Source organism: Heterodontus francisci, chromosome 28 (genome assembly GCF_036365525.1).
Source record: "Heterodontus francisci isolate sHetFra1 chromosome 28, sHetFra1.hap1, whole genome shotgun sequence".
Lineage (NCBI taxonomy): Eukaryota > Metazoa > Chordata > Chondrichthyes > Heterodontiformes > Heterodontidae > Heterodontus > Heterodontus francisci.
Window position 1 is genome coordinate 65,506,573 of NC_090398.1, and position 72,089 is coordinate 65,578,661.

The following is a 72,089-nucleotide window of genomic DNA, read 5'->3' on the forward strand; positions in this document are numbered from 1 at the left end:
GTTTGGCAAGTTTCGGGAAGCTTGGATAACGAGGGATATTGTGAGCCGAGTCAAAAAGAAAAAGGAAACATTTGTAAGGGCTGGAAGGCTAGGAACAGACGAAGCACTTGAGGAATGTAAAGACAGTAGGAAAGAACAGAGGCAAGGAGTTAGGAGGGCTAAAAGGGGTCATGAAAAGTGATTGGCAAACAGGATTAAGGAAAATCCCAAGGCTTTTTATACATATATAAAGAGCAAGAGGGTAACCAGGGAAAGGGTTGGCCCACTCAAGGACAGAGAGGGGAATCTATGCTTGGAGCCAGAGGAAATGGGCGAGGTGTTAAATGAGTGCTTTGCATCAGTAATCACCAAGGAGAAGGACTTGGTGGATGATGAGCCTAGGGAAGGGAGTGCAGATAGTCTCAGTCATCTGATTATCAAAAATGAGGAGATGTTGGGTGTCTTGAAAAGCATTAAGGTAGATAAGTCCCCAGGGCCTGATGGGATCTACCCTAGAATACTGAGGGTGGCAAGGGAAGAAATTGCTCGGACCTTGACGGAAATCTTTGCATCCTCGTTGGCTGCAGGTGAGGTCCCAGAGGACTGGAGAATAGCCAATGTTGTTCCTCTGTTTAAGAAGGGTGGCAAGGATAATCCAGGAAATTACAGGTCGGTGACCCTTACGTCAGTGGTAGGCAAACTAGTAGAGAGGATTCTTCGGGACAGGATTTACTCCCATTCGGAAACAAACGAACTTATTCGCGAGAGACAGCATGGTTTTGCGAAGGGGAGGTCGTGTCTTACTAATTTGATTGAGTTTTCTGAGGAAGTGACGAGGATGATTGATGAGGGAAGGGCGGCGGATGTTGCCTATATGGACTTTAGTAAAGCCTTTGACAAGGTCCTGCATGGCAGACTGGTGCAAAAGGTGAAGTCACACGGGATCAGAGGTGAGCTGGCAAGATGGATACAGAATTGGCTCGGTCACAGAAGACAGAGGGTAACAGTGGATGGGTGTTTTTCTGAATGGAGGGATGTGACTAGTGGTGTTCTGCAGGGATCAGTCTTGGGACCTTTGCTGTTTGTAGTATATATAAATGATTTGGAGGGAAATGTAGCTGGTCTGATTATTAAGTTTGCGGACGACGCAAAGGTTGGTGGAGTTGCAGATATTGATGAGGACTGTCAGAGGATACAGCAGGATATCGATCAGTTGGAGACTTGGGCGGAGAAATGGCAGATGGAGTTTAATCCGGACAAATGTGAGGTAATGCATTTTGGAAGGTATAATGAAGGTGGGAGGTATACAGTAAATGGCAGAACCCTTAGGAGTATTGACAGGCAGAGAGATCTGGGCGTTCATGTCCACAGGTCACTGAAAGTGGCAACGCAGGTGGATAAGGTAGTCAAGAAGGCATTCGACATGCTTGCCTTCATCGGTCGGGGCATAGAGTATAAAAAGTGGCATGTCATGTTGCAGCTGTACAGAACCTTAGTTAGGCCACACTTAGAATATTGCGTGCAATTCTGGTCGCCACACTACCAGAAGGACGTGGAGGCTTTGGAGAGGGTACAGAAGAGGTTTACCAGGATGTTGCCTGGTCTGGAGGGCATTAGCTATGAGGAGAGGTTGGAAAAACTCGGATTGTTTTCACTGGAGCGACGGAGGTGGAGGGGCGACATAATAAGAGGTTTACAAAGTTATGAGCGGCATGGACAAAGTGGATAGTGAGAAGCTTTTTCCCAGGATGGAAGAGTCAGTTACTCGGGGACATAGGTTTAAGGTGCGAGGGGCAAAGTTTAGAAGGGATGTGCGAGGCAAGTTTTTTACACAGAGGGTGGTGAGTGCCTGGAACTTGCTGCCAGGGGAGGCTTTGGAAGCAGATACGAGAGCGATGTTGAAGAGACATGTTGACAAATATATGAAAAGGAAGGGAATAGAGGGATATAGGCCTCGGAAGTGCAGAAGATGTTATTTTCGGCAGGCATTAAGATCGGTGCAGGCTTGGAGGGCCGAATGGCCTGTTCCTGTGCTGTACTGTTCTTTGTTCTTTGTTCTTTGTGATTGTGAACCGGGATCCTGCTTTCTATCTCTCCCCAGTTTTGCTCTCATTGAGGTAAAAACAGGGGAGAGATGCTGAACGGGCAGTTGATTCACAGCCACCCTCCTCCCCTAAACACTGGTTTGCACCACTGGCACCAAGTCCAAGTCCAGCCCAGTGTTTCTTTGCCTCTCTGTGAATCTTCTCCCCGACTGTCTCTGCCTGTCTTCTTGTGGCTCAGTGGGGGAAGGGACAGATCGGCCATGACATAAAATGTTGGGACAGGATCAAACGGTTGAATGGCCTCCTCCCGTCCCTGTGCCAGTCAGTGTGTGTGTGTCTGTATGTGTCTCCCTATGCTTGATTCCTTGAAGCTGACGGGGAGAACAGGTGAAACGCATTTCTGCAGAGAGGGATGTGTCTGGGCTGGGACTTTACTGGGCGTTAAAGGTTCAGAATGCTGTTAGCATTTAGGGAGGGTGGGGAGGGGGTGGGGTCCTTGCAATTTTCCCGGCCCTGCTGTGGGCTGGTCACGAGTTAAAGGTGATGGGGAACTGGGAGCCAGACAGTTGATCGAAATCCAGTGGCTAACCCAGACCAGGAATGAAAGTGAGTTAAAGAGTTTCGGGAGATGGAGCCAAACCCAGGAAAGTGATGGAGGTTGGAATTACACGGGGGCGGAGGGGGTAAGGCTGTTGACTGAGACGGGAGTTACACAGAGGGCGGGCAGGATTGGCTGTTCACAGGGGAGCTGATACTGGGTGGGAATTAGTGGATTGGGGGCTTTTACAGTTACAGGGAGTGTATTTACAAAGGGAGGAGTGTTTACAGTGGGGGGGGTGTGGGGGGGAGAATTAGAAGGCAATATTCACAATGGGAGAGGACAGAGGGAATTCACCAGGTTTAAAATGGGAGGGGGCGGTGGTGATTCCCCAGGTTTAAAATGGGAATGGACGTGGGGATTCTCCAGATTTAAAATGGGAGGGGGCAGTGGGGAATCTCCTGGTTTAAAATGGGAGGGGTCGGTGGGGGTTCCCCAGGTTTAAAATGGAAGGAGGCAATGGGGATTCTCCAGATTTAGAATGGGAGGGAGAGGTTTCCCCAGGTTTAAAATGGGAGGGGCAGTGGGGATTCTCCAGGTTTAAAATGGGAGGGGTCGGTGGGGATTCCCCAGGTTTAAAATGGGAGGGGGCAGTGGGGATTCTCCAGGTTTAAAATGGGAGGGGGCGCTGTGGATTCTCCAGTTTTAAAATGGGAGGGGGCTGTGGGTATTCCCCAGGTTTAAAATGGGAGGGGGCGGTGGGGAATCTCCAGGTTTAGAATGGAAGGGGTCAGTGTGGATTCACCATGTTTAACATGGGAGGGGGCGGTGTGGATTCTCTAGTCTGTTCATGGGGGCATTCGATGTGAGACTGTTTGCAGGGAGGGTGGGGGTTAATTACATGGGGTTCTGTTCACAGGAGGGGTATATGGATCGGGGTTCTGTTCACAGGTGGGGTATATAGATGGGGGTCTGTCCACATGAGGGGTACTAGACGTGGGTCTGTTCCTGGGGATATTTAGATGGGAGTCCGTTCACAGGAGGGTATTAGATGAGGGTCTGTTAACAGAGGGATATCAGATAGGGGTCTGTCGACCAGGGGTATTTAGAGCGGTCCGTTTACAGGGGTATATCAGATCGGGGTCTATAGAGCAGGGGTGTTTAGATGGGGGTCTGTTCGCAGGGGGATATCAGAATAGAGTCTGTAGAGGAGGGGTATTTAAATGGGGGTCTGTTCACTGGGGGATATCAGATAGGGGTCTGTAGACCAGCGGTATTTAGATGAGGGTCTGTTCACAGGGGGATATCAGATAGGGGTATGCAGAGCAAGGGTATTGAGATGGGGTTCTGTTCACAGGGGGATATCAGATAGGGGTCTGCAGAGTAGGGGTATTTAGATGAGGGTCTGTTCACGGGCACAAAATATGCAGGGCGGAAATATTGCTGTTGGAAATTTGCAGGGGGGGTCATCGGGGAAATTTGCGTTGGGGTAATTGGGGAATTTTGCGGGGGCAGGAATAATCTGATTGGGGAATTTTGCTTGGGTGGGAAATTAAATTTAGGGGGGAAAATATGGGGAGGATTGCGGGGGGAATTGCAGGGGGAAATTGTGTGGGGGGAATTGTGGGGGGGATTGCGGAGGTGGGGGAAAACTGAACAGAGTTATAAATTGTGGGGGAATATAATTTGTGCGGGTTATGAATTGGGGGGGGGGGTTAGGTTGAGAAAAAAGAAAGAGAAAAAGAAAAAGTAGGAAAGAGAGAGCTAAAGAAAGAGAGAAATGATATAAGGAGAAAGCGAGAAAAAGAAAGATAAACGATATAAAGAGAAAGACAGAAGGCAGAAAGAGACAACAAAGAAAGAAAAGATAGAAAGAGGCAAAGAAAGAGAGAAAAAGAAAGAGAAAAGACAGAAAGAGAAAGAGAGAAGATAGAAAGAGACAAAGAAATAGAGAAAATACAGGAAGAGAGAAAGGATAGAAAGAGACAGAGAAAAAGAGGAGGGAAAATAATGGAGGGAAAGAACAGAGACAGAAAGCAATTGCAGGCAGCAAAGGGCCAGACAGAAAGCCAGTGAGAAAGGCACACAGAGAATCACAGAGAGATTGAGAGAGGGAAGGACAGAGAATCACAGAGAGATTGAGAGCGAAGGACAGAGAATCGCAGAGAGATTTAGAGAGGACAGAGAAAGCCATTGAGACAGAAAGACACACAATCACTCTGAGAGAAACAGAGAGAGAGAGAGAGAGAGAGAGAGAGAAACACAAAGTGAGGGACAGAGAGAGAGAGAGAAAGAGATGGAGGAACAGAGAGGGAGACAAACAGAGAGAGAGAGAGAGAGAGAGAAATACAGAGAGAGAAGCACAGAGAGAAAAAGACAAAGAGACGGAGAGAGAGATTGAGAAACAGCGAAAGTGAGAGAGAGAACCAGAAAGACAGAAAAAACAGGGAGAGAGAGAAACACAGAGAATGAGAAGCAGAGAGAGAGAGAGAAACACAGAGAGAAAGAGAAATTGAGAAAGAGGGAGAGAGTTTGGCAGGGAGAGATTGGGAGGGAGAGATTGGGAGGGAGAGATTTGCAGAGATAGAATGAGGGAGAAATTGAGAGGGAGAGATCGATTCAGAAGGAGGAAGAAAGGCAAAGAGAGACAATAAAGATGTGATACTTACCATCCCACACGGTCTGCGCACCATCGTTGGACATAAACACCTTCCCTCCATCATCTCGTCCATGGGGTAAAGATCCTGGAGAGGGAGACTGGGATGGCAATTGGAGAAAAGTGTCAGGACTGGGATAGAGAGAGGGGGATTCAGACTGGACTCTCTCACACACACACGCACTGTAAATCAGCTTGCAATTCAGCTGGGCACAGAGACACAGAGACTGAGACGCAGAAATTCACCTTCACAAACCAGCCACATGGAAAGAAAGAAGAGAGGCGGATGTTGTCAAAATATATTCCAGAACCTGTCACTCAAAACAGCCAGTTCCAAACTGATACCACACCTGGTGTGTTGAAGTGTTTCTTCATTTCACTCCTGAAAGGTTTTTAGACGAGGTTTATATTTTTAGACTATGCCCCCATGTTCTAGACACTGCAGCCATTGGGAATTGTTACTCTCTGTCCACCCTATCAGTTTCCCTTATTATCTTGAAAACAATCATCAAATCACACCTGAGCCTTCAAAATTCCAGGGATACAGAGTAAAGCTCCAGCTACACTGTCCCATTAAACATTCCCAAGCCAAGCATAAGGTTGGGTTTGACACAGAGTAAATTTCCCTCCACACTGTCCGATCACACACTCCCAGGGCAGGAACATCATGGGGTGGATACAGAGTGAATCTCACTCTACACTGTCCGATAGAGACAGAGAGAGACAGAGACAGAAAAAGAGAAACAGAGAGACATGGACTGACAGGGTGACTAAAAGAGATAGAAGGATACTTCACAGGGGATATTGGAAGAGGAAGATGGGAAAAGCATATTTCCTTTCCCAAAGGGCCTTTGTCAACTAAGTGGGTGTTTCTGACACCAGATATAAGTTTTTATGGCGCCTGTCTTTCTTTCTTTGGCTCCTTTTCTTAGAGGCAATGGGTAAGCGCCTAGTGGTGGTCAGTGGTGTGTGGAGCAGCGCCTGGAGTGGCTATAAAGGCCAATTCCAGAGTGACAGACTCTTCCACAGGTGCTGCAGATAAAATTGGTTGTCGGGGCTGTTACACAGTTGGCTCTCTCCTTGCGCTTCTGTCTTTTCTCCTGCCAACTGCTAAGTCTCTTCCACTCGCCACTCTTTAGCCCCGCCTTTATGGCTGTCCACCAGCTCTGGCGATCACTGGCAACTGACTCCCACGAACTGTGGTCAAAGTCACAGGACTTCATGTCACGTTTGCAGAAGTCTTTAAAGTGGAGACATGGATGGCCGGTGGGTCTGCTACCAGTGACGAGCTCGCTGTACAATGTGTCCTTGGGGATTCATCTTCCAAGCGGCTCACATGGCCAAGCTATCTCAAGGACCGCTGACACAGTAGGGTGTATATGCTGGGGATGATGGCTGCCTCGAGGACTTCTGCTTTCGAGATACCGTCCTGCCACCTGATGCCAAGGGTTCTCCTGATGCAGCGAAGATGGAATGAATTGAGACGTCGCTCTTGGCTGGCATACGTTGTCCAGGCCTCGCTGACGTAGAGCAAGGTAATGAGGACACAGGCTTGATGCACTTGGGTATTTGTGTTCCGTGTCAGTGCGCCATTTTCCTACACCCTTCTGACCAGTCTGGACATAGCAGTGGACGCCTTTCCCATGCACTTGCTGATTTCTGCATCGAGAGACAAGTTACTCGTGTTAGTTGAGCCCAGGTGAACTCTTGGTCACCGATATTGATGGATGGAGCACTTCTGATGTCCTGTCCCATGATGTCCATTTTCTTGAGGCTGATGGTTAGACCAAATTCGTTGCAGGCAGACGCAAGCCTGTCAATGAGTCTCTGCAGACACTCTTCTGTGTGGCATGTTAATACAGCATCGCCAGCAAAGAGGAGTTCCCACATGAGGACGTTCCGTACTTTGGTCTTCGCTCTTAGACGGGCAAGGTTGAACAACCTGCTATCTGATCTTATGCAGAGGAAAATTCCTTCTTCTGAAGACTTCAGCATGTGAGAGCAGCAGTGAGAAGAAGATCCCAAACAGTGTAGGTGCGAGAACACAGCCCTGTTTCACACCACTCAGGACAGGAAAGGGGTCTGATGAGGCACCACTATGCTGAATTGTACCTTTCATATTGTCATGGAACAAGGTGATGATATCCAGTAGCTTTGGTGGACATCCGATCTTTGCTAGTAATATGAAGACACCACGTCTGCCTTTGAGGTCAAAGGCTTTGGTGAGATCTATGACAGCAACGTAGAGGAGCATCTGTTGTTTATGGGATTTCTCCTTCAGCTGGCGAAGGGAGAACAGCATGTCAATGGTGGATCTCTCTGCTCAAAAGTCACTGTGCCTCAGTCTAGACACGCTCAGTCAGCTTCTGGAGCCTGTTTAAAAAGACTCTAGCGAAGACTTCCCCCACTATGCTGAGCAGGGAGATTCCACGGTAGTTGTTGCAGTCACCGCGGTCACCCTTGTTCTTATAGAGGGTGATGATATTGGCATCGCACATGTCCTGTGGTAATGCTCCCTCATCCCAGCACAGGCAAGCAGTTCATGGAGTGCTGAGAGAATACCAATCTTGGCACTCTTGATCATTTCAGGCGTAATTCCATACTTTCCAGGGTCTTATTCCACTACCGAGAGAATCAATAGCATCACTGAGTTCCGATTTTGATCTCTGTTTGTCCAGCTCATCCATGACTGGCAGAGACTGGGCTGCATTGAGGGCGGCATCAGTGACAACATTTTCCCTGGTAGTGCTCCACCCAGTGGTCCATTTGCTTGTGTTGGTCAGTGATCGTGTCCCGTGATTTGGACTTGAGGGTAGGCAATCTTATTGATGGTTGACCCAAAATCTCTCTTAATGCCATCATGCATTTCCCCAATGTTTCTAGAGTCGGAGGCCAGCAGAATGCGACTGCATAGGTATTGCCATTAATCATTTACACAGCGCCTGGCTGTTTTTTGTGCTGTGCTTCTTGCTACTTGCAGTGCTACGGATGTTAACTCGCCAGGGGCTTTCTTGCAGTTCAACAGTGCAATGCGCGTAGCGGCTATGACAGGTTCCAGCTCTTCAAAGTGAGATTGAAACCAGTCTGCATTCTGCGACTCACGTTTGCCAAAGGTGGTGATTGCTGGGTCACAGATGGCGTCTGTGATGTGGGCCAAATCGGTCTCTGCATCCCTGTAGGAGTGTTTTGAAGAGCGTTTTCAAGTGAATTTATAAACCTATGTAACAGCTGTGGATAAGAAATGTTGTTAGTGTTGATGCACGGGTGGCTCTTCTGCTTGGAGTGATGTAACTTCTTTGGTTTGAGTCTAACCTTGCTGCACAGCAGGGAGTGGTCGATGTCGAAGTCCGCACTGTGGAAGCTGCGTGTGATTTCGACACTGTTTATAAAGGCTCACCTTGTGACAATGAGGTCCAGCTGGTGCCAACGACATGATTTCCGGTGCCTCCATGAAACCTGCTGACAGGATTCAGTATTAAAGAACAAGTTGGTGATACAGAGGTTATGATAGGTACACAGCCCAGCAGTCTCTGTCCATTATCCTTCATCCTTCCAATGCCATAGCCCCCAGGGCAGGAGGGCCATGAGCCATGGTCCCCACCCTGGCGTTGAAGTCTCAAAGCAGGAACAAATGTTCAGTGTCAGGAATGCTACTAATGATATTATGGAGTTCTTCGTCGAACTGGTCTTTAACTTCAGATGTGGAGCAGAGTGTTGGAAAATAGATGCTGAGCAGGTGTATTCGACCAGTGGCGGTGAGCAGTCGGATGGACAGTATGCATTCCGTGCCGTTTGAAGGTGGCTTTTTCATGCTGAGCAAAGAGTTTCTGATGGTGAAGCCCACTACATGCTGTCCTGTTCCTTCAGGATCCCTAACCTGACAGCGGAAGGTGTAGTCTTGTTCTCTTCGAGATCCGCTCGCAGGCAGGCGTGTCTCCTGAAATGTTGCAAAGTCCATATTGAGACTAGTGAGTTCATTGTTAATGATGGCAGTCTTCAGAGAGTCGTTGATTTGTGTAAGGTCTTCCGACAGGCCAGGACACATAGTGCTGAAGTTCCAGATTGCGAAACGAAGGGCTGGTACTTTCTTTCCTTTTTTGTCGTGCTGTTTGGTGCGATGTTATAGTCCACTTATCCGCCAATGATCCTGAGCACCAAGCACCCATTGAAGTAGTGTGGCGGGACAGAACTTTACTGACCGAGAGCTGCCCGGTTTGAGGCGGGCAGTAGCTGTCCAGTGAGATGCGATGATTTCGCCCACCAACAAAGGCAACACGTGGAGCCCAATCTCTACGCCAATTAAGCTGGACTGATAACCCATAACTGCTGCCTTCCGTGTTGCTTTGGCAGCTGTGAGGCGACGATGGAGTGACCTCTCCATGGTGCATGCCTGGGCGGATGTATAGAGGTTGTGAGTTGCCCAAGCGTCAAAACATGCCACACAGGCTTCCTGGTGGGGCCAAAAGGAGTGCAGAGCACAACGTTTGGCACTGGTATGGCTGCAGGAGCTGCCAGAAACAAGGAAAAGGTAAGACATGACAGCCTTAGAGGTTCTGCTCCGGATTTTCGGTTAGGGTTTGCTCCTTCAGCTTTGGTCTCTCCCGAGACGCCTGCAAGGCACTGGGGTTAACAAAGAACAAAGAACAAAGATAATTACAGCACAGGAACAGGCCCTTCGGCCCTCCAAGCCTGCGCCGATCCAGATCCTCTCTCTAAACATGTCGCCTATTTTCTAAGGTTCTGTATCTCTTTTCTTCCTGCCCATTCATGTATCTGTCTAGATACATCTTAAAAGACTCCATCGTGCCCGCATCTACCACCTCCGCTGGCAATGCGTTCCAGGTGCCCACCACCCTCTGCGTAAAGAACTTTCCACGCATATCCCCCCTAAACTTTTCCCCTTTCACTTTGAACTCATGTCCTCTAGTAATTGAAACCCCCACTCTGGGAAAAAGCCTCTTGCTATCCACCCTGTCTATACCTCTCATGATTTTGTACACCTCAATCAGGTCCCCCCTCAACCTCCGTCTTTCTAATGAAAATAATCCTAATCTGCTCAACCTCTCTTCATAGCTAGCGCCCTCCATACCAGGCAACATCCTGGTGAACCTCCTCTGCACCCTCTCCAAAGCATCCACATCCTTTTGATAATGTGGCGACCAGAACTGTACGCAGTATTCCAAATGTGGCCGAACCAAAGTTCTATACAACTGTAACATGACCTGCCAACTCTTGTACTCAATGCCCCGTCCGATGAAGGAAAGCATGCCGTATGCCTTCTTGACCACTCTATTTACCTGCATTGCCACCTTCAGGGAACAGTGGACCTGAACACCCAAATCTCTCTGGACATCAATTTTCCCCAGGACTTTTCCATTTACTGTATAGTTCACTCTTGAATTGGATCTTCCAAAATGCATCACCTCGCATTTGCCCTGATTGAACTCCATCTGCCATTTCTCTGCCCAACTCTCCAATCTATCTATATTCTGCTGTATTCTCTGACAGTCCCCTTCACTATCTGCTACTCCACCAATCTTAGTGTCGTCTGCAAATTTGCTAATCAGTCCACCTATACTTTCCTCCAAATCATTAATGTATATCACAAACAACAGTGGTCCCAGCACGGATCCCTGTGGAACACCACTGGTCACACGTCTCCATTTTGAGAAACTCCCTTCTACTGCTACTCTCTGTCTCCTGTTGCCCAGCCAGTTCTTTATCCATCTAGCTAGTACACCTTGGACCCCAAGCGCCTTCACTTTCTCCATCAGCCTGCCATGGGGAACTTTATCAAACGCCTTACTGAAGTCCATGTATATGACATCGACAGCCCTTCCCTCATCAATCAACTTTGTCACTTCCTCAAAGAATTCTATTAAGTTGGTAAGACATGACCTTCCCTGCACAAAACCATGTTGCCTATCACTGATGAGCCCATTTTCTTCCAAATGGGAATAGATCCTATCCCTCAGTATCTTCTCCAGCAGCTTCCCTACCACTGACGTCAGGCTCACCGGTCTATAATTACCTGGATTATCCCTGCTACCCTTCTTAAACAAGGGGACAACATTAGCAATTCTCCAGTCCTCCGGGACCTCACCCGTGTTTAAGGATGCTGCAAAGATATCTGTTAAGGCCCCAGCTATTTCCTCTCTCGCTTCCCTCAGTAACCTGGGATAGATCCCATCCGGACCTGGGGACTTGTCCACCTTAATGCCCTTTAGAATACCCAACACTTCCTCCCTCCTTATGCCGACTTGACCTAGAGTAATCAAACATCTGTTCCTAACCTCAACATCCGTCATGTCCCTCTCCTCGGTGAATACCGATGCAAAGTACTCGTTTAGAATCTCACCCATTTTCTCTGAGTCCAAGCATAACATTCCTCCTTTGTCCTTTAGTGGGCCAATCCTTTCTCTAGTTACCCTCTTTCTCCTTATATATGAATAAAAGGCTTTGGGATTTTCCTTAACCCTGTTTGCTAAAGATATTTCATGACCCCTTTTAGCCCTCTTAATTCCTCGTTTCAGATTGGTCCTACATTCCCGATATTCTTTCAAAGCTTCGTCTTTCATCAGCCGCCTAGACCTTATGTATGCTTCCTTTTTCCTCTTAGCTGTTAGTTGTTAGCTCCTATCCCTGAGCAGGAGCTCTAACGAGTAAACTGTGCGATTTCATGCAGGGAGAGGGAAGGGGGAGGGGGAAGAGGTGCGAGAGGGGGAGATGTGTTGCGAGGGGGAGGCTAACATATTACTTCCAGGATTCCTGCTCTGTTGATGACTGTGCAGTGACTGCTAATTCATAGTGAATATGGGGTAAGGCCAAGAGAGTTTGCATGGTTTAACCACGGTGAGGGGCGACGACAGGGCTTCTCTCAAGACCCTCCCGGCACTCCTTATGATCGTGGAGATTTCTACTGGGAGCTGGACGGGGGGCAGCAGGTGGCCCGAGTGCCCATGAGGCACGGCCTCATCTCCATCAATTCTCACGGCCTCGATCCGATCTCCATCGCCCTTCCGCCATCACTGCTGGGTGCCGGGAAAGAAGCTTCACCGGGAGCTGGATGGCAACCACGAGTGCAAAGTCAGCCTGAAGGCCGTGCACGCCAGGATTGCGACCTCCGCCTGACACCTCCCTCTCGCACCTGTGTCATATGTCATCCACTTCCGTCCTCCTGCCCTCCCCCTCCTGCCGTTGCACCCCCTTCGCCCCCTCGCACGCCTGTTTTATTTAGACATTACATTTAATCACTCAAAATCATTTCCACACTGGAACCATTTTAATATTACAAGTGCTTAAATAGTTGGAAAGTAGCCACTTCACACAAACTGTCTTGAAATTATTTTGTTCAGCATCTCAAGTTTACATAAAAATTGTGGAAACTTTCAAACTCTCAGCAACACAGAATCTCCCATCAGCAATGGCTCAGCATCTCCAGATGCTGGTGTCCCTGTCTCACTGCAGTTACTGTCCCCCTCTCAGCATCTCCATCTCCCGGTGTCCCTGTCTCACTGCAGTTACTGTCTCCCTCTCACCAACTCCATCTGCTGCTGTCCCTGCCTTACAGCAATTACTGTCCCCCCCTCTCACCATCCCCATCTGCTGGTGTCGCTGTCTCAATGCACTTACTGCCAACTTTCGCCATCTGCATCTGCTGGTGTCCCTGACTCACTGCAGTTGCTTTCCCCCCTCTCACCATCTCATCTGCTGGTGTCCCTGCCTCACTGCAGCTACTGCCCCGCCTCACCATCGCCATCTGCTGGTGGCCCTGTCTCACTGCAGTTACTGGACCCTCTCACCATTCCAGTGTTAGAAAACCTTCAGCTCTTTCTATGCTTTCACTAATTTAACAATGAGATTGAGAGGGTATTTCACCGCCTTCTTCAGCTCCTGTCTGAATTTAGTCTGGGTCACAGTGTAAATGCATGTGTTGGTGCAGGAACTGAGAATCTGCAGCATCATTGATGTTTGATCTGTGATAAAGTGAGGGTCAGTGTCGGAGAAATAAGACTGTATATGTGCAATTCGCCTATAAATGGTAAACACAACCAGTGTCACCCATAGCAGAATAAAACTGCCAGAAATAGTGAACAGTAAAATAATTGATTTCCTGCGATTCTCCATCTCTGGGTCCCTGTGATTCTCTCCAATGCTGCGGTGCCGGAATCCCCTGCGGACTTTACTGGAGAATAAAATCTGTCTGACAGTCAGAAAATTGAGCAGTAAAATCAGAAAGACTGGGACACAAGGTGTTAAAATGCGGTCAAACAATTCAAATGCCCCCCATAGGGAGGAAGTAGAGAAGCTCAGGTTATAAACACAATTCATGGGAACATTATCAACAATGTAACGTTGTTCCACTGTAAAGTACCAGGGAAGGGACTCTAAACAGCCCAGCACACTCACTGTTCCTACAACCACAGCCGCCGTTTTCTCGCTGCAATATTTTGTTTTCAGCTTCTCACAACAAATGGCCACAAATCGATCAAAGGTGAAACTGACTGTGAGCCAAACAGAAATAACTATGGCTGCAGAAAGCAGAACAATAATGAGAGAACACACATGAGTAATTCTCAGGAATGAACCTGGGAAATAAATTGAAACAATCCAACTCAATATGGGGTTAGTGATAACGACCAGGAGATCAGACACTGCCATTCCCACCAGGTAGACACTGATACATTTGGAGAGACCGCACTTTCCTCGGGACAGGATCACAATCGCCACAAAGTTAACTGGAAGAGAGAGAGAAAAGGAAGCAGAGAAATTACTGATCAGACCTGGAGACAAAGCAGCAGTTTGACATGATCTGGGCAGAAATTCACAGCTTTGTTGCTGCATCGAGCAGTCAAAACTGATTCATTGACCTGGGCAGTGCTTTGTCAAAGTGAAATGTTTGAAAACACAGTTATAAATAATGAATTTGGGAATTGATGCAGAAATTGAATAAAGTCAGCACCGGATCTACTGGAAGTACTGAGTGAGGATGCAGTGCCAGTTGGGAAATGAGAAGGGGTATTACAGAGATGGAATCCAATGGGTTAATTGGGAATTTGTCTCCAGGCTGTTGGTCGGAAATGTTTAGGGAGAGCGGGATGTGCAGCATGATCTAGAATGGCGGAGCAGGCTCGAAGGGCTGAATGGCCTCCTCCTGTGCCTATGTTCCTGTATTCCAATCAGGTAGGATGAGGCAGTTGGAGGTGGAGCCAGTGAGTGAGATTGGGAGGGATAGAATGAAAAGGACAGGCTGGAGCTGGAGGGAAGACTGGAGCAGATTGTTTGGGAAAGTGCATAAACCGAAGCAATGGATGAGGAGACTGAAGATTCAATACAGTGAGAGGAGAGGCTGAGATTCACAGGAAGAGACTGCAGCAGAGTGTGAGAGGAAATCTAATCTATAGATCACAGTAATACAACTCAATTCATACATTCAAACAATAATCCCTGTGGTTATTGGTGTTGGAGAACAGTTCATTGTTTCTACAATATAGTCAATATATTTAGTTTGTACAGGCAATTATATATAAATTTAAATATATTTCTGATATCAGCCTCGCTCTTTATTGAATTCAGGAGTCACAGAGATTTCAAAGTGCAGTATTTAAATAATGAATTACCATCAGTGATGAACTGATTCTATTCTGTTTATTCAGTCACTAAGTAAGGAATAGGAACGTTCTGCGAAAGAATATGAGGACCTGACAGAAATCAACACAGAGGATGAAGTCCAACAGGAAAATGAACACAATCTGACAACAGACAACTTCATCTCTCAGTTTTTGTCACTAATTGTTCTGGATTTTCCAGCACTTTCGATAGTAAATTATTCACACTGCTGCTTCTTTCTCTTTCTCTTTACGTCTGCTTATCGCTTTCCCTCGGTTTCGTTCTCCCTGCTCCTTTTATCCTTCCCTATCTCCCTGATGTACTCACACCCTGCAAACTGTTACTTCATGCTACTTTTCACATTTGATGTATTCCAAACATTCTGCGTCTGTGTTCTGATCACCTGCCCCACCTTTAATGATTCTATTCTCAGAGTCAGTTTATTCAATGGTGAAACGTCTGGTAATAATTTAATGCATCTACAGAGCTCCCAATTCTCCACCTGTTCACCTCCACTCTTCAGTTCATCGACAATGCATGGAATAAACAGAATCGAAAGCTTCTTCCAGACAAACCTTACAATCATTGAAATTCCTTCTCCTGGAATTATAGAGTAATCTGTTAGAATGTGGGATTGTTTAATTAATAAAACACCAACATCAGCGCTGCAGCTGATAATCTACAGATAAATGGAAAGACTCTTGATTCGAACTGATAGAGTGAAAACCAGTAAAACATCACATCAATACTTTCTATTTTACAATGTAGTCGAGTGACAGTGAAGGTCCACAGTGAAGCAGAGAAGGAGAAGTGAAAGTGTCAGCAGCAAACTCAGTTCAGTTGCCAGACCTCTGAAGCAGCGTCAGACAGACGCAGAATTAAATAATATTTGATAGCAGTGATAACAAAGAAATATATTGAACTCCCAGTTAAACTGAGCCATGTTATTGGGGAAGGAGGACAAAGTGCTATCCCCTTGTAACACTGACAACTTGAGATGACTCATTATCAATCACAGAAAAAAATTATTCATAAAAATATTCCAGGACCGGTTCGATGCACATCATGAATCTGTTCAAAGCTCCTAATGGTCTGATTATTGATCCTAACTGAGCATGTTGATTCGAATGCAATCAATGCACAGAATAATCCAGTAACAGTGCCACGGTTGCAGAAACCAATAACAGTATAGACATCGTACAAATCCTGCAGCACTGAAAGACTCTACAAATGAGGAGATATCATCAGTAAATTGCTGGAAAAGAACAGGCGGCTGTCTAACACACAGTGAGAAATAATACCGAGTACAGCAGCACAGTTAACATCGATTTGTACCATTAACAGCTGAGATACTGGCTTACCAGGAACTCCAATTGCTGCAAGTACAGGATAGTAAATGTCTTCTATCTGATACATTACTGGATATCCCATTTCTCTGAGAAGCAGACACTTCTATTAGCCTGGAATCCACAGTTCCAGCTGGCACTCTGAGCAGAACCATTCCAATGGGCCCTGATTTATACAGGTAATAAGTCTCCACTGACACGGTTATATCCCTGATCATTGCTATTAGTTACACTCACCTGAACAAACACATTCCATCAGCAGCTTTGACTCTGATGTAAATAATGTGGTTGATAAAACACAATCATTTCAATGTCAATGATATTTTCTTAGTATGTATAAAGTGGAGGGAGCTGAAGGACAGAGGAAAGAGGGAAATTGAAACAAATGGAGAAATGGAAAGAAGCACGAAGTGAAAGACAACGGGAGACAGAAGCGATAGTGAAATGAAACCTTGAGAGAAGTTCAGTAGCAATCCCCATTGTCTGCCCAGTCCGGTGTTGGGGATTTAATGTGAGTGTTTTAGGGTGAGTAGAGGGAGCTCCCGCTCTACGTATAAAGTGAAGGGAGCTGCCTCTCTATGGATAAAGTGGAGGGAGAGCCCTCTCTATGTATAAAGTGGAGGGAGATCCCTCTCTGTGTATAAATTGGAGGGAGCTCCCGCTCGATGTATAAAGTAGAGGGAGCTCCCTCTGTACGTATAAAGTGGAGGGAGCTCCCTCTGTACGTATAAAGTGGAGGGAGCTCCCTCTCTGTGTACAATCTGGAGGGAGCTCCTGCCCCACGTATAAAGTGGAGGGAGCTCCCTATCTATGTAGCAAGCTGAGGGAGCTCCCTTTCTATGTATAAAGTGGAGGGAGCTCCCTCTTTATGTATTAAGTGGAGGGAGCTCCCTCTTTATGTATTAAGTGGAGGGAGCTCCCTCTTTATGTATAAAGTAGAGGAAGCTCCCTGTTTAAGCATAAAGTGGAGGGAGCTCCCTCTCTATGTATAAAGTGCAGGGAGCTCCCTCGCTTTGCAGAAAGTGGAGGGAGCTCTCTCTCTATGTATAAAGTGCAGGCAGCTCCCTCGCTTTGCAGAAAGTGGAGGGAGCTCTCTCTCTATGTATGAGGTGGAGGGAGTTCCCACTTTATGTATAAAGTGGAGGGAGATCCCTCTCTACGTATAAAGTTTCGGGAGCTCCCTCTCTGTGTATAAAGTGGAGGGAGCTCCCTGTTTAAGCATATCATGGAGAGAGCTTCCTCTCTATGTATAAAGTAGAGGGAGCTCCCTCTCTGTGTACAATCTGTAGGGAGCTCCCTCTCTTCGTATAAAGTGGAGGGAGCTCCCTCTCTCTGTAGCAAGTGGAGGGAGCTCACTCTCTATGTATAAAGTGGAGGGAGCTCCCTCTTTATATATGAAGTGGAGGGAGCTGAAGGACAGAGGAGAGAGGGAAATTGAAACAAATGGAAAAAGGGATAGAGGGACGAAGTGAAAGACAACGGAAACAGAAGCGTGAGTGGTGTAGTGGCGCAGTGGTTAGCACCGCCGCCTCACAGCTCCAGCGACCCGGGTTCAATTCTGGGCACTGCCTGTGTGGAGTTTACAAGTTCTCCCTGTGTCTGCGTGGGTTTCCTCCGGCTGCTCCGGTTTCCTCCCACAAGCCAAAAGACTTGCAGGTTGGTAGGAAATTGGCCATTATAAATTGCCCTTAGTATAGGTAGGTGGTAGGGAAATATAGGGACAGGTGGAGATGTGGTAGGAATATGGGATTAGTGTAGGATTAGTATAAATGTGTGGTTGATGGTCGGCACAGACTCGGTGGGCCGAAGGGCCTGTTTCAGTGCTGTATCTCTAATCTAAAACCTTGAGAGACGCCCAGTAACAATCCCCATTGTCTGCCCAATCCGGTGTTGGGGATTTAATGTGAGTGTTTTCGGAGTGAATGTTGGATCAGTGTTTGATACTTTGAAACTACAGTGACGTTCTGTGTGCAGTTCTGGTCGCCTCATTTTAGGAAGGATGTGGAAGCCTTGGAGAGGGTGCAGAGGAGATTTACCAGGATGTTGCCTGGAATGGAGAATAAGTCTTACGAGGAAAGGCTGAACATTCTAGGCCTCTTCTCATTAGAACGGAGAAGGATGAGGGGTGACATGATAGAGGTTTATAAGATGATCAGGGGAATAGATAGGGTAGACAGTCAGAAACTTTTTCCCCGGGTGGAGCAAAGCGTTACAAGGGGTCATAAATTTAAGGTGAAGGGTGGGAGATATAAGGGGGATGTCAGGGGAAGGTTCTTTACCCAGAGAGTGGTCGGGGCATGGAATGCCTTGCCTGGGGAAGTTGTTGAGTCAGAAACTTTAGGGACTTTCAAACGGCTTTTAGATAGGTATATGGATAAAGGAGAATGATGGGGTATAGATTAAATTGTCCTTGACAGAGGACAAAGGATCGGCACAACATCGTGGGCCGAAGGGCCTGTTCTGTGCTGTATTTTCTATGTTCTATGTTCTATGTTCCGAACAAGGGCAAGAATTACAGATTCAAAATATGAGAGAGATGAGAGAAGATGTAACTATCAGTAACAATCCTAAATATCTGCCCAGTCCTGTGTTGAGAGTTTAGTGTGAGTGTTATAGGGGTGAGTGTTGGATCAGTGTTTCATATTTTCAAACTGCAGTGACGTTCCCAACAAGGCATGTATAGAATAGATGAGCAGGGAGGTTATGCTGGAACTGTATAACCCATTGGTGAGACCACAACCTGACTACTGTGTGCAGTTCTTGTCACCTCATTATAGAAAGGATGTAATTGCACTAGAGAGGGTACAGAGGAGATTTACGAGGATGTTGCCAGAACTGGAAAAATGCAGATATGGGGAATGATTGGAGAGGCTGGAGTTGTTCTCCTTGGAACAGAGTAGGCTGAGGGGAGATCTGATTGAAATGTACAAAGTTTTGCGGGGCCTGAATAGAGTAGAGATGAAGGGTCTATTTCCCTTAACAGAGAGGTCAGTGGCGAGGGGGCCAGAGATTTAAAGTAATTGGTAAAAAAATTAGAGGGGAGATGAGGAAAATATTTTTCACCCAGTGGGTGGTTATGGGCTGGAACACACTGCCTGAAAGGAGCCAATGGATGTGGTATATTTGGACTTTCAGACGGCTTTCGACAAAGTCCCACATAAGAGATTAGCGTGTAAAATTAATGCGCATGGGATTGGCGGTATTGCGATGGATCGAAAATTGGTTGGCAGACAGGAAACAAAGAGGAGGGATGAATGGGAATTTTTCCGAATGGCAGGCAGAAATTAGAGGGGTACCATAGCGATGGGTGCAAGGACCCCAGCTATTCACAATATACATTAATGATTTAGATGAGGGAACTAAATGTAATATCTCCAAATTTGCAGATGACACAAAACTGGGTGGGAGAGTGAGTTGTGAGGAGGATGCAGAGAGGCTTAAGGGTTATTTGGGCAAGTTGATTGAGTGGGATATTGCATGGCAGATGCAGTATATTGTGGATAAATGTGAGGTTATCCACTTTGGTAGCAAAAACAGGAAGACAGATTATTATCTGAATGGCTATAAACTGAGAGAGGGGAATTTGTAACGAGACCTGGGTGTTCTCGTACACCAGTCACTGAAGGTAAGCATGCATTTGCAACAGGCGGTAAGAAAAGGCAAATGGTTTCTTGACCTTCACAGGGAGAGGATTCGAGTACAGGAGCAGGGATGTCATGCTGAAATTATACAGGGCCTTGGTGAGGCCACACCTGGAATATTGTGTGTAGTTTTGGTCTCCTTATCTGAGGAAGGATGTTCTTGCTATTGAGGGAGTGCAACGAAGGTTTACCAGACTGATTCCTGTGATGGCGGGACTGATGTATGAGGAGAGATTGAGTCGGTTCGGATCATCTTCACTGGAATTCAGAAGAGTGAGGGGGGATCTCAGAAACCTATAAAATTCTAACAGGACTTGACAGGGTAGATGCAGGAAGGATGTTCCCGATGGTGGGGGAGTCCAGAACCAATGGTCAGAGTCTAAGGATATGGGGTAAACCTTTCAGGACTGAGACGAGGAGAAATTTCTTCATCCAGAGAGTGGGGAACCTGTGGCATTCGCTACCACAGAAAGCAGCTGAGACCACAATATTATGTTTTCAAGAAGGAGTTAGATATAGCTCTTGGGGCGAAATGGATCAAAGGGTATAGGACGAAAGTTGGATCCGGCTATTGAGTTGGATGATCAGTCATGATCATAATGAATGGCGGAGCAGGCTCAAAGGGCCGAATGGCCTACTCCAGCTCCTATTTTCTATGTTTCTATGACAGTTGAGACAGAGACCCTCAACTCATTCAAAAGCTGTATGGATATGCATGTCAAGTGCTGTAATCTGCAGGGCTAAGGACCAAATGCTGGAAGGTGAGATTAGAATAAGTGGATCGTTTTTCGAGCGACACACACACGAAGGGCCAAGTGGCCTCTTTCTGTGCCTTAAATTTTCTATGATTCTAACGACAAGAGTTACTGTTTCAAAATGAACCAAGAAATGTTTGAAAGCATTGCTGTCCTGGAACAGAGAGAGGAAGGGAGAGGCAAAGAAAGAGAGAAAGACAGAGAGACAGAGGGAGACAGTGAGAAGCAGAGATAGAGACAGAGGGAAGACATAGACAGAGAGAGAGGGGAGACAGAGACAGAGAGAGAGGGAGAAACAGAGACAGAGAAGGAGGGAGAGACAGAGACAGAGGAGATAGAGACAGAGGAGACAGAGACAGCGAGAGAGGGAATGACAGACAGAAAGGGAGCGGCAGAGAGAGAGAGAGAGACAGAGGGAGAGAGAGACAGAGGGATTGGGAGAGACAGGAATTGGGGGACAAAAACAAGAAATGCTGGAATCACTCAGCAGGTCTGGCAGCATCTGTGGAAAGAGAAGCAGAGTTAACGTTTCGGGTCAGTGACCCTTCTTCGGGTAAATTGGGGGAGACAGGTACAGAGGGAGAGACATAGACCAAGCGAGGGAGAGAGAGGGATCGGCAGAGCCAAGGACAGAGAAAGAGGAAGATACCGAGAGAGAAAGACGGGGAGACATAGAGAGAGAGAGAGAAGCAGAGAGATAGAGGGAAGGAGAGGGAGGGACAGAGTGAGAGAGAGGGAAGGACAGAGGGAGGAACAGAGAGAGGGATACAGAGAGAGAGAGACAAAGAAAGAGAAAGAACAGCAAGAGAGAGAGAGCGACAGAGTCAAAGCAAAATAGAGGGAGAGAGAAAGAGAGGGAAGACCGAGACATAGGGAGAGACAGTGAGTAGGGAGACTACAGCAGCAACTTTAGGTCAGTTATTTTAACTTCGGTGGTGGAAAACATTTAGAAAAAACAATTTGGATCAACATCAATAGTCACATGGACAAAAGCGAGATAATTATGGAAAGGCAGCATGAATTTCTTAAGGGAAAATCATGTTTAACTAACTGGCTGGAGTTTTTTGAGGAGGTAACAGAGAGGGTTGATGAGGGCAATGCTGTTGATGTGGTGTACATGGCGTTTGATACAGTGTCACACAACAAACTTGTGAGCAAACCTGGAGCTCATAGAATAAATACGACGGTAGCAACATGGATACGGAATTGGCTGAGTGACAGGAAACGAAGAGTTGATGGATGTTTTTCAGGCTGGAGGAAGGATTGTCGTGGAGTTCCCCAGGAGTCAGTGTTGGGACCCTTGAGTTTCCTAATATATATATGAATGACCAAGACCTTGGTGTGCAGGGTACAATTTCAAAGTCTTCAGATGGTACGAAACTTGGAAGCATTGTGAACTGTCAGGAGGATAGTGCAGAGCTTCAAAAGGACATAGACAAGTTGGTGGAATGGGCAGGCAGGTGGCAGATGACGTTCAATGCAGAGAAATGTGAGGTGATTAATTTTGGTAGGAAGAACATGGAGTGACAATATAGAAAAAGGGAACAATTCCAAAGGGGGAGCAGGAGCAGTGGGACCTGGGTGTATATGTGCAGAAGTCATTGAAAGTGGTAGGACAGGTTGAGAGTGCGGTTAATGAAGCATACAGTATCCTGGGATTTATTAATAGGGGCACAGAGTACAAGAGCAATAAGGTTATGTTGAACTTGTTTAAGACACTAGTTCGTCCTCAGCTGGAGTATTGCATCCAGTTCTGAGTGCACACTTTAGGAAAGATGTGAGGGCATTGGAGAGAGTACAGAAGAGATTCATGAGAATGGTTCCAGGGATGAGAAATTTCAGTTATGAAGATAGATTGGAGAAGTTAGGAATGTTTTCCTCGGAGAAGAGAAGCCTGAGAGATGATTTGATAGAGGTATTCAAAATGATGAGATGTCTGGACAAAGTAGATAGAGAGACACTGTTCCCACTTGTGAAAGGATCGAGAACGAGATGGCACAGATTGAAAATATTTGGTAAGAGAAGCAAAAGTGGCATGGGGAAAAACGCTTTCATGCAGTGAGAGGTTAAGGTCTGGAATGCAATGCCTGAGAACGTGGTGGAGGCAGGTTCAACCGAAACATTCAAAAGGGAATTAGACAGCAAAATGAAAAGGAAGAATGTGCAGGGTTATGTGGAGAAGACGGGGTAATGGAACTGAGAGAATTGGTCTCTCGGAAAACCAGCGCAGCCATGATGGCCCGAATGGCCTCCTTCAGCAATGCAACAACTCTGAACATAGGCACAGAAAGAAAGAGAGGGAGAGATAGAGAGAGAGGAAGAGGGACAGAGAGCATGTGAGAGAGACAGAGTCAGAGAGGGTGAAACAGAGAGGGAGAGGCAGCGGCAAAGTGAGAGAGGGAGAGGCAGAGAGAGGGTGACAGACATACAGAGGGAGACAGAGAGACAGAGACAAAGAGAGAAAGAGGGAGAAAGAGAGAGAGAGGGAGGCAGAGACAGCGAGAGAGAGAGAATGACAGATAGGGAGGTAGAGAAGGAGACAGAGTGGGAGGGAGAGATGCTCTGAGAGAAAAACGGAGATATGGACTGAGACAGAACAAAAGGGAGATACAAAGACAGAGAGAGGGAGAAAGAGAGACAGAGACAGAAAGAGAGAAGGAGAGGCATAAAAAGGGAGAGGGACAAAGAGAGACAGAGAATCTCACGGTGGAGATACACTAATAACAGAACCACACAGTGACACTCCCTGCGGAGATACTAATATAACAACCCTACACAGCGACTCTCCCTTTGGAGATATAATAACAGACCCACTCATTGACTCTCCCTGTCGAGATACTATAACAACAGACCCACTCAGTGACTCTCCCAGTGGAGATAATATAACAGACCCACTCAGTGACTATCCCTGTGGAGATATTATAATAAAACACACACTCAGTGACTCTCCCAGTGGAGATAATATCACAGACTCACTCAGTGACTCTCCCAGTGGAGATACCATAATAACAGACCCACTCACTGACTCTCCCTTTGGAGATTATATACTAACAGAGACACTCAAAGACTCTGCCAGTGGCGATAGTTTAGGCGGTGGCGTAGTGGTATTATCACTGGACTAGTAACCCAGAGACCCAGGGTATTACTCTGGGGACACGGGTTCGAATCCCACCACAGCAGAAGGTGGAATTTGAATGTAATAAATATCTGGAATTAAAACAGGTCTAATGATGGCCATGAAACCGTTGTCGATTGTTATAAAAATCCATCTGGTTCACGAATGTCCTTGAGGGAAGGAAATCTGCTGTCCTTACCTGGTCTGGCCTACATGTGACTCCAGACCCACAGCATTGTGGTTAACTCTTACATGCCCTCTGAAATGGCCTCGCAAGCCACTCAGTTGTAGCTAACTGTTACTAAGTCTATAAAAATAATTGAAACCAGACGGACCACCTGACATCAACCTCGGCACCGGAAACGACTACGGCATACCCAGCCCTGTTGACCCTGCAAAGTCCTCCTTACTAACATCTAGGGGCTTGTGCCAAAGTTGGGAGAGCAGTCCCACAGACTAGTCAAGCAACAGCCTGACATAGTCGTACTCACGGAATCATAACCTAACAGACAGTGCCCCAGACACTGCCATCATCATCCCCGGGTACATCCTGTCCCACCAACAGGACAGACCCAGCAGAGGTGGTGGCACAGTGGTATACAGTAGGGAGGGAGTTGCCCTGGGAGTCCTCAACATCGATTCTGGACCCCATGAAGTCTCATGGCATCAGGTCAAATATGGGTAAAGTAACGTCCTACTGATTACCACCTACCGCCCTCCCTCAGCTAATGACTCAGTACTCCTCCATGTTGGACACCACTGGGAGGAAGCACTGAGGGTGGCAAGGGCACAAAATGCACTCTGGGTGGGGGACTTCAATGTCCATCACCATGAGTGGCTCGGTAGCATCACTACTGACCGACCTGGCCGAGCCCTAAACGACATGGCTGCTATACTGGGTCTGCGGCGGGTGGTGAGGGAACCAACATGAGGGAACAACATACTAGATCTCGTCCACACCAATCTGCCTGCCGCAGATGCATCTGTCCATGACAGTATTGGCAGGAGTGACCACCGCACAGTCATTGTGGAGACGAAGTCCCGCCTTTATATTGAGGATACCGTCCATCGTGTTGTGTGGCACTATCACCGTGTTGAATGGGATAGATTTCGAACGGATCTAGCAATGCAAAATTGGGCAGCCATGAGGCGCTGTGGGCCACCAACAGCAGCAGAATTGTACTCAACCACAATTTGTAACATCATGGTCCGGCATATCCTGCACTCTACCATTACCAAAAAGCCAGGAGACCAACCCTGGTTCAATGAAGAGTGCAGGAGGGCATGCCAGGAGCAGCACCAGGCATACCTCAAAATGAGGTGTCAACCTGGTGAAGCTACAATCCAGGACTACTTGCATGCCAAACTGCATAAGCAGCATGCAATAGAAAGAGCTAAGCGTTCCCATAACCAATGGATCAGATCTAAGCTCTGCAGTCCTGCCACATCCAGCCGTGAATGGTGGTGGACAATTAAACAACTAACTGGAGGAGGTGGCTCCACAAATATCCCCATCATCAATGATGAGGGAGCCCAGCACATCAGGGAGAAAGATAAGGCTGAAGCATTTGCAACAATGTTGCAAAAAGATCATAAGCGGGGACATAGTTTTCAAAATGGCCACAACAATATCATGTGGGCCTGATGGCTCCCACTGTGGAATAGCTTGCTGGATGTTCATATCGAGGATTTACCCTCTGAATCTCTCCCGATGTTTCTCTCTCCATACCTATCTCTAATATGTTTGTGCACACAGCAGTGAAGGATTACATCGAATTAATATATATTACATTATTCTTTTCAATCCACCCAACAATCTCTCTTTCTCCAACCTTGTCCCTCTCTACAGCCCTCTCTCTGTCTGCATATCTAACCCTCTCTCACTCTGTCTCTGCCCTAGTGTCATACATAGCAGGACGGAGAGACAGAGAGAGGTAGACAGAGAAAGAATGTTGAAGGAACTGTACTCTGTTCCTCAGCTGTGCTGAACCTGCTCTCGCAGTGTTTGATGGGCTACATTAATCGGCCGTGTACAGTCCTGTATCAGGCTGTGAAGAAGCTGAACATGGTCATTACAAAACAGGTCAAAGGGAACGAGTCACTCCTGTCTGCTACTGGGCAGAGAGACTGAACTTAACATCAAGGCAGCATTTGACCGAGTGCAGAATCGAGGAGCCCGAGTACAATTTGAAGTCAGTGGCAATCGTTGGTTGTCGTCATATCGAGCACAAAGGAAGATGGTTTTGGTTGTTGGAGATCAATCATCTCAGTCCCAGGACATCACTGCAGTAGTTCATCAGTGTAGTGTCGTAGGCCCCACCATTTTCAGCTGCTTCCTCAATGACCTGCCCTCCATCGTAAGATCAGAAGTAGGGATGTTCACCGATGATTTCATAGTGTTCAGTTCCATTCGCACCTCCTCAGATAATGAAATCCCTGTAGAAAATGATTGAAATACTGAGCAGGTCAGGCAGCATCGGTGGAAATAGAAAAAGAGTTAATGATTCAGCTCGATGGTTTCCAGCTTTCCAGCATCCACAATATTTTGCTTCAGATAATGAAGCAATCCATAGCCACATGCACCAAGACCTGGACAACATTCAGGCTTGGGCCGATGAGTGACAAGTAACATTCATATCACACAAGTGCCAAGCAATGACCATCTGCAACAAGGGAGAATCCAACCACCTCCCCTTGGCATTCAAAGCATTATACCATCGCTGAATCCCCCAGCATCAACATCCTGAGATAACATTGACATCAAACTTTACTGAACGAAACACATCAATGGTGTTTTTTTTCACCCAGTGGCTGGTGGGTGTCTGGAACTCACTGCCTGAAACGATAGTAGAGGCAGAAACACTCATCACATTTAAAACAATCTCTGCGATTTGCACTTGAAAGAATATCTTCTCCATGCTTAAAGTGGGTAAGGAATAATTCTCCTCGTCTGCACTGTCCCATCGAACAATCTCAGAGATGTTACAGCACGAGTTAGGTACAGAGTAAAGCTCCGTCTAAACTGTCCCTTGAGTGTCAAATTAACTCGGCTCACTCATTATGCCAGGCTCAGGCTCAAGGCTCAACTGCCTCAGTCACTGAGACACTTCTGTATCACTTGCCTTCATGATAGCGGATGCCAGGTTTGGATCAGTATCAGTAATCCCTCAGAGAATCAGAACAGACCAGCGAGACTCAGAAAAGGAAACTTGTGTTTAATTTGTGAGTCTTGCATTGTGGAATGCTTTCGCATTTGGTGAGAATGTTGACCCAGTGAAATTTTGCCGCAGTCGGATGAATAGACACTATATGACTTTATTACAGCAGTACGGTACCGTGTGTACTGTAAATATGGACTGAAATGACTGAAATAGCAATGCAACTGATCAATTTTCAGCTGATTAGTATGCTGACAGTTAGAGTCATGGAGTCAGAGAGTTATCCAGCAAAGGAAAGGGCCCTGCGGCCCATCGTGTCCGTGCCGACCATCCAGCTGCTAACTATTCTAATACCATTTTCCAGCACTTGGCCCGTAGCCTTGTGTGCTATGTCGTTTCAGGTGCTCATCAAAATACTTCTGATATGTTGTGATGCTTCCTGCCTTTACCACATCTTCAGGCAGTGCTTTCCAGATTCCATCCGCCCTCTAATTTTTTTCCTCAAATCCCCTCTAAACCTCCTGCCCCTTGCCTTCAATCTATGCCCCCTGGTTATTGACCCCTCCGCTGAGGGAAAACGTTTCTTCCTATCTAACCTATCAATGTCCCTCATAATTTTGTATACCTCAATCAGGTCCCCCCTCAGCCTTCTCTGCTCTAAGGAAAACAACTCCAGCCTTTTCAGTCTCTCTTCATAGCTGAAATGCTCCAGCCCAGGCAACATCCTGGTGAATCTCTTCTGCACCCTCTCCACTGCAATCACATCCTTCCTATAGTGTGGTGAACAGAACTGTGCACAGTTCTCCAGCTGTGGCCTAACTAGCGTTTGATACAGATACATAATTACCTCCCCACTCTGACATTCTATGTGTTGGCTGATAAAGGAAAGTATCCCATATGTCTTCCTATGGAGAATTACACCAACGTTCCTCTGACCTTCTGTACCTCCTGGGGTCCTACCATCCATTGTATATTCCCTTGCCTTCTTAGTCCTCCCAAAATGTATCACCTCACACTTTTCCTGATTAAATTTCAGTTTGCCACCACTCTGCCAATCTTACCAGCCACCTATATCGACATGCAATCTAAGGCTTTCACAGAATCACAGAATAATACAGTGCAGAAGAGGCCCTTCGCCCTATCGAGTCTGCACCGATTCAATAAGGACACCTGCCCTGTCTACCTAATCCCATTTGTCAGCACTTGGCCCATAGCCTTGAATGTTATGACGTGCCAAGTGCTCATCCAGGTACATTTTAAAGGATGTGAGGCAACCCGCCCAGGCAGTGCATTCCAGAACGTTACCACAATCTGGGTAAAGGAGTTCTCCCTCAAATCCCCCTTAAACCTCCTGCCCCTCACCTTAAGCTTGTATCCCCTCGTAACTGACACTTCAACGAAATGGAACAGCTGCTCCCTATCCACCCTGTCCATGCGCCTCATAGTCTTGTACACCTCGATCAGGTGGCCCCTCAGTCTTCTTTGCTCTAGCGAAGACAACCCAAGCCTATCCAACCTCTCTTCATAGCTTAAATGTTCCATCCCAGGCAACATCCTGGTGAATCGCATCTGCACCCCCTCCACTGCAATCACATCCTTCCTATAATGTGGCGACCAGAATTGCACACTGTACTCCAGCTGTGGCCTTACCAAAGTTCTATACAACTCCAACGTGACCTCCCTGCTTTTGTAATCCATGCCTCGATTGATAAAGGCAAGTGTCCCATATGCCTTTTTCACCACCCTATTAACCTGCCCTTCTGCCTTCAGAGATCTATGAAACAACACACCAAGGTCCCTTTGTTCCTCGGAACTTCCCAGTGTCAGGCCATTCATTGAATACTTCCGTGTCACATTACTCCTTCCAAAGTGTATCACCTCACACTGTTCCAGGTTAAATTCCATCTGCCACTTTTCTGCCCATTTGACCATCCCGTCTATATCTTTCTGTAACCCAAGACGTTCAACCTCACTGTTCACCACTCGGACAATCTTTGTGTCATCCACGAACTTACTGATCCTACCGCAACCCACCACCGCCCCCCTCCAACCCCCACCCCCCGCGCCCCACATAGTCATCTATGTCGTTTTTATAAATGACAAACAATAGGGGACCCAGCACAGATCCCTGTGGTACGCCACTGAACACTGGCTTCCAGTCACTAAATCAGCCATCTGCCATCACTCTCTGTCTCCTACAACTAAGCTAATTTTGAATCCACCCTGTATCCCATGTGCATTTTCTTTCTTGTTAAGTGTCCCATGTGGGACCTTTTCAAAGGCTTTTCTGAAATCCATGTGATCTACATCAACTGGACTACCCTCATCTGCATACCTGGTCACATGCTCAAAAAATTCATTCAAATTTGTTAGGCATGACCTTCCTCTGACAAAGCCATGCTGACTATTCCTAATCAAATTTTGCCTCTCCAAGTGGTGATAGATTCTCGCCTTCAGAATTTTCTCCAATAGTTTCCCTACCACTGACTTGAGACTCACTGGTCTATAGTTCCCTAGCTTATCTCTACAACCTTTCTTAAATAGCGGGACCACATTAGCTCTTCTCCAGTCCTCTGGCACCTCCCCCGCCGCCAGACTGGAATGAAAACTTAGGGTCAGTGCACCTGCAATCTCCACCCTCGCCTCCCACAGCATCCTGGGACACAAATCGTCCGGACCTGCAGATTTGTCTACTTTTAAGCCTGCCAAAACCTCCAATACCTTGTCACTCCCATGGCAATTTGTTCAAGAACCTAACAGTCTCTCTCTCTCTCTGAGTTCCATACCTACATCCTCATTCTCTTGGGTGAAGACCGATATGAAGTATTCATTCAACACCCTACTTACGACCCCTGGCTCCACCCACAGATTTGCCCTTTGTTTCCTAATGGGACCTACTCTTTCCCTGTTTAGCCTCTTGCCATTGATATACTTTTAGAATATCCTGGGATTTTCCCTACTTTCACCAGCCAGAGCTTTCTCGTATCCCCTCTTTGCACTCCTAATTGCTTTCATAAGCTCCATCCTGCACTTTCTGCACTCCACGAATGCTTCCGTTGATTTGCTGTCCTTGTATTTGCTAAAAGCCTCTCTTTTCCTTCTCATCGTGCCCTGAATGTTTCTGGTCATCCCTGGTTCTCTGGGCTTGTTGCTCCTAACTGTTACCCTAGAGGGAATATGTTGGGCCTGTACCCTGCCCATTTGTATCCCTTTTTAATTCCTAAACTCTACCCATACAGCTTCATTTGATGCCCCCTCCAAGATATCATCTCTCCTTAATGCTGTAACTGACTCCTTAATACATATTGCAATGCCCCCGCCTCTTTTACCCCCTCCTATGTCTCGTCTGAAGATTCTATATCCTGGGATATTGAGCTGCCAATCCTGCCATCTCTCCGTGATGGCTACTATATCACAATTCCACGTGTCAATCCTTGCCCTTAACTCATCCTTTTTACCTGTAATACTCCTGGCATTAAAGTAGAGGCCTTCCACCTGGTCTTAATCCCTTGAAAATTACTTCCGCTGTATTCCCTCTGACTTGTTTGCTTTCCTGTGTTTAGCTGTGTTCCTATTCTGCTAGGAGTCTGCGTCCCCTCTCCCCACCAAATTAGTTTAAACTCCTCCCAACAGAACTAGCAAACCCACCAGCTAGGATGTTAGTCCCCCTCTCGTTCAGATGTAGACCGTCCCGCTTATACAGGTCCCACCTTCCCCAGAAACGGTCCCAATGGTCCAGGAATGTAAAACCGTCCCTCCTGCACCAACTCTTAAGCCACGCAATCATCTGTGCTAATGTCCTATTTCTATACTCGCTAGCACGTGGCACTGGGAGTAATCCAGAAATTACAACCTGAGAGGTCCTGCTTTTCAGTCTACTGCCTAACTCCCTGAATTCTTGATGCAGGACCTCATCCCTCTTTCTACCAATGTCATTGGTACCAACATGTACCATGACGTCTGCCTGATCACCCTCCCCCTCAGGATGCCCTTCAGATGTACAGTGATATCCCGGACCCTGACACCAGGGAGGCAACAATCCGTCCTGGTCTCACGTTGGCAGACACAGTAGCGCCTATCTGCTCCCCTGACTATAGAATCCCCTGTTGCTATTGCATTTCCTCTCTTTCCTCCTTCCTGTGCAGACAGGCTGCTTGTGGGGCCAGAAGCTTGGGTCTGTCCGCACTCCCGGGAGGAACCAGCCTCCAAAATGGAATACCGATTGGCAGGCGGGACACCAGGGGACTGCTAAACTGCCTGCCTGATTCTCTTGGACTGCCTGGTGGTCACCCATTCCCTTCCTTTCTCAAATCCCTTCGGCTGCAGTGTGACCACCTCTCTAAACGTGCTATCCACGATGCTCTCAGACTCGGGGACCTGCGCAGTGTTTCCAGCCGCCGTTCCAGCTCCGATATCCGAGCTTCCAGGAGCTGCAGCTGGACACACTTCCTGCACACATGCTGGTCCCGGGGATTGGAAATGTTCCCGTATTCCCACATGCAGCAACAGGAGCAAACCACGGCTTTAAGCTCACCTGCCATGACAAAACCCTTTAAATTTGAAACTTGAGAAGACTATTATAGTAAAGAAAATCAACTAAGTCTTGTTAAAACAATGACTTACAATTCAAGTCAGCTTGAAAAATGCCCACCAGGACTTGTTCACCAGTCAGCTGTGCTCTGTGAAAATGCTTGGCTCCCCTCACGCTATTTGAGGAAAGGTGGGAAATGAAAGGAGCTCCTTGCTCCCTCCTCAGCAAACTCCCTCAGTGACAAAACTCACACTTTAAGACTCTAATGAACCCAAGGCAGCACTCCAGTGCAAAGAAGGTCAGCACTGCAAGATGGCCCACTTTTATACTGTCTGACTCCAGCCCCTGAAAACTGGTTTAAGCCAGTTATCTAATTAACATGGTGCAGCTGCAAGCAGAGCCTGAGTGAACTCTATTTAAGGATGGTCTAAATGTCACGTTCTCCAACCAAAACAGCAACTGTTAAGAGTTAATTTGCTAAATAAAAGAAAGACTGTACTGTAGATAAAACTAACCTTTAATTACACACAGTCACAAAACCCTCAGTCACTTTAGCTCTCTAATGCTAGCCAAGTGAGCACTCAAGTGTTCCTCCTCACTATTCACGACACCAACAATTGAAGTGTCATCTGCGAACTTACTTATCACATCTCCTATGTTCAATTCTAAATCATTAATGTATACTACAAGCAGCAAGGGTCCCTGCACTGATCCCTGCAGTACACCACTGGTCCGTTATACCTGCTATCCTGTGAGAATGCATTGATGACACGATGGGATGAAGTCAAAATGGCCCCTGTTGAATTTTCTAGCTTGATCTTTGTGAGAACACAAGGGTTAAGTAAGTGAAAAATATTAAAAGGTCAATTCACTTGTACAAGTAAACACTCAACAGAAATGGGTCTGGAATGACCTATGTGCTGCATTCCTAAGACAAGATATGGACAGTAAATGACCAAAGGCCTGGAATTACAAGAAGGCAGGATATGGAGAATAAAATGGAGTCTTTTAATGACCAGAAATTAGGCACGGGTGAGGCTTGGAAAGTAGAAGCAAATGCAATGTGTGTGTGGGGTGGTCCAGGCAGTATAGAGAAATATATTGATCACACACAGGGATTGATCATGCAGGGAAAGACCCTAACACTGAGCCCAGTGACATGGTGCACGAGGGGTGAGTGAAGGTTAGTCCTGGACATAACGGGGTCCCTTTCCTTTATCTGACACTGCAGTCCAGATAGCTGGGCTAGCTACTGGAAGAAGATCCCTCCTGAACGACTGAACATCGATCAGTGGGAACCTGGAGAGATTAAAAATACAGACGAGGTGAGAGTCTGTGGGGATCATTTCCAGCATTGGTTTTTCCAGGAATATTCACTGGGATTTTAGTGCTATTTTACTGGAATTCTATGTACCTAAACCTACGTGTAATCTTTAATCTTGTAGTACATGTGTAATGATTAATTTCTGAAAGCTGTACAGAGTAAAACTTAAGGTACTCCAACAAACTCAAGATTGTTGGCATTTATTACCTTATCGTGTCAAATCTGTAGTTAACTTGGACTAGACTTGTGAATAATTGTTTTAAGTTGTTTTCCTACCGTACTAGGGTAAATCGATTTGCAGCATGCCGTCATATAATATACACTGCTGTCTATATTGTCTGAAGACAGACATAAAATAGCTACACATTTTGCTATTTATGCCGGGGCAGGCAGGTGAAGTGTTTATTTTGTCTGTGATTTGACTCGACCACTAATGATATGCAACTCATTTTGTTAGCCACGATTGATTCACATTTTCTGTTGGGTTTTTGTCTGATAACATTTGCTGTCAACCGTGAAATAACTTATTTAACTACTAGCCATTGCCTGGCTACTGTCAAATCGTTTAATGTATTTTCGCAATACACCATAGGCAGCTTGTCCTTCATATCTTCATAGTTTCCTTTGTTCAGATTTAAAAGCCTAGTTTCAGAATGAACTATATCTTTTTGTTTTTTCAAATGTAAAATTCTATCAAATTGTGGTCACTATTTCATAATGGCTCCTTTACAGCAAGGTTATTAATTAACCCTTTTTCATTACAAAATACTAAATCTGAAATAGCTCAATCCCTAGTTGGTTCTTCAATATACTGCTCCAGGCATCCATCTCATACACATACTAGCAATTCATCCTCCACAGAATTAGTGCTAATTAGGATGAGACAATCTATCTGTAAATTGAAGATGTCCATTGTTACTGTATTGCCCATGTTACATGCAGCTGTAATTTCCTGATGTTTACCATGTCTAACATTACCACTGTAGTTTGGTGGTCTACAAAACATCTCCCACCAATGTTTGCTTCCCCTTGCTATTTCTAAGCTCCAAACTGATTCTACATCTTGCTCCTTCAATCTAAGATACTGTCTCATTAATGTACTGTCTCGTCCTGCATTAACAGCACTATCGTACCTCCTTTACGCCTCCGCCTATCCTTCCTAAATGACTGCATCGAGGATTAACATGTTTGTGTCGTAATGACAGGCCAGGCCTAAATTAACCAAAACTTTAATCCATTTTAAAAATCATGGACCGCAATCCAACAGGCGCATGTTGAAATGAGGGATCAAAAGACAGACACAAATACAGGTCGACACATTGAATCCTGCCTCTGCGTGAAGGACCATGCCTAAGGTGGATGATGTTTCTCATCCCAAAACTCTCTCACTGTCTTCACATATTGTCATTACAGTTTTCAAAGTAAAACAACTGCCCCCAGGAGCAGAGAAGTAAAATAAATGAAATTGGATATATGAAAGCAAAATATTCTCAGGAGTAGGTGCAGCAAGATCCCAAAACTTTTTGCTCTCAGTTGTACTGACAATCTCTCAGCAACATCCCAATACAAATAAATGCCGGCTAGAAAGCAAAGGATCAAAATGATATCGATTGAGACCACAATGCGAGCACACAACCCACACACACCAGACTGAGATAAATATCCCTTCCCCTGGAGACAGACGGAAGGAGAGGGTTTGGGATTTGAACTAGGACGCCTTTCCACCCTGACACACCCCAGCTCAGCAGTTTGAATCACCAGTGAATATGTTACACATTGGAATGTTGTTCAATATGTTCCTCTGTGTCCTGTCCATTGACATGTTAATTCAGCACAATCGAGGACAGAACCCGTTTTACCAAGTGATCTGTTTTGTTGATGTGAAACATTTAACTCTGAACCCTTGTCGGGAACATTACAGCAGTTTGAAAATGTCTGACCCCCCTTGCAGGCCCGAAACAGAGACTGGAGAATGTTTGACAGGCAGTGGCACATGCCAATTCAAACTGCAGCTCAAAACTCACATTGAACAAATTCAGATCCATCTGTCTGTCTGTCTCTCCGTGTCTGTCTGTCTCTCACTCTCATTGCCTGTCTCGCTGTCTGTCTGTCTCTCTCTCACTCCCCCTCTCACTCACTCATTCTATGTTTTTCTCTCTCTGTGTCTGATTCACGGTCTCATTCCATGTCAGCCTCTCTCTCTTTCATACGCTCACTGTCCCACTTTCCTTCATCCTTTCTTTCTCTACCTCACATTCTCCCTCTCTTTCTCTTTCTCTTTCTCTCTCATTTTCCTTGCTTACCTGCCTCCCTCAACCTATCACTCTCTCTCCCTGCCGGTCTGCCTCATTCCATGTCAGCCCGTCTCACTTTCATGCTCTCTGTATCTCTCTCAGTCGTCCTGTCTTTCATGTCCCATTCTCTCTCATTCGCCCTCTCTTTCTTTGTCTTATTATCTATCTATCTATCTATCTATCTATCTATCTATCTATCTATCTATCTATCTATCTATCTATCTATCTATCTATCTATCTATCTATCTATCTTTCTGTCCATCTATATCTTGGTTCTGTGCTCTCTCTGTGTCGCTCTCACTTCTGTTCTCTTTTTCTCTATCTGTCTTTCTCCTTCCCTGTCTGTCTCGTACACACACAGTCTGCCGATATCTCTTTTTCATTCCCTCTCTCCACGTCTCTCCCTCACTCTGTTTGGGGCTCTGTACCTTTCTTCATCTTTCTCCTACTCTCTCTTCAAACCTCTCTCACTCCTTGTCTGAATTTCTGTATCAATCTGCCTGTTTCCTTTTTCTCACGCCGTGTCACCCCGTCTCTTTCATTCGTACAGTCTCGCTCTTTCTCTGTCTCCCTTTCTCTCAGTCTCTCTGTCTCTCTCTATCTATCTATGTATCTATCTATCTCTTGGTTTTGTGCTTTCTTTGACTCACTCTCACTCTGTTTCATGCTCTGTCCTTCTCTCTCTCTCTCTCTCTCTCTCTCTCTCTCTCTCTCTCTCTCTTCCTCTCTCTCTCTCATACACTCTGCTTTTTTCCTCTCTCATCACTTGTTCCTGGATTGGAATGTACTCTGAAATAGACAATTATTCAAAGCAAGGACTAATCACATTTGTGTTGTATTTTTAACATACAGTATATTAAAATCGGGGACAGAATTTAGACTTCAAAATCGTACTGGAGCCTGGGAACAAAATCGTTTCTGTTCTCCATGCAATGCCATATAGTAGATCTGCCTTTTAATCTCGGCCAGAGAAAGGAGCTACCATTGTACAGTGCACACTGTAGACTTTTGTCATTCACCTTTTGGACCTGCACGTTTTCTGGGTCAGAGAGAGCAGGTTGCATAGTTAAATGGAGATTCGGATATGTTCATTCCCACAATGTGAAATTGCCCTGCTACTAGACAAGAGAGAGAGAGATAGAGAGAAGCTGGAGTTGCTTATTGGAAATGGGGGAATTGTGAGTTGTTCATTTCCGAATTGTGGAACTGTCTGTTATCTGGACCAGAGAGAGAAGCTGGAACTGATCATTGGAATTCGATGCTACGTTTATTGTAGCAAAGGTATTATTCTGGCTGGAGGGCTTAATATTAACAAGAGAACGTCAGTTCCTGGCTAATTGATCTGAAACGTTGAATCATAGAAATCGAATCATGGAAAGTTGAAGGCACAGAAAAAGGCCACTTGACCAATTGTGTCTGTGCCAGCCGTAAAATTATCCACCTATTCTAATCCCACCTTCCAGCATTTGGGCCGGAGCCCTGCAGATTACAGCACTTGAGGTGCATATCCAGACTCTTTTTGGAATGAGTTGAGGGTTTCTGCCTCAACTACTCTTTCAGACAGTGTGTTGCAGACCATCACCACCGTCTAGGTGAAAACGTTTTTCCTTATCTCCCCTCTGATTTTTTTTGGCAATCACTTTAAATTTATTCCCCCGTGTCACTGATCTCTCTGCTAAAGTGAATAGACCTTCATCTCCACTCTATCCAGGCCCCTCAAAATTATGTACATATCAATCAAATCGGTTCCACGGAGAGCAAGCCCACCCTATCCAATCTTTCCTCATAACGTATTTTTTCCAGTCCTGGCAACATCCTCATAAATTTCCTCTGTACCCTCTCCAGTGCAATTCCTTCCTTTCTGAAATGATGTGACCAGAATTGCACACAGTACTCAAGTTGTGGCCTAACTAATGAGTTATACAATTCCAGTATAACCTCCCTGCTCTTATATTCTGCACCTCGGCTAATAATGGAAAATATTCCATTTGCCTTCTTAAACACTTTATCAACCTGCCCTGCTACCTTCAGGGATCTGTGGATATTCACTCCAAGGTCCCTCACTTTCTCTAGACTTCTCAGTATTTTCCCATTAATCATGCGTTCACTTGTCTTGTTTGACCTCCCCAAATGGGGAGTTGAAATCCATTTGCCACTTACCAGATCATCAATATCATCCTGCAGCCGACAACTATATTCCTCGCTGTCTACTACAAGCCCAATCTTTGTGTTGTCTGCAAACTTCTTGATCATGCCCCCTACATTTCGGTCCAAAATGTCAATATATACCACAAAAAGCAGGGGACCCAGTACTGAGGCCTGCAGAAGGCCACTGGAAACATCCCTCCAGTGGCTAAAACACTCATCAACAATTACCCTTTGTGTCCTGCCACTGAGACACTTTTGTATCCACATTGCTGCATTTTCCTGGATGCCATGGGATTTTATATTTTAACCATTCTGTCATGTGGCACCTTATCAAAAGCCTTGTTAAAATCCATATGGACCACATCAACTGAACTACCCTTATTTATGTTTCTTGTTATTTCTTCAAGAATTTCAATCAAGTTGGTCAAACAAGATCTTCCCTGGACGAATCCGTGCTGACTATCCCTCATTAAATAGTGCCCTTCTAAGTGACAGTTCTGTCTGTCAGAATATATTCCAATAATATTTCCTACTACTGAGGTTAGACGGACTGGCCTGGAATTATTCGGTCTATCATTCCGCTCCCTTTGTAAACAGAGGTACAATGTTAGCAGTTCTCCAATTCCCCAGCACAACACCTGCATCCAGTGAACACTGGGTATTGATGGTCAGACATTCTGCTACTTCCTCTCTTACTTCTCTTAACACCGTAAGGTACATTTTATCTGGCCCTGGTGAGCGATAAAATTTCAAGGATGCTCGTCCCATTAATACTTCCTCTCTACCTATGTATATCACATCCAATACTTCACAGTCCTCCTCCTTAACAACAATATCAGCATCACTCCCTCCCTTATGAAGACAGACGCAGAGTATGTATTACTTAGTAGACGGTGGCGTAGTGGTATCGTCACTGGACTAGTAACCCAGATACCCAGGGTATTTATCTGGGGGCATGGGTTCGAATGCCACCACAGCAGAAGGTGGAATTTGAATATAATTAGTACATCTGGAATTAAACACTCGTCTAATGGTGGCCATGAAACCATTGCGATTGTTGTAAAAAACCATCGGGTTCACTGCTCTCCTTACCTGGTCTGGCCTACATGTGACTCCAGACCCACAGCAATGTGGTTAACTCTTAGGTGCCATCTGAAAAGACCTAGCAAGTCACTCAGTTGTACCGAACCACTACGAAGTCAATAAAAGGGAATGAAACCGGACGGACGACCTGACATCGACCGAGGCACCGGAAACGACAACAGCAAACCCAGCCCTGTCGACCCTGCAAAGTCCTCCTTACTAACATCTGGGGGCTTGTGACAAAGTTGGGAGCACTGTTCCACAGACTAGTCAAGTAACAGCCTTACGTAATCATACTCACGGAATCATACCTTAGAGACAATGTCCCAGACACTGTCATCACCATCCCCGGGTATGTCCTGTCCCACCGACAGGATAGACCCAGAAGATGTGGTGGGACAGTCGAATACAGTAGGGAGGGAGTTGCCCTGAGAATCTTCAACATCGACACCGGACCCCATAAAGTCTCATGGCATCAGGTCAAACATGGGCAAGATAACCTCCTACTGATTACCACCTACCGGCCTCCCTCAGCTGATGACTCAGTACTCCTCCATGTTGAACGCAACTTGGAGGAAGCACTGAGGGTGGCAAGGACACAAAATGTACTCTGGGTGGAGGAATTCAATGTCCATCACTAAGAGTGGCTCGGTAGCACCACTACTGACCAAACTGGCCGTGTCCTAAAGGACATTGCTGCTCGACTGGGTTTGCGGCAGCTGGTGAGGGAACCAACACGAGGGAAAAACATACTTGACCTCGTCTTCACCAATCTGTCTGCCGCAGATGCTTCTGTCCATGGCAGTATTGGTAGGAGTGACCACTGCACAGTCCTTGTGGAGACGAAATCCCGCCTTCACATTGAGGATACCGTTCAGCGTGTTGTGTGGCACTATCACCGTGCTGAATGGGATAGATTTCGAACAGATCTAACAATGCAAAACTGGGCACCCATGAGGCGCAGTGGGCCATCAGCAGCAGCAGAATTGTACTCACCACAATCTGTAACCTCATGGCCCGGCATATCCCCCACTCTACCATTACCATCAAGCCAGAAGACCAACTCTGGTTCAATGAAGAGTGCAGGAGGGCATGCCAGGAGCAGCACTAGGCATACTCAAAATGGGGGAAACTACAACCCAGGACTACTTGCATGCCAAACTGCATAAGCAGCATGCGATAGACAGAACTAAGCGATCCTATAACCAATGGATCAGATCTAAGCTCTGCAGTCCTGCTACATCCAGCCGTGAATTGTGGTGGACAATTAAACAACTAACAGGAGGAGGTGGCTCCACAACTATCCCCATCCTCAGTGATGGGGGAGCCCAGCACATCATTGCGAAAGATAAGGCTGAAGCATTTGCAACAATGTTCAGCCAGAAGTGCCCAGTTGGTGATCCATCTCGGCCTCCTCCTGAAGTCCCCACAATCACATATGCCAGGCTTCAGCCAATTCGATTCACTCCGCATGATATCAAGAAACGACTGAAGGAGCTCGATACTGCAAACGCTATGGGTCCTAGCAGTATTCTGCCAATAGTACTGAAGACCTGTGCTCCAATTCTGGGTACTGTCTGTGTGGAGTTTGCAAGTTCTCCCTGCATCTGCGTCGGTTTCCTCCAGGTGCTCCGGTTTCCTCCCACCGCCAAAGACCAGCAGGTGATAGGTAAACTGGCTGTTACAAATTGCCCCCAGTGTAGGTATGTCGTAGGTCATATGGGATTACTGTGGCGTTGGTATAGATGGGTGGTTGTTGGTCGCAACAGTCTCGGTGGGCCGAATGGCCTGTTTCAGTGCTGTATCCCTAAATAAAAAAATAAAAAAAAATAAATAAAAAGAACTTGCCATGCCCCTAGCCAAGCTGTTCCAGCACAGCTACAACTCTGGCAACTACCCAGCAAAGTGGTAAATTGCCCAAGTATGTCCTCTACACAAAAACAAGGACAATTCCAACCCGGCCAATTACCGCCCCATCAGCCTACTCTCAATCATCAGCAAAGTGATGGAAGGTCTCATCAACAGTGCCACCAAGCAGCACTTGCTTAGTAATAACCTGCTCAGTGACGCTCACTTTGGGTTCCACCATGGCCACTGACCTCATTACAGCCTTAGATCAAACATGGACATAAGAGCTGAACTCAAGAGGCGAGGTTAGAGTGACTGCCCTTGATATCAAGGCAGTATTTGACCGAGTATGGCATCATGGAGCCCGAGTAAAGCTGGAGTCAATGGGAATCAGGGGGAAACCCTCCGCTGGCTGGAGTCATACCTAGCACAAAGGAAGATGGTTGTGGTTGTTGGAGGTCAATCATCTGAGCTCCAGGACATCACTGCAGGAGTTCCTCAGGATTTTGTCCTCTGCCCAACCATCTTCAGCTGCTTCATCAATGACCTTCCTTCAATCATAAGGTCAGAAGTGGGGATGTTCGCTTATGATTGCACAATGTTCAGCATCATTCGTGACTCCTCAGATACGGAAGCAATCCGTGTAAAAATGCAGCAAGACCTGGACAATATCCAGGCTTGGGTTGATAAGTGGCAAGTAACATTCGCGTCACACAAGTGCCAGGCAATGACCATCTCCAACAAGAGAGAATCTAACCATCTCCCCATGACATTCAATGGCATTACCATGGCTGAATCCCCCACGATCAACATCCTAGGGGCTACCATTGACCAGAAACTGAACTGATGTAGCCATATAAATACCGTGGCTACAACAGCAGGTCAGAGGGTAGGAATCATGCGGCAAGTTACTCAACTCCTGACTCCCCAAAGCCTGTCCACCATCTACAAGACACAAGTTAGGAGTGTGATGGAATACTCTCCACTTGCCTGGATGGATGCAGCTGCAACAACACTCAAGAAGCTCGACACAATCCAGGACAAAGCAGCCCGCTTGATTGGCACCCCATCTACAAGCATTCACTCCCTCAACCACCGACGCACAGTGGCAGCAGTGTGTACCATCTACAAGATGCACTGCAGCAATGCACCAAGGCTCCTTTGACAGCAGCTTCTAAAGCCGCGACTTCTACCAACTAGAAGGACAAGGGCAGAAAATACATGGGAACACCACCACCTGCAAGTTCCCCTCCAAGTGACACACCATGATGATTTGGAACTATATCACAATTCCTTCACTGTGGTTGGGTCAAAATCCTGGAACTCCCTTCCGAACAGCACAGTGCGAATACCTACCTCAAATGGACTGCAGCGGTTCAAGAAGGCAGCTCACCACCACCTTGCAAGGGCAATTGGGGATGGGCAATAAATGCTGGCCTGGTCAGTGACGCCGACATCCCATGAATGAATAAAGAATAAACCTTCCTCTCTCGGTGCTGGATCTTGGCATCCCGCCTCTTGGTCTACCCCTTCGCATACTCCTGGCAGAAGAAGCGGATGTGAGTCTTGACCACATCCCACCATAGCCTCAAGGAGGGACGCCCCCCTGCATCCTTCTCCAGTCGGCCCAAAATCGACGGAAAGAGTCCCGGAGTCGCTCGTCCTCCGGCAGTCGGTTGTTAACGTGCCAGTACGCGGACCCTGCACGGATGCGGAGTGGACTGAACACCGCCCACACCAAGTTGTGGTCAAAACACGGCACCAGCCGCAAGGAGGCCGCCGAGACGTGGGAGTCGTTATCCTGTGAAAAGTAAAGGCAGTCGATTCGTGTCCCTCCTACTCCAGACCACCACGTGAAGGCGCTGGAGCCGGGATGGAGATTCCGTCAGACGTCCACCAAGTTGAGGGAGCAGATAAGTCCCCTCAACTTCTCCGATGCTTGGCTGCGCTGGGGACCGGAGCGATCCCCCACCTCAAGGGGACAGTTAAAATCCTCCCCCCCCCCGCAAAATGATGCACTCGCCACTATCGATGGAGCTCAAGAGGGAGGACACTTCTTCAAAGAAGCGCACTTGTAACACGTTGCGTCTGGGTGCGTACACGTTCACAAAATGGAGCGGCACGCTACCCAGGCGAACGGCGAGGTGGAGCCAGCGGCCGGGCACGAGGTCCTTGACCACCAAGATCTCCGGCTGAAATGTTGGGGCGAACAAGATGGCCATAGTATTTGAAATAGGGGTGAGGTGACTGATGTAGAGCCCACCCTGCCACTCCAGGAGCCAGGTGGCTTCGTCTCCCGGAATGGTGTGGGTTTCCTGCAGAAAGCTCAATGCATATTTCCGTTTCCTGAGGACTGAGAGACTGTGAAATCTGCGGTGAGACCCCCTGTTGCCGTTGATGTTAAGGCTGGCTATGGTTATCTTCACGTCAAACGTACTTAAAACCCGTCACCAACACCTCACTGTGAGGAGGGAGTGTAAGTGCACGTGGAGCTCCACTCCCCCAACATCCCACTGAGGAAAGCACTAATTCGGAGCCTCTCATCCAGTTTCACGCCTGCACGCTTGTCCGCTTTCTTGAGGGCGGCACGGACGGACTGGATGCTTAGCGCCAGACTCGACCAGTGGTCAAGGGCCAGTTGAACATAACTGCGGCAACCCTTGCAAGCCACGAGGAAAACCCGGAGTTCCGCCATGGGGATGAGAGGAGATTCGTTGGGAGGCACAAGGGACTCCACCACTTCACTGGCGATGGAATCAAGGTCGTCCTCCATGCACCACACCGAATCCCCATACTCCTCCTGGTCGTCACCGCCAGCAGCCAACACATCTACCACACACTGTGAACTGTGAGACTGGAGCCCGTGGGCGCCAGCAGTTCAGGACCCCTCTCCACCTCCGTCCCCAGGCCAATGAGTGGTCCAGGGGAGACAGAAGTTCCCGACTCCGGAAATCCAGCCGGAGCCGAGACCGGAGGCGGGGAGAGGAGGCCATCTCGCGCTCCGCCGGCACCCACAGACCCAGCAGATGGGGCAGCATTCTCGGTTATAACCATGTCGGGTGTCTCCTGGTTGGTGGTGGACTCCGGCTGGGAGGGCCGACCCTCTGGGGCCTCGCCCTCCACTCCTCTCAGTGCACCCGACCCAGTGGCAGTGGTAGAATGGGCGGCGTCCCCAGGCTCCCCCACCACAAGCAGGGCCCAACTTACCCCTTTAGGAGGGACAGTATAGACAGGGGCTTCCCCCTCCCCTCCATCCTGAGGAATAGGGAGCTCCTGCCAGACTTTGTAGCCTTGGTGGTGGTGGTAGGGGAAACCTAGGGACCCGAAATAGGAGACAGCTCCCCTCCAACAGATGGGCCCCGTATCTCAGGACCCTGTGTTACCTCCGTGGAGGGGCCCTTCTCCTCTTTTTCCCAGTTGGGTGCGGAGGTTCAGAGACCTCCATGTCATCAGAGGCCTCCGCCTCCACACTCTTTTTTTTTATTCACCCTGGACCTGAGCCCAGCCCTGGGGCAAGTTGACTCCCCGAGATCGGGCGTTGTGCTGAGCTCAGACTCGGGTTGTGTCAATATGTCCAGGGGACGCGCCTCTCGATGTTTATTTTTCCTCCGCGCCTTCTTTCCACTTGGACGGGCACCCCCCTACCTGCCGGAGGCCGTGAAAACTATAGCCTCCGGTACCGACTGAATGGTATCTGGTAGAGCTGTAGGTGGGTGGGAGGAGATGCAGTGGAGCCACCCTGGGCCATCGAGTTGGATTTGGCAGCTGGGAGGTTGGGGCAGTTCTTACGAACATGCTGCACCCCCCTACAGACATGGCACTGCACCCGTCCAAGGTCCAGAAGACGCGGTAGGCCGTCCCCTGGAACTCTATATTGAAGTGGCCCTCTGTAACCTCCTCCCGTGCCGGCTGCATAAATAGCTGGCGGCGGAACGAGTACACATGCCGGAGGTTGTTCTCCCAAAGACCGAGCGGGAGTGGGGTGAGCCCAGTCTTTATCTCCCCCAGATGGTGCAGGTAGGGAAGGAGGAGCTCACCAGGAATGAAGGGCCGTTGGATAAAATGACCCTTTGCGCAGTTGTTTCCAGAGGGTCCACTGGCAGAAAGGTCCCGCCCACGGTGAGCCCCATGTTCAGAGCCAGGGACACCGCCCACTCGGCCTTCAGGAAAAACACTGCCTTCCCGTACATTTTAGAGGCTGCAACAATGGCCGAAGGGCCGACAACCGCGGCTATTGCTTTCACGCATGCCTCTATCATCATGTTTGGGTGGACGTAACTCTTGACCCCATGCTTCGATGTTATTAATGCAAACAGTGACGGGGCAAAAGGTACAGCTGCAGCAGCATATGTGCGAGAAGGCCCCGCCACCGGTGCAGAGAGACATGCCATGGGGTCACAGAGCCATGCACACCCTTAAGAAGTAAACTGACAGCTTTCAAACGTAAGCATTATGATGGGAGGGGTGGGGGTAGAGGGAAATAGGGGTGCAAAGGAAAAGGACAAGGAGAGGAGAGAACAGACAGCTGAGTGATGGGAGGGAGAGATGAGCTGCGAGGATGTTTCTGTGGTTTGGTGGTTGGAGCCCCTTACTTTAGCGTTCACAGTTCTGTCTTCCAGTTAGGGGAGGGTTCTTCGCCCGGGTCAGCTAGAGCCGCCCGGTTCTCTCCTTTCCGCTTTTCTGTAAAGGCTTTCTTCACCCGGGCAGCTCCAGCCATCCCAAGCCACACAGTTGGGGGTGGGGAGGGAGCCCCTTTTGTGCAGGCTGGCAGATAAACACAGGAGCAATACAGGGGCTCCCTTTAGAATTTGGCAGCCCCACCCCTGGATCTTCCGGTGCCTTCTCCCTCCCCCAACAGTCCAAACAACAACCAGTTCTCTTGTGCTCCAACACCCACCTCTCCAAAATTACTTGCAGTTCTCCTTTGTCCTTGTAAAAGTACAACAGTTGCACTAACCTGCTCAGTGACGCTCAGTTTGGGTTCCGTCAGGGCCACTCAGCTACGGACCTAATTACAGCCTTGGTTCAACATGGACATAAAATCTGAACTTAAGAGGTGAGGTGGGAGTTACTGACCTTGACATCAAGGCAGCATTTGACCGAGTATGGCATCAAGGAGCCCTAGCAAAACTGGAGTCAATGGGAATCGGGGGAAAACTCTGCTGGTTGGAGTCATACCTAGCGCAAAGAAAGATGGCTGTGGTTGTTGGAGGTCAATCGTCTGAGCTTCAGGACATCATTGCAGGAGTGCCTCAGGGTAGTGTCCTCGGCATAACTATCTTCAGCTGCTTCATCAATGACCTTCCTTCAATCATAAGGTCAGAAGTGGGGATATTCGCTGATGATTGCACAATGTTCAGCACCATTCGCAACTCCTCAAATACTGAAGCAGTCCGTGTAGAAATGCAACAAGACCTGGACAATATCCAAGCTTGAGCTGATAAGTTGCAAGTAACATTCGCGCCACGCAAGTGTCAGGCAATGGCCATCTCCAACAAGAGAGAATCTAGTCATCTCCCCTTGCCTTTCAACGGCATTACCATCGCTGAATCCCCCATTATCAACATCCTAGCGGCTACCATTGACCAGAAACTGAGCTGGAGTAGTCATATAAGTACCGTGGCTACAATAACAGGTCAGAGGCTAGGAATCCTGAGGCGAGTAACTCAACTCCTGACTCCCCAAAGCCTGTCCACCAGCGACAAGGCGCAAGTCAGGAGTGTGATGGAATACTCTCCACATTCCTGGATGGGTGCAGCTCCAACAACGCTCAAGAAGATCGACACCATCCAGGAGAAAGCAACCCGCTTGATTGGCACACCATCCACAAACATTCACTCCCTTTACCACTGACGCACAGTAGCAGCAGTGTGTACCATCTACAAGATGCACTGCAGCAACACACCAAGGTTCCTTAGGCAGCACCTTCCAAACCCGCAACCTCGACCACCTCGAAGGACAAGAGCAGCAGATGCATGGGAACATCATCACCTGCAAGTTACCCTCCATGTCACTCACCATCCTGACTTGGAACTATATAGATGTTCCTTCACTGCCGCTGGGTCAACATACTGGAAACCCCTTCCTAACAGCGCTTTGGGTGTACCTACCTCACATGGACTGCAGCGGTTCAAGAAGGCAGCTCACCACAACCTTCTCAAAGGCAATTAGGGATGGGCAATAAATGCTGGCATAGCCAGTGATGGCCACATCCCATGAATGGATAAAAAAAGAACAAATTGGGGACAATATGCAAAAGCTGAGACTGTCAGGCCACAGCAGTAGGAAGGTGAATGTCTTTTCCAGTTTGTAATCTGAAAGCTTGAGGTAATGACTGAAAAAGCAGGAGTTCAAATCCCACATTGGGCTCTTGTGAATTTGAATTTCTCTGAAAATAAAACAAAAGATTTGGTGTAATAAATTCTCCAAGATGAAATGATCCACTCTCACTGGTCTGACAATAATTTATCTTCAAGTATTTTTTTCTTACTGTCCACTTTTTGTTAAAATCCTTGCACCAGCCCAACTTCACTTCCTAAAACTAAGTGTGAAACTGAAACATCTCGTGTTTGCCTTGCTCAGGACTGGCCTAAAAAAAAAGTTCCCCAAAATGTATATTTAGAATTCGGTATCCTTGATACCTTTTACACTAGTCTCAGTTATCAATGCACTAGTTAGGACTGCACTAGACCCCGTCCCTGCTTAAATTGCGCATGGCCGTGGCTCTGCTATAAAAATGGTTTAAAAAGTGGAGAGTAAACCCTCCATTTTATACACAAGATCATAAGAAATAGGAGCACGTGTAGGCCATTCAGCCCCTCGAGCCTGCTCTGCCATTCAATACGATAATGACTGCTCTGATTGTGGCCTTAACTCTACTTTCCTGCCTGCCCCCCATAACCCTTGACTCCCTTGTCGATCGTAAATCTGTTTAACTCAGCCTTGAATATATTCAATGAACCAACCTCCTCTGGTCTCTGGGGAAGAGAATTCCAAAGTCTAATCATCCACTGAGAGAAATAAATCCTCCTTAGCTCAGTCTTAAATGGGAGACTCTTTGTTGTTTTCAACCTGTGCCCCTTAGTTCTAGACTGCCCCTCAAGGGGAATATCCTCCCCGCATCTGCCTGTAAAGTCTGCTCAGAATCTTGTATATTTCAATAAGATCACCTCTCATTCTTCTAAACTCCAATGAGTATAGGCCCAACCTGCTCAATCATTCCTCATAAGACAAGTCCCTTCATCCCAGGAATCAGCCAAGTGAACTGTCACTGAACTGGCTGGCTCCAATGTATCCAGGCCTAAGCATTTATCCACTTTCAAAGATGCCAAACTCCTTACTATTTCCTTCTCAATCTGTTTATCCCATCCAATATTTCACACTCCTCCTCTTTAACTACAATCTCTGCATCGTTCCCCCTCTTTTGTAAAGACAGACACAACATATTCATTAAGAACCATGCCCACATCTCCCATCTCCATACACAAATTCTCCTTTTGGTCCCGAATACTCTATCCTTCTTTATCCTTTTGCTCTTCCTGTATTTAGAAAACATCTTTGTGTTTTCCTTGCGTTTACTTGGTAATATTATTTTCTGACTATCTCTTTACTTTCCTAATTTGCTTTTTAATTGCACCCCTGCACTTTCTTCACTCCACCTGGCTTTCTGTGGTATTCAGCTCTCGGTATCTGACATAAGAACAAAGAACAAAGAAAAGTACAGCACATGAACAGGCCTTCCGGCCATCCAAGCCTGTGCCGATCTTGATACTTGTCTAATCTAAAGCCTTCTGCACTTCCGGGGACCGTATCCCTCTATTTCCATCCTATTCATGTATTTGTCAAGATGCCGCTTAAACTTCGCTATCCCACCCGCTTCCACCACCTCTCCCAGCAGCAAGCTCCAGGCACTCACCAGTTTCCTCGCACATCCCCTTTAAACTTTGCTCCTCGCACCTTAATCCTATGTCCCCTAGTAACTGACTCTTCCACCCTAGAAAAAGCTTCTGACTATCCACTCTGTCCATGGCGCTCATAACTTTGTAAACCTCTATCATGTCGACCCTCCATCTCCGTACTTCCAGTGGGAACAATCCGAGGTTATCCAACCTCTCCTCAGATAAATAAGCTTCGCCTTCGGTTTGATTCTTGATATTGAAAGGGCTCTAGATTTGGGAGTCTCACCCTTTTTGTCTTTATGTGAACATATGTTTTCTCAATCCTCACTAACTCTCATTGCTCTGACACTGATTGACCTTCGAGTAGCTGTTTCCAATCCACTTTGCTAAAATCCCTCATCCCTGGAACAACCATCTCCTTCGATCCCCTTGAATGACCTTCATATCATTCCTAAAGTGTGATGAAATATTCTAGCTGTGGCCCAACCAAAGCTTTGTAAAGTTTCAGCTTAACTTCCATGTTGCCGTCCCTACACGTTTTCTCACAAGTCTGTTGTGTGGCATTGTATCAAACGTCTTTTTGAAAGTTCATGTAAACCACATCAACAGTATTGCCCTCATCAACCCTCTCTGTTACCTCCTCAAAAAATTCCAGCAAGTTAGTTAAACATGATTTTCCCTTTGGAAATCAATGCTGCCTTTCCTTAATTAACTCGCATTTGTCCATGTGACTATTGATTTTCGCCTGAATTATTATGTCTATAAGTGTTCCCACCACTGAAGTTAAAATGATTGACCTAAAGTTGATGCTGTAGTCTCCACACTCTCTGTCTCTGTCTCTCTCTATGTCTCTGTCTTCCTCTCTATATCTCGCTTTGTCTCTGTCACTTGCACTGTCTGTCTCTCTCCCTTTATCCTGTCGATTTCGTTTTCTCAGTCTCACTCGCTCTCTGTCTTTCTCTGTCTCTGTCTCTATCCCTCCATATGTCCCTCCCTCTCTCTCCATTTATCTCTCTCTCTCTGCTTGCTGTCTCTCCCTCTCTCCAACTTTCTCTGCCTCAGTCTCTGCCAATCCACCTCCGCTCTCTCTTCAGTTCCGAAGAAGGGTCACTGACCCGAAACGTTGACTCTGCTTCTCTTTCCACAGATGCTGCCAGACCTGCTGAGTGAATCCAGCATTTCTTGTTTTTGTTCCGCTCTCTCTTTGTCTCTTTCTCTCCCTTTATTCATGTCTCCCCCAATTCCTGTCTCTCCCATTCTTCTCTCTCTCTATCTCTCTCTGTCTCTCTCTCTGCATCTATCCCTCTGTCTGTCATTCCCTCTCCGTCTGCCCTCCCCTCTCTATCCCTCTATCGCCCTCCTTCACTCTCTGCCGCTCCCTCTCAGTCTATTTCTGCCTCCCTCGCTGTCTCTGTTTCCCCTGTCTCTATCTTCCCTGTCTCTCTCTCTCCCTCCTTCTCTATTTCTGTTTCTCCCTCTCTCTCTCTGTCTCTGTCTCCCCTCTCTCTGTCCGTGTCTACCCTGTCCCACTCTCTTTCTTTCTCTCTTTCCCTCTGTGTGTGTCTCTCTCTCTCTCTTCCTCCTTCTCTGTCTCTGTTCCTCCCTCTCTCGCTGTTTCTATCTCCCCTCTATCTGCGTTCTCTCCCTTTTTTCTCTCTCTCCATGTGTGTGTGTGAGTGTGTGTGTGTGTGTGTGTGTGTGTGTGTGTATCTCTCTCTGTTTCTCCATCCTTCGCTGTCTTTGCTTCTCCCTCTCACTCTGTATCCCCTCTCTCTGTGCCTGTGCCTTCCCTATCTCTGCCTCTCCCTCTTATTCACTCTCTCCCTTTCTGCGTATCTCTCTCTCCCTCTGTCTCTCTCTATTTTCTATCCTTCTCTGTCGCCGTTTTCCCTCTCTCTCTGTCTATCCCTCTTTTTCACTCTCTCCCTTTCTGCGTCTCTCTCTCTCTGTCTCTCTCTCTCTCTCTGCCTCTCTCTCTGTTTCTCCATCCTTCTCTGTCTCTGTTTCTCCCTCTCTGTCTCTCCCTCTTTTTCTGCCTCTCCCATTTCCTCTTTCTCCATCTCCGTCCATGACTTTGTCGTTGTCTCTCTCACGCCATCTCTCTCTCTCTCTCTCTCTTCTTCTTCTCTCGCTTCCTCGCTCTCTCATTGGACAGCAATGCTTTCAGCCATTTCCTGGTTAATTTTGAACCAGTAACTCTTTCCCTTAGAATCACAGAATGTGTAAGGCACAGAAAGAGGCCACTGACCCATCGCGTCTGTGCCTGCTGAAAAAAATGATCCACCTATTCCAATCCAACCATCCACTTTTTGGCCCGTAGCCCTGCAGCTTACGGCATTTGAGGTGCATATCCTGACTCCTTTTGAATGAGTTGAAGGGTTTCTGTATCAACTACCCATTCAGGCAGTGAGTTCCAGACCATCACCACCCTCTGGGTGATAAGGATTTTCCTCATCTCCCCTCTAATCTTTCCACCAATCACTTTAAATCTATGCCCCCTCGTTATTGACCTCTCTGCTTCACCTCCACTCTGTCCCGGTACGTCAAAATTTTGTACATTTCAATCAGATCGACCCACAGCCTTCTCTGTTACAAGGAGAACAACACCAGCCTATCCAATCTTTCCTCATAGCTGCATTTTCCAGTCCTGGCAACATGCTCATAAATCTCCTCTGTAGCCTCTCCAGTGCAATTACAAAATTTCTGGAATAAGGTGACAAGAACTGCACACAGTGCTCACGTTGTGGCCTAAACAATGAGTTTTACAGTTACAGCAAAACCTCTTTGCTCTTCTATTCTATACATGCCTTGTTGGGAAGGTCACTGCAGTTTGAAAATATCAAACACTGATCCACACTCAATCTAAAACACTCACACTAAACTCCCAATACGGGACTGAGCAAATAATGAGGATTGTTATTGATTGTTACAACTTATCTCATTTCTCTCTGTCTCTCTCTCTCATGTCTGTCTCTCGCTCTCTGCCTCTCCCTTACTCTCTGCCACTACCTCTCCCTCTTTGTCTATCTCTCTCTGTTTGTGTCTCCATCTCCCTCTTTCTCCGCCTCTGCCCATGACCCTGTTTGTGCCTCGAAAACCATCTCTCCCTCTCTCTCTCTCTCCTAGGACTGAAATATTTTTATCCATTCCTTGGTTAATTTTGAACCTGTAAATCATACCCCTGCTGAGAACATCACTGCAGTTTGAAAATATCAAACACAAATCAACACTCGCCCTCAAAATTGTGTTATGGACTGGGCAGATAATAAGGATTGTTACTGAGGTTCTGTCAAGGCCCCTTTGCAACCTATCTCGTCTTTCACCTGCTTCCCAAGTTTGTCAGTTTTTAATAACATTTTTTCAACAGCATTAAATGTCACTACAGTTTGAAAATATCAAACACCAATCCAGCACTTGCCCCCAAAACACTCGCACTAAATTCCAAAAGTTTCCTTGCAAATGCCGTTCTTGTGCAGAGCCATCTACAATTTTTAAATTTATCTTATTCAACATTATTAGATGTAAAGTTTCTCCTATAATCTCATTCTGTCACACGCTCTCTCTCTGTCTCTCCCTCTGGCTCTTCTTCCCCTTCTTTCTGTCTCTCTCCCTCTATCTCTCTGTCCCTTTCTCCATCTGTATCTGTCTCTCTCCCTCTGTATCTCTCCCTCTGTCCAGCTGTCTGTCTCTCTCTCTGTATTCTATGCTGTCTGTCTCCCTCTCCCACCACCTCTCCCTCCCTCTGTCCCTGGACAGCAATGCTTTGAGCCATTTCTTGGTTAATTTCGAACCTGTAACTCTTGCTCTTGTTTGGAATGTCACTGTAGTTTGAAAATATCAAACACTGATTCAACACTCAGCCCTAAAACAATCACATTAAGTACCCAATAGCGGCTGGGCAGACAATGGGGATAGTTACTGGGGTTCAGTCAAGGTCGAATCTCATTATCTCTAATGTCTCACACAGCCGTCCATTTTGCCCGATATGCATTTATCCATATGTTTTCATTACCTTCTTTCCTCTGTCCTTCATCGCCTCCACTTTGTGCATAGAGACGGTGCTCCCACCACTTTATACATAGAGAGGGTACTCCCTCCACCATATATACATATGGGGGGGGGGGCTCCCTCAATTTAATGCACAGAGAGGGCACTCCCTCAACTTAATACATAGAGAGGGTGCTCCCTCCACTTCATACATAGAGAGGAAGCTCCCTCCACGATATATACAGAGGGGGAGCTGCCTCCGTTTTATACATAGAGAGGGCACTCACTCCACTTTATACACAGAGAGGGAGATCACTCCACTTTATACAGAGAGAGGGAGATCACTCCACTTTATCCATCGAGAGGGTGTTCCCTCCACTGTATATACAGAGAGGGAACTCCTTCAACTTTGCACGCAGAAAGGGAGCTCCCTCCATTTTGTATTGAGAGTGGGAAGTCCCTCAACTTTATACGTAGAGAGAGAGAGAGAGAGAGAGCTCCACTATTTGCATAGAGCGGGAGTTCCTTCGACGTTATATATAGAGACGGTGCTCCCTCCAATTTATACATAGAGAGGGAGCTCCCTCCACGTTACACGCAGAGACGGAGGTCCATCCACTTTATACGTAGAGAGATAGCTCCCTCCACTTTATATACATAGAGGGAGCGCCCTCCACCTTACATGTAGTGGGGTAAGTCCCTCCACATTATACCGAGAGAAAGAGCTCCCTCCAATTTATACTTAGCGAGAGGGAACTCACTCCACTTTATATATAGAGAGGGAGCACCCTCCACTTTATACATAGAGCATAGAATATAGAACATAAAACAGTCCAGCACAGTACAGGCCCTTCGGCCCACGATGTTGTGCCGAACCTTTAACCTACTCTCAGATCGAGGTAACTACCTACCCTTCATCTACTATCATCCATGTACCTATCCAAGAGTCTCTTAAAAGCCCCTAATGTATCTGCTTCTACTACCACCGCTGGCAGCGAATTCCACGCAGCCAACACTCTCTGTGTAAAGAACCTAACTCTGACATCTCCCCGAAACCTTCCTCCAATCACCTTAAAATTATGCCCCCTGGTGATAGCCCTTTCCACCCTGGGAATAAGTCTCTGACTATCCACTCTATCTATGCCTCTCATCATCTTGTACCCCTCTATCAAGTCACCTCTCATCCTTCTTCGCTCCAATGAGAAAAGCCCTAGCTCCCTCAATCTTTCTTCGTAGGACATGCCCTCCAGTCCAGGCAGCATCCTGGTAAATCGCCTCTGCACCCTCCCTAAAGCTTCTGCATCCTTCCTATAATGAGGAGACCAGAACTGAACACAATATTCCAAGTGTGGACGAATCAGGGCCTTATAGAGCTGCAGCATAACCTCGCAGCTCTTAAACTCAATCCCCCTGTTAATGAAAGCCAACACACCATACACCTTCTTAACAACCCTATCAACTTGTGTGGCAACTTTGATCGATCTATGGACATGGACCCCAAGATCCCTCTGTTCCTCCACACTACCAAGAGTCCTGTCTTTAAGCCTGTATTCCGCATTCAAATTCGACCTTCCAAAATGAATCACTTCACACTTTTACATGTTCAACTCCATCTGTCACTTCTCAGCACAGCTCTGCATCCTGTCAATGTCCAGTTGCAACCTACAACAGCCTTCCACACTATCCACAACTCCAGCAACCTTCGTGTCATCGGCAAACTTGCTAACCCAGCCTTCCACATCCTCATCCAAGTAATTTATAAAAATCACAAAGAGCAGAGGTCCCAGAACAGATCCTTGTGGAACACCACTGGTCACCGAGCTCCATGCTGAATACTTTCCATCTACTAGCACCCTCTGACTTCTATGGGCCAGCCAATTTTGCATACAGATAGCCAACTTTCTGTGTATCCCATGCCTCCTTACTTTCTGAATGAGCCTACCATGGGGAGCCTTATCAAACGCCTTGCTAAAATCCATATACACCACATCCACTGCTCTTCCTTCATCAATGTGGTTTGTCACATCTTCAAAGAATTCAATAAGGCTTGTGAGGCATGACCTGCCCCTCACAAAGCCATGCTGACTGTTTCTAATCAAACCATGCTTTTCCAAGTAATCATAAATCCTGTCTCTCAGAATCCTCTCCAATAATTTGCCCACTACCGACGGAAGACTGACTAGTCGGCCTATCTACATATTGAGTCAGGAAGCCTTCCAGGACACACCTGACAAAAACTGCTCCATCCAAACTATTTGCACTAAGGAGGTTCCAATCAATAGTAGGGAAGTTGAAGTCACCCATGACAACAACCCTGTTACTTCTGCACCTTTCCAAAATCTGCCTCCCAATCTGTTCCTCCATGTCTCTGCTGCTATTGGGGGGGGGGGGGGGGGGTCTATAGCAAACTCCCAACAAAGTGACTGCTCCTTTCCTGTTTCTGACTTCCACCCATAATGACTCAGTAGACAAACCCTCTTTGACGACCTCTCTTTCTGCAGCTGTGATACTATCCCTGATTAACAATGCCACTCCCCCACCTCTTTTACCTCTCTTCCTAATCCTTTTGAAACATCTAAACCCTGGAATATCCAACATCCATTCCTGCCCCTGTGATATCCACGTCTCCGTAATGGTCACAACATCGTAGCTCCAAGTACTGATCCATGCACTAATTTCATCACCCTTATTCCTGACACTTCTTGCGTTAAAATAGACACACTTCAACCCATCATATTGGCTGCAACTTTGCCCTGTCAACTGTCTAACCTTCCTCACAGACTCTTTGCACTCGGTATCTGCCTGTTCAACAGATACCCCATCCACTGATCCGTGGCTCCGGTTCCCACCCCCCTGCCAAACTAGTTTAAACATAGAGAGGGAGCACCCTCCACTATATATTTCGAGGGGAAGCTGCCTCCATTTTATGCATAGAGAGGGCACACACTCAACTTTCTACATAGAGAGGAGGCTTCCTCCAATTTATATATAGCGACGGAGCTCCTGTCACTTCATACATAGAGGGTGCTCCCTCCACTTTATACACAGAGAGGGAGCTCACTTCACTTTACACATAGAGAGGGAGATCCCTCCACTTTATACATAGAGAAGGTACTCCCTCCAACTATATATGCAGAGAGTTAGCTCCCTCCACTCTATCTGTCGAGAGGGAGCTCCGACCACTTTATACACTGCGGGGGCTGTCGCTCCACCTGATACGTAGAGGCGGAGCTCCCTCCACCTAATGCATGGAGAGGGTGCTTCCTCGACTTCATACAAAGAGACGGAGCTCCCTCCACTTTATACATAGAGAGGTAGCTCACTCCACGTTGCACGTAGAGACCGAGTTCCATCCACTTTCTACGTCGAGAGAGAGAGAGAGCTCCACTTTATATACAGAGAAGGAGCTCCCTCCACTTTATACACAGAGAGGGAGCTCTCTCCACCTTATACAAAGGAGGGGAAGTCCCTCCAATTTATATGTACAGATGGAGCTCCCGCAACTTTATACGTAGAGAGAGGAAGATCACACCACTTTACACAGAGAGAGCGAGATCCCTCCACTTTATGCACAGGGGTGCTCCCTCCACTATTTCTACAGAGACGGAGATCCCGCTACTTTCTACTTACAGAGAGCTCCCTCCACTATTTATGTAGAGAGTTCCTTCCACCTTGTACATAGAGAGGGTGCTCCAACCGATTAATACGTAGAGAGGGAGCTCCCTCCAATTTATACATAAAGAGGGAGGTCCCTCCACTTCAGAAAAAGAGAGGGAGCTCCCTCCAATTTATACATAAAGGGGGAGGTCCCTCCACTTCAGAAAAAGAGAGGGAGCTCCCTCCACCTTATACGTAGAGGGGGAATTCCCTCCACTTAATACGTAGAGACGGAGCTCCCTCCATTTATATGTACAGAGAGGGAGCTCCGTCCTCCGTTTACTTAGAGAGGGAGATCCCTCCACTTTATACATAGAGAGGGAGCTCCCTCCACTTTATACATAGAGAGGGAGCTCCGGCCACTTTATGCATAGAGAGGGAGCTCCGTCAACTTTATACATAGAGAGGGAGCTCCGTCCACTTTATACATAGAGAGGGTGCTATCTCCACTTCGTACGAAGATAGGGTGCTCCCTCCACTTTATGCATAGAAAGTGAGCTCACCACATTAAAAGTAGAGAGAGAGATCTCCCTCCACTATTTACGCAGAAAGCGAGTTCCTACCATTAAATACATAGAGAGGGACCTCGCTCCACTTTATACGTAGAGGGAGAGAGCTGCCTCCACTATTTACGTCGAGAGGGAATTTCTTCTACGTAATACATAGAGAGGGAGCTCCCTCCACTTTATACACAGAGAGGGTGCTCCCTCCACTTTATATATAGAGATGGTGCTCCCTCCACTTTAAACATAGAGAGGGAACTCCCTCCACGTTACACGTAGAGACGGAGGTCTATCCACTTTATAAGTAGAGGGGGAAGTCCCTCCACTTTATTCCGAGAGACTGAGCTCCCTCCACTTTATACTTACAGAGAGGGAGCTCAAGGCACTTTATACATAGAGAGGGAGCTCTCTCCACTTTATACATAGAGAGGGAGCTCTCTCCACTTTATACATAGAGAGGGAGCTCCCTCCACTTTATGCATTGGAGGGGCAGTCCCCGCAATTTATATGTAGAGACGGAGCTCCCTCAGCTTCATACGGAGAGAGAGATAGCTCCCTCCAATTTAAATACCGAGAGGGAGCTCCCTCCACCTTATACGTAGTGGGGGAAGTTCCTCCAGTTTATACAGAGAGACAGAGCCCCTTTTCGTTGTGCAGCTTTTCCAGGAGCACAGGCATTGCGAGCGAGGAGTGAACAGCTGGGAAGTCAATTTCATCGGGAGTTTCGGTGGAGCAGGGACTGCTGGGTAAGTAGAAACCTATATATTTGGGCTATGTAAATTCTCTTACCTTTTCGTTGTGCAGCTTTTCCAGGAGCACAGGCATTGCGAGCGAGGAGTGAACAGCTGGGAAGTCAATTTTATCGGGAGTTTCGGTGGAGCAGGGACTGCTGGGTAAGTAGAAACCTATATATTTGGGCAGTTTCTGAACCCGAGACACTACTCTTGTAGTGTCTCCCACACGCCCTCCTCCTCTTACCAAAAAAAAGGACGCGGTTGTGTGTAGGTAAGGTAAGGCTTTTTCTATTTCTCTTCTTGTTTTATCGTGTGATTGTTTAAAAAACTTGGGAATTTAGAATAGTGGGAATGGAGGTTAAGGCAGTTGAATGTTCCTCCTGCAGAATGTGGGAGGCAAGGGTCGCCAACTTCCCTGCTGACTGCATCTGCGGGTAGTGCACCCAGCTCCAGCTCCTCGAGGACCGCGTTAGGGAACTGGAGATGGAGCTTGAGGAACGTCGGATCATTCGGGAGGCGGAGGGGATTATTGAGAGGAGTTATCGGGAGGCAGTCACACCTCAGGATAAAGAAGAAGGTAGATGGGTTACCGTCAGGGGAAGGAGAGGGAACCAGCAGGCAGTGCAGGGATCCCCTGCGGCCGTTTCCCTCAACAACAGGTATACCGTTTTGGATACTGTTGGTGGAGACGACTTACCAGGGGTAGGCAATGGGATACAGGTCTCTGGCGCAGAGTCTGTCCCTGTTGCTCAGAAGGGAAGGGGTAAGAGGAGCAGAGCATTAGTCATTGGGGACTCCATAGTTAGGGGAACAGATAGGAGGTTTTGTGGGCACGAGAGAGACTCACGGTTGGTGTGTTGCCTCACAGGTGCCAGGGTAAGTGATGTCTCGGAACGTGTTTTTGGGATCCTCAAGGGGGAGGGAGAGCAGCCCCAAGTCGTGGTACACATAGGCACCAACGACATAGGTAGGAAGACAGATGGGGATTTAAGGCAGAAATTCAGGGAGCTCGGGTGGAAGCTTGGAGCGAGAACAAACAGAGTTGTTATCTCTGGGTTGTTGCCCGTGCCATGTGCTAGCGAAGTGAGGAATAGGGAGAGAGAGGAGTTGAACACGTGGCTGCAGGGATGGTGTAGGGGGGAGGGATTTGGTTTCCTGGATAATTGGGGCTCTTTCTGGGGTAGGTGGGACCTCTACAAACAGGATGGTCTTCACCTGAACCAGAGGGGTACCAATATCCTGGGGGGGAGATTTGCTAGTGCTCTTCGTGGGGGGGGGGGGGGTGGTGTTGAAACTAATTCAGCAGGGGGATGGGAACCTAAATTGTAGTTCCAGTGTGCAGGATGTTGAGAGTAGTGAGGTCAGGGATAACGTTATAAGGACACAAGAGGGCACTGGAAAGCAAGAGCTTGGTTTATAATGTGTCTACTTCAACGCCAGAAGCATCCGGAATAAGGTGGGTGAGCTTGCCGCATGGGTTGGTACCTGGGATCTCGATGTTGTGGCCATTTCAGAGACATGGGTAGAGCAGGGACAGGAATGGATGTTGTGGGTTCCGGGATTTAGATGTTTCACTAAGAACAGAGAAGATGGGAGAAGGGGGCGGGGGGGGGGGGGGGGGGTGGCAATGTTAATCAAGGAAAGTATTACAGCGGCAGAAAGGACGTTTGCGGTCTCGTCTACAGAGGTAGTCTGGGCCGAGGATAGAAACAGGAGAGGAGAGGTCACCCTGTTGGGAGTTTTCCAAATAGTTCCAGAGATGTAGAGGAAAGGATAGCAAAGATGATTCTTGACAGGAGCGAGAGTAACAGGGTAGTGGTTATGGGGGACTTTAACTTTCCAAATATTGACTGGAAATACTATAGTTCGAGTACTTTAGATGGGTCTGTTTTTGTCCAGTGTGTTCAGGAGGGTTTTCTGACACAGTATGTAGACAGGCCAACCAGGGGCGATGCCACATTGGATTTGGTACTGGGTAATGAACCCGGCCAGGTGTTAGTTTTTGAAGTTGGTGAGCACTTTGGTGAGAGTGATCACAATTCGGTTAGGTTTACCTTAGCGATGGGCAGGGACAGGCATATACAGCAGGGCAAGAATTATAGCTGGGGGAAAGGAAATTATGATGCGATTAGGCAAGATTTAGGAAGCGTAGGATGGGGAAGGAAACTGCAGGGGATGGGCACAATCGAAATGTGGAGCTTATTCAAGGAGCAGCTACTGCGTGTCCTTGATAAGTATGTACCTGTCAGGCAGGGAGGAAGTTGTCGAGCGAGGGAGCCGTGGTTTACTAAAGAAGTTGAAGAGCTTGTCAAGAGGAAGAAGAAGGCTCAGTTAGGGCGCTTGAGAGTTACAAGCTAGCCAGGAAGGATCTAAAGGGAGTGATAAGAAGAGCAAGGAGAGGACACGGGAAGTCATTGGCGGATAGGATCAAAGAAAACCCTAAGGCTTTCTATAGGTAGATCAGGAAAAAAAGAATGACCAGAGATAGGTTAGGGCCAATCAAGGATAGTAGTGGGAAGTTGTGTGTGGAATCGGAGGAGATGGGGAAGTGTTAAATGAATATTTTTCGTCGGTAGTTACAATGGAGAAAGAAAATGTTGTCGAGGAGAATACTGAGATACAGACTACTAGGCTAGATGGGATTGAGGTTCACAAGGAGGAGGTGTTAGCAATTTTGGAAAGAGTGAAAATAGATAAGTCCCCTGGGCCAGATGGGATTTATCCTAGGATTCTCTGGCAAGCCAGGGAGGAGATTGCAGAGCTTTTTTCCTTGATTTTTATGACGTCATTCACGACAGGAATAGTGCCGGAAGACTGGAGGATAGCAAATGTTGTCCCCTTGTTCAAGAAGGGGAGTAGAGACAGCCCTGGTAATTATAGACCTGTGAGCCTTACTTCGGTTGTGGGTAAAATGTTCGAAAAGGTTATAAGAGACAGGATTTATAATCATCTTGAAAAGAATAAGTTCATTAGAGATACTCAGCACGGTTTTGTGAAAGGTAGGTCGTGCCTCACAAACCTTATTGAGTTTTTTGACAAGGTGACCAAACAGGTGGATGAGGGTAAAGCCGGGGATTTGGTCGATATGGATTTCAGTAAGGCGTTTGATAAAGTTCCCCACGGTAGGCTATTGCAGAAAATACAGAAGTATGGGATTGAAGGTGAATTAGTGCTTTGGATCAGAAATTGGCAAGCTGAAAGAAGACAGAGGATGGTGGTTGATGGTGAATGTTCATCCTGGAGTATAGTTTCTAGTGGTGTACCGCAAGGATCTGTTTTGGGGCCACTGCTGTTTGTCATTTTTATAAATGACCTGGAAGAGGGTGTAGAAGGGTGGCTTAGTAAATTTGCGGATGACCAGAAGGTCGGTGGCGTTGTGGATAGTGCCGAAGGATGTTGTAGGTTACAGAGGGACATAGATAGGCTGCAGAGCTGGGCTGAGAGATGGCAAATGGAGTTTAATGCGGAAAAGTGTGAGGTGATTCACTTCGGAATGAGTACCAGGATTGCAGAATACTGGGCTAATGGGAAGATTCTTGGTAGTGTAGATGAGCAGAGAGATCTTGGTGTCCAGGTACATAAATCCCTGAAAGTTGCCACCCAGGTTAATAGAGCTGTTAAGAAGGCATATGGTGTGTTAGCTTTTATTCGTAGGGGGATCGAGTTTCGGAGCCACGAGGTAATGCTGCAGATGTACAGAACTCTGGTGCGGCCGCACCTGGAGTATTGCGTGCTGTTCTGGTCACCGCATTATAGGAAGCATGTGGAAGCTTTGGAAAAGGTGCAGAGGAGATTTACTAGGATGTTGCCTGTTATGGAGGGAAGGTCTTATGAGGAAAGGCTGAGAGACTTGAGGTTGTTTTCGTTAGAGAGAAGGAGGAGAAGAGGTGACTTAATAGAGACATATCAGATAATCAGAGGGTTGGACAGGGTGGATAGTGAGAGCCTTTTTCCTCGGATGGTGATGGCAAACACGAGGGGACATAGCTTTAAGTTGAGGGGTGATAGATATAGGACAGATGTCAGAGGTAGTTTCTTTACTCAGAGCGTAGTAGGGGCGTGGAACACCCTGCCTGCAACAGTAGTAGACTCGCCAACTTTAAGGGCATTTAAGTGGTCATTGGATAGACATATGGATCAAAATGGAATAGTGTAGGTCAGATGGTTTCACAGGTCGACGCAACATCGAGGGCTGAAGGGCCTGTACTGCGCTGTAATGTTCTATGTTGTAATGTTCTATGTTCTAGAGGGAGCTCCCTCCACTTTATATTTAGAGTTGGAAGACTCTCCACTTTATACGTAGAGAGAGAGAGAGAGAGAGATCTCCACTATTTACGTAGAGAGAGTGCTCCCTCCACTTTATACATAAAGAGGGAGCTTCCTCCACGTTACACGTAGAGACGGAGTTCCATACACTTTATCCGTAGAGGGAGAGCACTATCCACTTTAGATACTGAGAGTGAGCTCCCTCCACCTTATACGTAGCGGGGGTAGTCCCTTCACTTTATACGTCAAGAGGAAGCTTCCTCCACTTTCTGCAGGGAGAGAGAAAAAACTCCCTCCACTTTATATACAGAGAGGGACCTCTCTCCACCTTATACATTGGAGTGGAATTCCCTCCAATGTATATGTAGAGACGGATCTCCCTGCCTTTATACGTAGAGAGAGAGGGAGCTCCCTCCTCTATTTACGTTGTGAGAGAGTTCCTTCCACTTGATATGCAGAGAGAGAGAGAGCTCCCTCCTCTATTTACGTAGAGAGAGAGTTTCTTCCACTTTATATGTAGAGAGGGAGCTCCCTCCACTTTAGAAACAGAGAGGGAGCTCCCTCCACGTGTATAGGGTGGCACAGTGGTGCTGTGGTTAGCACCGCAGCCTCACAGCTCCAGTGACCCGGGTTCAGTTCTGGATACTGCCTGTGCGGAGTTTGCAAGTTTTCCCTGTGACGGCGTGGGTTTCCTTCGGGTGCTCCAGTTTCCTCCCACAGCCAGAGAGTTGCTGGTTGACAGGTAAATTGGCCATTGTAAATTGTCGCTAGTGGAGGTGGGTGGTAGGAGAATGGTGGGGATATGGTAGGGAACATGGGATTAATGTAGGATTAGTATAAATGGGTGGTTTATGGTCGGCACAGACTCGCTGGGCCGAAGGGCCTGTTTCAGTGCTGTAGCTCTAAATAAATAAAATAAAAAAATAATAAATGTCTATGTGGAATTCCCTTCACTTTATACATGGAGACGGTGTTCCCTCCATTTTATACGTAGAGAGAGGGAGCTCCATCCTCCTTTTACGAAGAGAGAGATAGATCCCTCCACTTTATACATAGATAGGGCGCTCCCTCCACTTTATGCATAGCGAGGGAGCTCCCTCCACATTATGCGTAGAGAGAGGGAGCTCCTACCACTATCTACGCAGACAGGGCTTTCCTACCACTTTATACATAGAGAGGGTGTCCCCCCACTTTATACATAGAGAGGGAGCTCACTCCAATTAACACATAGAGAGCGAGCTCCCTCCATGTCACAGGTAGAGACGGAGGTCTATCCACTTTCTGCATATAGAGAGAGCTCCCACGACTTTATATACAGAGTGGGAGCTCCCTCCATCTTAAACGTAGTGGGGAAAATACCTCCACTTTATATGAAGAAACGGTGCTCCCTCCACTTTATACTTAGAGAGGTGCGGCTCACTCCACTTCATACATAGAGAGATAGATCCCTCCACTTTATACATTGAGAGGGTGCTCCCTCCAATATATATACAGAGAGGGAGCTCCTTCTACTTTATACGGAGAGAAGAAGCTCCGACCAAGTTATGCACTGTAGGGGATGTCACTCCACTTTATACGTAGTGACAGAGCTCCCTCCACTTTTTACGGAGAGGGAGCTCCCTCCACTTTATACATGGAGGGAAGTTCCCTCCATTTTATCCGTAGAGCGGGAGCTCCTCCCACTTTATACGTAGAGAGGGTGCTATCTTCACTTTATACATAGAGAGGGAGCTCCCTCCACTTTATATACAGAGTGAAGGTCTCTACCTGAGACGTAGTGGGGGCAGTCCCTCCACTTTATGCCGAGAGACGGATCTCCCTCCAATTTTTAATTAGAGAGGGAGCTCCCTCTACTTTATACCGAGAGACAGAGCTCCCTCCAATTTTTACTTAGAGAAGGAGCTCCCTCCACTTTATACCGAGAGACAGAGCTCCCTCCAATGTTTACTTAGAGTGTGGGCTCTCTCTACTTTGAACTGAGAGATGGAGCTCCCTCCAATTTATACTTTGAGAGGGAGCTCCCTCCACTTTATACTTCGAACGGGAGCTTCCTCCACTTTATATGTAGAGACGGTATCCCTCAACTTTATGCCTAGAGAGGGCCTCCTTCCACTTTATACTTCGAGGGGGAGCTCCCGATACTTTGTACATGCAGCGGGTGCTCCCTTCACTTTATACATTGAGAGGGAACTCCCTCCACTTTAGACTTAGAGAGGGAGCTCCCTCAACTTTATACACAGAGAAGGAGCTCCCTCCACTTTATGCACAGAGAGGGAGATCCCTCCACTTTATACATAGAGTGGGAGCTCCATCCACTTTCTACGTAAAGGGATAGCTCCCTGTAATTTCTGCCTCGATGGGGAGCTCCCTCCACATTATACATAGAGAAGGTGCTCCCTCCAATTTACACGTAGAGGGGGAGCTACCTCCGCTTCTCCATTGTTGGAGTGCTCCCTCCATTTTGTACATAGAGCCGATGCTCCCTCCACTTTATACATAGAGAGCGTGCTCCCTCCACATTATATGTAGAGTGGAAGATCCCTGCACTTTATGCACAGAGAGGGTATTGTCTCCACTTGAAACGTGGTGAGGGAGCTCCCTCCATTTTATACACAGAGAAGGTGCTCCCTCCACTTTATTCAGAAAAAGGGTGCGCCGCCACGTTATACATCGAGAGGGAGCTCCCTCTACTTTATACACAGAGAGAGTGCTCCCTTCACTTTATAAATAAAGACGGTGCTCCCTCCATTTTATATGTAGCGGGGTTCGGGTGGGGGAACCTTCCATTTTATGCATAGACAGGGAGCTGCCACCACTTTACAGGTAGAGTCGGAGCTCCCTCTATTTTATACAGCTGGCATGGTGGGATCTGAGCCGCTATCATCAGGCCAGTACGTCCGGCTTCTGAATTTCTAGCCCAGTGATAGTACCACTATGCGACTGCCTCCCTAATGGACGTCGACAGTGTCTGCGTCCTAACATCACTGACAGTAGTTTTTAGGCTGTAACCCTGTCATGGCCTCGAATCAGGGACTCAAGGTTCACAATTTAACTGGGAAAAGTTAGGATCAGCGTGAAATGGGATTGGTTTTGCCCCTGGATTCAGTGTCCACTGCAGACAGATCAGTTACATTTACAATTGAAATTTTAGGAGAGAACAAGGTCAATACAATAATATGGAAAATGTAAATGACGCTGCTCATAATTGTTGCATTCATCCCGTATCAGTACAGATTTCAGGTTTATTCCCGATGAGGTCTTACTAAGAAAATGTCATTGACATTGAATTGATTGTGTTTTATCCATCACATTATTTACATCAGATTCAAAGCTGCTGATGTAATGTATTTGTTCAGGTGAGTGTAACTAATAGCAATGATCAGGGGTATAACAGTGTCAGTGGAGACTTATCCCCTGTATAAATCAGGACTCATTTGAATGGATCAGCTCAGAAAGCCTGCTGGAGCTGTGGATTCCAGGCTAATAGAAGTCTTTGCTCTCACAGAAATGGGATATCCAGTAATCTACCAGATAGAAGACATTTACTATCCTGTACTTGCAGCAATTGGAGTTCCGGGTAAGCCAGTATCTCAGCTGTTAATGCTGTAAATCGATCGATGTGAACTCTGCTGCTGCACTCGGTATTATTTGTCAATGTGTGTGTTACACAACCGCCTATAAATTTCCAGCACTTTTCTGATGGAATCTCCTCACTGTCTACGCTTTCATTCTAGCAGGACCTGCATTACGTCGTCAAAGCTATTGGTTTAAGTAACCGTGGCATTGTTACTGGATTATTCTGTGCATTGAATATATTTCAATGAGATGTCTCAGTGAAGGTGAAGAATCAGACCATCAGGAGCTTCTAACAGTTGCATGATGTGAATCGAACCGGTCCTGGAATATTTTCATGATTTTCTTTTTTAGTGATTGATAATGAGACAGCTCACGGTCTTCGTGTTATATGGGGACAGCACAATATCCTCCCTCCTCAATAACATGCCTCCGTTTAACTGGGATTTGAATGAATTTACTGGTTCTCACAATTATCAAATATTATTTCATTATGTGTGTGTCTGCGGCTGCTTCAGAGATCCGGCTCCTGAACTGAGTTTGCTGCTGACACTTTCACTTCTCCTTCTCTGCTTCACTGTGGACCTTCACTGTCACTGGACTACATTGTAAAATAGAAAGTATTGATGGGATGATTTATTGGTTTACACTCAGTTGGAATCAAGAGTCTTTCCATTTATCTGTAGATTATCAGCTGCAGCCCTGATGGTGTTTTATTGAATAAAATATCCAACACTCTAACGGATTACTTTATAATTCCAGGAGAAGGAATTTTAATGAGTGTGAGGTTTGTCTGGAATAACCTTTCGATCCTGTTTATTCCATGTATTGTAGATGAAGTGAAGAGCGTAGGTGAACAGGTGCAGGCTTGGGTGTTCTGTAGATGCATTAAATTATTTACAGAGGTTTCACCATTGAACAAACTGACTCTGAAAATAGAATCATTGAACCTGGAGTAGGCGAACAGAATACAGGCGCTGAACGTTTGGAGTAAATCGTTTGTGAAAAGTAGCATTAAAAAACAGTTTGCAGGGTGTGAGTACTCCAGAGAAATAGGGAAGGGGAAAATGAGTGGGGAGAACAAAACCGAGCGAAATAGCAAGGTAGCAGGAAAGAGAAAAAAGCAGCAGTGTGAATAATTCACTATCATCAAGTGCTGGAATGTCCAGAACAATTAGTGAGAGAAACTGTGAGTTGAAGTTGTCTGTTGTCAGATTGTGTTCATTTTCCTGTTGGACTTGATCCTCTGTGTTGATTTCTAATAGGTCCTCGTTTTGTTTTGCAGAAAGTTCCTATTCCTTACTTAGTGACTGAATAAACAGAATAGAATCCGTTCTTCACTGATGGCAATTCATTATTTAAAGACTGCACTTTGAAATCTCTGTGGGTGCTGAATTCAATAAAGAGCGAGGGTGATATCAGAAATATATTCAAATTTATATTCAATTGCCTGTACAAACAATATATATTGACTATATTGTAGAAACAATGAACTGTTCTCCAACACCAATAACCACAGGGATTATTGTTTGAATGCATGAATTGAGTTGTATTACTGGGATCTGCCGATTAGATTTCCTCTAACACTCTGCTGCAGTCTCTCCCTCTGTGAATCTCAGCCTCTCCTCTCACTGTATTGAATCCTCAATCTCCTCATCCACTGCTTCAGTTTATCCACTTTCCCAAGCCATCTGCTCCAGTCTCCCCTCCTGCTCCAACATGTACTTTTCCTTCTCTCCCTCCCAATCTCTCTCTCTGCCTCCGGCACCAGCTACCTTGTCCATTCTGATAGGAATACAGTAACATGGGAGCAGGAAGAGGCTATTCAGCCCTTCGAGCCTGCTCCACCATTCTAGATCATGGCTGATCCTCAAACTCAGCGTTGCAGTTTTCAGCCTTTTCCCATTTGGTAACAGTCCTGGCCCATTCCCTGAACCTAGAGCAACCACCCAGCTACACATCCCGCTCTCCCCAAAACTTCAAAACCAATCGTCTTGAGTCAAATTCCCAATTAAGCCATTGGATTCCATCTCTGTAAAAACCCCTCCTTCTTTCCCCACTGGCACTGCATCCTCACTCAGCACTTCCAGTAGATCCGGTGCTGACTTTATTCGCTTTCTGTATCAATTTCCCAATTCATTTTTAATAATTGTGCTTACAAACATTTCACTTTGGAAAAGCACTGCCCAGGTCAATGAATCAGTTTTCACTGTTCGATGCAGCAACAAAGCTGGAAATTTCAGCCCAGATCCTGTCAAACTGCTGCTTTGTCTCCAGGTCTGATCATTAATTTCTCTGCTTCCTTTACTCATCTCTTCCAGTTAACTTGGTGGCGATTGTGATCCTGTCCCGAGGAAAGTGCGGTCTCTCCAAATGTATCAGTGTCTACCTGGTGGGAATGGCAGCGTCTGATCTCCTGGTCGTTATCACTGATCCCATTTTGAGTTGGATTGTTTTAATTTATTTCCCAGATTCATTCCTGAGAATTACTCCTGTGTGTTCTCTCATTAAGGTTCTGTTTTCCGCATCCACAGTTGTTTCTGTCTGGCTCACAGTCACTTTCACCTTTGATCGATTTGTGACCATTTGTTGTGAGAAGCTGAGAACAAAATATTGCAGTGAGAAAATGGCGGCTGTGGTTGTGGGAACAGTGAGTGTGCTGGGCTGTTTAGAGTCTCTCCCCTGGTACTTTACACAGGAACAAGATTACATTATTAATAATGTTCCCATGGATTGTGTTTATAACCTGAGCTTCTCTACTTCCTCCCTATGGGGGGCATTTGAATTGTTTGACCGCATTTTAACCCCTTGTGTCCCGGTCTTTCTGATTTTGCTGCTCAATGTTCTGACTGTCAGACGGATTTTTCTCTCCAGTAAAATCCGCAGGGGCTTCCGGCGCCACAGCAATGGAGTGAATCACAAGGACCCAGAGATGGAGAATCGCAGGAAATCTGTTATTTTACTCTTCAGTATATCCAGCAGTTTTATACTGTTATGGATGACCTGGGTTGTGTATAACATTTATAGGCGAATTGCAGATATTCGGTATTTTTCCTCCGACACGGACCCTCTCTCAATTACAGGTCACACCTCACAGATGCTGCAGGTTCTCAGTTCCTGCACCAACACATGTATTTACATTGTGACCCAGACTAAATTCAGACAGGAACTGAAGAAGGGGGTGAAATACCCTCTCAATCTCATTGCTAACTTAGTGAAATCATAGACAGAGCTTCAGGGTTTCAACACTGGAATGATGATGTGAAGGTGGTGGGGGTGGGGGGTGGGAGGGGAGCCGGTCAGTAACTGCAGTGAGACAGGAAGAACAGCAGATACAGATGATAAGAGGGACGGAATCTTCAGTGAAACAGGGACACAAGCAGATGGAGATGTTGAGAGGGGGGCAGTAACTGAAGTGAGACAGGGACACCAGCAGATGCAGAAGCTGAGCCATTGCTGATGGGAGATTCCCTGTTAATGAGAATTTGAATGTTTCCATATGTTTGAGGAATTTACATTATGTAAACTTGAGATGCTTCATGAAAAAATTTCAACAACATTTGTGTTAAGTGGCTTTTTTCCAACTATGCAAACACTTGTAACATTAAACACATTCCCGTTTGGAAAATTATTTTGAGTGATTAAAGGTAATGCATAAATAAAACAACAGGGTCAAATACAACTCAAACAATCATTTCTAAATACAAATGTTCTAAATAAGTTGTGTTGAGTTCTTCATCCCTTACGTGTGACATCTCTCTATCTCACACTTCTTTTTCTATCCTGGTATCTTCTCTACTGTAACTAAGAGTAACTGAAGTTTTGTCTTTTGGAAGTTAATATTGAATCTGCTTTCAGAAACCTGTCAGACAGTGAATTCCAGACCATAACAACTCCCTGTTTATTTTTATCACCCCCACTGCTAGTGTAAACAGTCTCTCCTCATGTCTTCAAACTGAGGGAAAGATTTTGAATGCAATTAATTTCTCCAGGACAGAAGCTGCAGAGGAGCTGGAACCTCCTGAATTTGTACAAGCAATGAACAAAAATCCCTCTGAATCCCCCTGGGCAGCAGATGATAGTAACAGTCAGGAAAAAATGGCAACAAGTGACTTTATTGCAGCAGCAAAAACTCTTTGTCAGAATGTGGACGTCGTTATCACTGAGGTTTGTATAAACTGGAGGTGAAAAGTGAAAGATCTTTAATAGAATTTGCGTTAAATGGCCAATTTCCAGATTTGTAAACCCTTGTAACATTAAACTGGTAAATGTAAGGACATTTTTCCAATGATTACAGGCTAATGCATAAAAATAACAGCATTAAATAAAGTACAAACAACCATCGACAAATATAACTGTAAATATAGGTCAGAACTGTTGTGTGAAATGTCACCAGTTGTCCAAGTTCTCGTGGTTGCATCATTAACCAGGCTGCAGTTTCAGGCTTTGTCACCCAGTGGAATTGAAATTCTGAATAAAAAAACAGCCTGTTTACATTGAGTCAAACAGGCCTCTCCAGCAAAAACTCTTTACCAGAATTTCAAGGTAACTGCAGTCAGACATTGTCTGTCAATTGCTGAACTTTCTGTAAACTGGAGGTGAAAAGTGTAAAACATTTTATACAATTTGTGTTCAATGGCCATTATCCAAACCGACCTCTCATGTTTTAAAATAACAACAGCTTTTCTGCACTGTTATGTTGGTTTTATGGGATGGAGAGAGAGACAGACAGACAGACAGGTTTCTGTCTAGAATGGTGCGTTTAGGATATGGCTAGAATATCCCTCCCTCCCCATTCCCTGATTACACAGAGACTCACCTTGGACTGTCCCATACCTGGGAGGAGTATCCAGACAGAGGAAGCTGAGAGCTGTTTGAATGAGCTGTACTTTGGGAGGACTGGGTGTTTGAGTGACATGTTCTGGGATACATTAGGACATCAGCCACCATGGTGCAGGAGGGAGGGCTTGAGGTTCCTGGATCACTGGTTCAGTTTATGGAAAATGTAGGACCTGTACAAGTTGGATGGGTTGCACCTGAACCGGAACTGGACCTACATCCTTGCTGAAAGTTTTGCTAGTACTGTTGTTGGTGGGGGGGGGGGGGGGGGGCGGGGGTTAATCTAATTTGGAGGGAGATCGGATACAGAGTGGAGGTACAAAAGTGGGTGAGGCACAGCTAAATATAGAAGAAAAATTGAGTCCGTCTGGAAGGCAGAGCAAACATAGCCTAGTTAAGGTACAAGTGAAAAATGCAAGGCTGGATTGCATATACTTTAATGCAATAACTTTAATATGGGAGATAAACTGAGGGCGATGATTACAATTACATGGTATTGTGATATTATTGCTATCACATAGATATGGCTGAGGAAGGGGCAGGACTGGCAACTCAATACTCCAGAGTATGGAATCTTCAGGCATGACAGGGGAGGGGATAAAGGAGGAGGTGGTATTGCACTGTTGATCAAGAAGTCAATTGCTGCTGTAAGGAGGGATGATACCTTAGAAGGTTCCTCAAATGAGGCCATATGGGTAGAACCTAAGAACAAAAAGGGGCAATCACTTGGCTGGGCGTGTAGTACAAACCCACAAACAGTCAGGAGAGATATGGGAACAGATATGTAGGGAATTCTCAGAAAAGGTGTGATAATAATAGGGCAATAATGGTAGGGGATTTCAACTTTCCTAATATCAACTGAGATAGTCTTAGTGCAAAAGGCTTAAAGAGGGAGTAACTCTTAAAATGCATAGAGGAGAGCTTTTTGACCCAGTACGTAGAAAGTCCGACAAGAGAAAGGGCAGTACGGGACCTAATCCTAGGCAATGATGCTGTACAAGTGGTAGAAGTATCAATGGGAGAGCATTTCGGGGATAGTGACCAATACTCTGTAATATTTAAGGTAATTATGTAAAAGGACAAAGGTACTGAATTGGGGGAAGGTCGATTTAAATTTGATAAAACAGGATCTGGCCAAAGTGGACTGGGAGCAGCTACATGTCAGAAAGTTTACATCAGTCCAGTGCGAGGCATTCAAAAAGGAAATATTGAGAGTTCAGAGACAGCATGTACCTGTTACGTTTAAGGGTAGGACCATTAAGTCCAGGGAAGCCTGGATGTCAGGGGATATAGAGGATTGGAGCAGGTAAAAAAGGAGGCTTATGGCAGATTCGGAGTGCTGAAAACAGCGGAGGCACTAGAAGAGCATAGAAAGTTAAGAAGTCATTAGGAGAGCAAAGAAGGGGAATGAAAAAACATTGCCGGTCAATATAAAGGAAAATCCTAAGGCATTTTGTATGTATATTAAGGGCAACAGGATAACCTGGGAAAGAGTAGGGCCCGTTAAGGACAAAAGTGGCAATCTGTGTGTGGAGCCGGAATACATAGGTGAAGTTTTGAATGATTACTTTCCAACTGCTTTCACAGTGGAGAACGACGATGTAGCTGTTGAGATCAGGGAGGGGGATTGTCATGTACTTGAACACAGGAACATTGAAAAGTAGTATGTATTCGATGCTTTAGCGTGCTGAAAAGTAGACAAATCCCCAGGCCCAGTTGTGATCTATCCCAGGCTGTTGTTTGAGGCAAGGGAGATGATAGCAGGGGCACTGACACAAATTTTCAGATTCTCTTTGTCCCTGGGAGATGTGCCAGAGGGCTGAAGGACAGAAAATATGGTACCATTATTCAAGAAGGGTAGCAGGGATAGACCAGGTAATTACAGGCCAGTGCGTATAACATCAATGGTCGGAAGACGACTGGTAAAAATACTGATGGACAGGATTAATCTCCACTCAGAGAGTCAGGGAATAATCTGGGATAGTCAGCACAGCTTTGTCGGGGAGATCGTGTCTAACTAAATTGATTGAACTTTTCGAGGAGGTGAATAGATGTGTACATGAGGGTAAAGAAGTTGATGCAGACTACATGGATTTCAGAAGGCTTTTGATAAGGTCCCGCATGGGAGATTGGTTAAGAGGGTAAGAGTCCATGGTATCCAGGGCAATTTGGCAAATTGGATCCAAATTGGCTTCGTGTTGGGAACCAGATGATAATGGTCGAGGGTTGTTTTTGCGAGTGGAAGCCTGCGACCAGTGGTGTACCACAGGGATCGGTGCTGGGACCCTTGCTGTTTATAGTGTACATGAATGATTTAGACATGAATATAGGAGGTATGATGAGTAAATTCGCAGATGACACGAAAATTGGTAGTGTCGTAAATAATGAGGAGGAAAGCCTTAGATTGCAGGACGATTTCGATGGGCTGGTAAGATGCGCGGAGCAGTGGCAAATGGAATTTAATCCTGAAAAGTGTGAGGTGATGCATTTCGGGAGGACGAACAAGGAAAGGAAATATACAATGGATGGTAGGACCCGAGGAAATACAGAGGGTCAGAGGGA